Source organism: Hyperoodon ampullatus (genome assembly GCF_949752795.1).
Source record: "Hyperoodon ampullatus genome assembly, chromosome: 18".
Taxonomy (NCBI): domain Eukaryota; kingdom Metazoa; phylum Chordata; class Mammalia; order Artiodactyla; family Ziphiidae; genus Hyperoodon; species Hyperoodon ampullatus.
Window position 1 is genome coordinate 29887590 of NC_136931.1, and position 60948 is coordinate 29948537.

Sequence of the window (60948 nt, forward strand, 5' to 3'; positions counted from 1 at the left end):
TGGTTCTCTCTCTCTGTTAAGAGAACAAAGTTTTCTTGGAATGCTGCTTTAATAACAGACTATGTAAATTTCTTTGCCTTTAAGTGATTTACATTTGCTTTTAAAATCTTTTGTTACTTCGGTAAAGTAAATAAGTATTATTTCACAATGATCTATAAAGATTATGATGGCACATGTAGATAAAGTTCACTCTGCTTCTACAAAAATTAACCCCTCATTGTCAGACTTTTGCCATCCTGATGTCCTGAAAACATGACAACAGCCTACTCCTAAATCAGGGAATTAAAAATGTGTAAACAATAGCTGTCAATCAAACAGTCAGGGCTATGGAAAATCCAAGACTGCTTGGCTTTTTCTGGCTCCCTAACAAACCTCATTTTTTATTTGATGGGATAAAGCCTTCCCTGGCTGCAAGGTTAATGCCCTCACAGTGAAGAAAAAAAAATTATGTTTTACTGAATATTAAATTCTAGTTTTGTTCATTGAGACCTGTGTTTACCAAGACTCACTTCCCAGATAGTTCCTTGCTGTTATGTTATATTGCTAAAAAGTTTAATTGAATTATTAAAGGCCACTCTAAGTTTGTTTCTAAAGCTTATGTTAGTAATCTATCTTTGAATGAAGATCAGATGCCCCACGACCTACAACCAGAGGATTATACATACTGGAAAAGACATAATTTAAAGGACTATCTCCAAACTGGATGGAAGGACCCTTATCAGGTACTCTTAACTAGCTCATACACAGTAAAACTAAAGGGAATTAATTCTTGGATTAATTTCCACTCACAAAGGGCCCCTGCCCTGGACTGGCCTATAGAGAGGGCAGTTGACCTCAAAATCACCTTAAAACAATGCTCAAACAGAGGAGGAACTACACTCACACCAGGATGAGAAAAAGACAACATCAGAAGTAGACAGCTTACCCAAGATCCTGGACCTGACTCATATGCCCATTTATAATGTTCTCTTGACTCCTTGGACCTTTGCATATGAATCAAATGTTTTTCTATCATAGGCACGATCCTATGCTAGTTTTAAAAATCAATCCAGTTGTTGGGTTTGTGGCCAATTACCTATGTCTAGTACTTCTGGATTACCCGAGTGGATTTCTCCACTCCAAGGCTCTAATTGGTTGGCTCTTAAGAAATTAATCTTAAAAGGAAAATTATAGTCATTTCAGGCCACTAATGATATTACTAGATAAGATCCCCTCACCTGACCAATTAATAATACCTGCTCTGACCCTGACCATAAATATGAATTTTCCTCTATTACTCAAAGTTCAATCAGAGCAACAAGCAAAATTTCAGCCAAGGAATAAAACCTCCCATAATTATGGGATGGATTTATGTAATTAACACCAGGCTATGGTAATTTAAGGTTAAAGGCTTCTCTATGTTGGGAACAATTAAATCATACTAAGGATAATCATTCTAGTAACACTAGGAAGCTGGGCTGAGTACCTTATGGACAATGACAATATATAATTTCCCTGAAGAATAGGGATTAGTATAGAACAGACTAAGTCAAGACAATCTGGGATATACTGGGCTGCACCTAATGGAAGTTCTTGGCTTAATTCTTACTTATGACTTCATTAATACTGCCAGCTATGCTATTTGTATTTTGCCTATTTCAAAAAAATTATTGTTTCTTACGTTACCAAATGTGTGACTGAGCCTCTGATAATATGATGATATATAGTTCCATGGGAGATCAAATGATTACCATAACCTAACTCTAGATATGAGAAGAAGCAACAAGAGGGAATATCCTGGACCATAAGAGACTAGGAAGACAGGTGGTCCAGAGACTTCTGGATACGAGTAAAGGCCTAGTCCAGTAATAGCACATGGAGTGGCCTATCAGCAAAATCTTTGCTAGACCTGGGAAAGAGCATTCCTAGTACTGTGGGACAAAATGGTCATGAAATGCCCCAAACCATGGTTGAAACTATGACCATAAAGGGGTCCTGCCGACTGAAAACTGACACTTGCCATCTACTTCTACAAGGATTAAATCATGAGCTTCTGTAGCTGGTGACCTTCAACACCCTCTACAAGGAGTTCAGGGTGGAGATCTTAAATGAGGCCCTCTGTGCTCTGGGAAAAACAGACAGGACAGGCCTTCAGATAGTTAAATACTTTCAGGAGAAGATTTTATGAGCTCCAATTCTTGCATCGTCTCATACCTAGAGAAACACTGACATCATTAACAGTGACACTAAGGTGTTATTTTAGGCAAGTCCTTTTATTGCTAAGAACTTGAGTTTTCTGAGCTGTGTTAGATTTGGGATGTTACCAGCCATTCTCAAAAGAACGTCTGCTGGCAGCTGGTAACTGCAACCTTACTTCTTAAAGGTCTCCTCTGGTAACTATTACACTTTTAGATGAAAAACTTGCTTTAGATCATATGTTAACAAAAAGAGAAAACACATATGTAGTGACCAGTAGCTCCTGTTATTTATATGTTAATACCACATCAAAGGTTAAAACCTACTTTGATGAAACTAGATAACCGGCTACCTAGCAACAAGTCTCCCCAAAGTGCCAGGCCTAGACTGGGTTTCAGGCTTATTCTCCTAAAAAGAAATGAAATCTATTTTGTCTATTAAGGTTTAGGTTGTCACTCCTCCAAATACTTCTAACAGGGTCTGTTACACCTACATCAATCACACTGGGCTAACAGAAGAGGGCATAAAATTATATATATGACTACACCAAATGACTCCATTCCTTTAGACAGGGTAACCCAAATGCTGACTCTATCTAGACCAGGATCAAAATTGCTACGGAAGGTAACATGGATCGTAGTCCTGCTTGGGCCCCCCAGCTACAATAATTCTTTTACTAATCTTTGGCCTCTGTTTCTTTTTAAACTACTTGTTAAGTTCTGTCTCTTCCACATTACAATAGGTTCACATCAAGATAATGATGATGCAAAGATTCCAGCCATTTCTCAGAACAGATCCTGCCAAAACAACAACAGAAGTCACCCCCGGGCCCTTAATAAGACAGGGTGAGAGCTCCGTGACCCCAACTAGGTAGGGTCTACGAGCCCCTTGCCAGCCTAAAGAAGCTACAGAAGACATATAGTCGTCCCTTATCCTCCCAATGAAGATTTCTTGGGGTTCACACTTCTCAGGGGGGGATATAAAATAGGAGATAGATGGGCCCCTGGGCCGGATAGCTGGTGTTTGTCAAGTGGAGCAAAACTGAAGTTTTGTCCTCAGCCAGACAAGAATGACGCCTGTTTCCCTCCCTCCATTGATATGGAGGGAATGAACTAGCAGTGGGGAATTTGTTGCAGCAAAAATAGAAGTGAAGTTTTCCCTCTCCCGAGAACAAGGGAACACTGAACAGGCTAGAGAAGAAACATAACCTGGCCTGAAAGAGTTAATCACTCCCAGTTTTTTTTTTTTAACTGTTACTAATCTGTAGTTTCTGTAACTAGATTTGTACTTCACAAAGCTAACCTATTACTCTTTAACACTATGTGAATTACATCCTGCACTCCCTTGTAGTAAATCACCCCTTGTAGGATTTGCATTTCAGAAACAAGGTCGCAGGCGGATAACCCAGAGACAAACGGACCCAATTACCCGACCGCCTGACGCCAGCTGTGACTGTTTTGAAATAATGCGGGAAGAAGAAGAATGCAAGACCTTCACTACTTTGATCCTTATCATCTACCCGGGACTGCAGTCCCACATATAAAATCTTCTCCGATTCCCGAAGGAGGGTGGGGGGCACAGTCCTTGAGGCGCTAACTGCTGTGTCTTCCCTTGTGCCTGGCAGAAAAAATCAAGCCATCTCTCTGTTCCTCCAAAATCTCTGGCTCCGAATTTCTGTTCGGCATCGGGGCACAGAGAAGCCGAGATTTCGGCAACAGTTCTACTCATTAACCCAAGGCTGAAGTTTCAGGCAAAGAGGGCTGCGTTTATATTTCAAGGACATGTAAGAGTTAACCTCAAGCTTTCTCCTAGGCATATTTTTGTTCTCACAGGGTCACAATTCTGAAAAAAAGTATTTTATCAAACCAGCTTTCTCTAACTGCATATGCAAAAAGAAACAGTTTTGGAATAAAAAAACTTCATCTTGGACATTTTTCTCCAGAGTCTAAAGAACACTGTGGCCATGCAGTGTTAAAAGAAACAAACAAACAAACAAACAAAAAAAACCTTTGGGCTTCCCTGGTGGCGCAGTGGTTCAGAATCTGCCTGCTAGTGCAGGGGACACGGGTTCGAGCCCTGGTCTGGGAGGATCCCACATGCCGCGGAGCAACTAGGCCCGTGAGCCACAACTACTGAGCCTGCGCGTCTGGAGCCTGTGCTCCGCAATAGGAAAGGCCGCGATAGTGAGAGGCCCGCGCACCGCGATGAAGAGTGGCCCCCGCTTGCCACAACTAGAGAAAGCCCTCGCACAGAAACGAAGACTCAACACAGCAAAAATAAATAAATTAATTAATAAACTCCTACCCCCAACATCTTCTAAAAAAACCCAACTTCTTTCTCTTTCTAGGAGCATACTAAAAATCACCCAGTTTTGTAAAATACACCCTAGGGAACAAGTACAAGATGGAATAGAGCTCTCATTACCCATTTTCCTTTTAGACATAGGCTTATAGCTGTAAGTTGGTCATTCGGCCATAATCCTTCCCAAGGGACTTTCAGACGGAACTGAAACGGCACCTCCCATGTTTAAAAGCAGACAAACGACAAAGGAACAACAAAGGAACCAAACCCAACAAGGCCAGCTAAACAAACAGGAACCTTTCAAAACTCAAGAGAACAAAAGGGAACAACTTCCCCGGGTTCTCTGGTCCCACTCAACCGTGACCTCCATACCAGTGGTGCCACAAACACCCCGTAAAGGGCTGGAAGTTTCACAACCTTCCTTAAAAGTACGGAATCAAGGATCTCGGTGTGCACACCAGGGGACTTACCCAAATGGCCAAAGTGTCTCGACTCTTCCAAAATCTGTTTCCTTTTCCTCCAAGAAGGTTCAAGTTGCAGGAGACCACGTCCTACCTGGGGAGAGAGACCGGAGTTCCCCAGAGCTAAATGGGGATCCGGCAGCTGCTTCGACAGTCTTTCACTCTCTTCCCGGAAGGCGGCCCTCTAGCCGGCATGGGCTCCAAGTGCAACCTGGGGCGGGGGCGGGGGCGGGGGCGGGCCCTCCCCGCTCCGACAGTGTTCCATTGGACGTGGGTAGGGGATGAACACCACCCCACTGGGGAACGGAGGTGCCTCTGGCTGGCTCAGCCAATTTGTCACCGAAAATTTGGTCCCTGTCCCCGATGCCAAAAGAGAATAACGAGGGCAAGATTTTGAGGATAAAGGAAAGAAAAATTTCTTAATGTGCCAGCAAGTGAGGAGGGTAACAGACTAAGATCTTGAGAACTACCGTCCTACTCTCTGAAAGAGGGCAGGTCTATTTAAGGAGAAGTTTGAGGGTGGGGACCACAAGACTATGTGACTGAGACCTCGCTGGGCTGGAGCCGCTTCTTTTGATACTTCCGTGATTCATGGACATTGTGGTGGTCTGCTTCCGGTCAAGGCAGACCAGACTGACTGTTTTTCTGCTGACTGCTTGATCCTACACACCTGTGATTCAGGATAAAAAGAAATAGCCAAACAGGCTAGAGCCTATCAGCATAGTTAGCAGAGAGAAGCAGCATGTGTACATTATTTGAATTAATACATGAGTTAAAAGTGAAGGTCAGTTGTTAAAATTTTAACTCTATATTTGGCTACAAGCAGACATAGCTGCCTGCTCAGCCAGTTAGAGGTGCCTCTGTAAATGCCAACCCAGGTCAGTCTGTCCTCACCTGCAAGACCTGCGTCCCGAATCCCCATAACTTGAGCCCAAGGGAGTCATTGATCTCACCCCATAGGACAGAGAAGCCCTTTATCTATGGCCACTCAGACCATGGTGCTTTTCACAAGGGCCCCTGCCATTGTCAGCAGATGATGGAATTCAGGTGAGGAAGCCACGAAAGGGAGGTAATGACTAGTGTCTTCCCAATATCCTTCTCATCCTCTTCCTAAGATCCTCTTCCTGATCCTGTCCAGAGAAGCAATGTATCCAGTTACACAGTCTTTCTCCCACCCCAGACTCTCTTACAGCTAAAGTTGCCAGGTTACATGAATCTGGCCAATGAGATGTAGATGGATATCCAGGTAGGTTTCTAGGAAATCTACTCTTCTTCAGAGTCAAGAGGCACAGATTCAGCAGGCCTCTGCCCTTTGCTCTTTCTCTTTATTTCCCTTCTTCCTGTCTGAAAGGTGGGCAAGATGTCAGCAGGTGGATGAGCCATTTTTCTCCATGACTGTGAGAACCGCATGCTGTACATGGTAGAACAGGAAGCTAGAAGGAGTCCAAATCCTTGATGACTTTCTTAAGCCTCACCAGAGGCATCCTGGGCTTCTGGGCATGTCCAGGAGGAGATCCTCACTAAAGTCCTTCTCCAGAACCGGGGACACTTCTCCCTTTTCTTCCTGCTGAAGAACACTCTTCTCTCTGATTCATTGCCTATTTGTTACAAGAAAATGAGAAAAACTCATTGTTAAGAGACCATGGTTAGATTTCAGTTACATGCAGCCACTTATCATCCTAATGCATATGAGTATAATATTTTTGCTTTTTGATAGTGAGTCCAGATGGACATAAGAACCAGAAAGCATGGGATTGGGGTGTGTATGGAGAAAGCCAGCAAAGATATTTTCCTTGAGATACAGGAGAGGTCTGTTCAAGATGAAATCTTACTTTGTGATCTAGGGCAAGTCATTTGCTTCCTAGCATCATGTAGGCAAATTATATTTATATATAAATGTATATAGATTTAAGTGCATGCATATATAACATATGTATATAAAGTATGTAGGGCTTCCCTGGTAGCACAGTGGTTCAGGGTCCTCCTGCCGATGCAGCGGACGCGGGTTCGTGCCCCAGTCTGGGAGGATCCCAGATGCCGTGGAGCAGCTGGGCCCGTGAGCCATGGCCGCTGGGCCTGTGCATCTGGAGCCTGTGCTTCGCAACGGGAGAGGCCACAGCAGTGAGAGGCCCGCGTACAGCAAAAGAAAAAAATAATAATAAAGTATGTATATGTGTACAAATTACAAATGTGTATACATATAAATAAATTTATTTTAATATCTAGTACTTATTTGTAATTGAAGAGGGTGTTGGAACTAGTTGAGGACCCATGCCCCTACCAGCTGGACCATGGTATGCCTGGATGGCTGGGGACCAAGGAATATGGCACATCAGCGTGGTTAGAAGCACAGACTGCAGCCAGACTTCCTGGCTTCAAATCACAGTCCCACCAGCTAGTGAGTTGTCTCTTCTCTTTGTGTCTCCATTTTCCCCACTTACAAATGGGGATAATAATACTACCTCATCGACTCATTAAGAGGATTCAAAGAGTTGCAATTTGTAAAGCACTGGGAATAGTAACTGCGGCAGGATAAGCTAATGTGCTTGTTAATCGAACATCAGCCCAGTGCAGTGGCCTTGTCCAAGGTGCTGATGCTCCTAAGGTCTCAGTCCTCCTGGGAACCATGGCCTGTGAGACCTGGATGGCCCCATTTTCTATTTTAACAAAGCCAGCCAGGTACTGCTTGTGCCATGCTCCCTTCCAATCCCAAAACTCCAGTGGGGAACTCTATACATTTAATTGCTTACCTAAAAATTCTAGTCTTGGCCCTGACACTCCCTGATCTGATTCTGCGGCTCACTTGAAATGTCAGAGTGGCAACGTCCTTCCTTATCTGTGAAGTGAGTTTGCCTCATTTATCGGCCCTGCCCTCTCACTCCTCTCCATTGATAGGTTATTGTTACTGTCAAGTGACTGGAGATGGGAGTCAGGGGTCAATGGCAACTACCAGGGAAGTCTGGGGCGCCGTGGTGCAAGAACAGAAATGTAGCAAGAACCTGGGAATAGACTCATGGTGGGCAGTAGGCAGGTACCCTTTTGTTGGCCTGACCATGGCCTTCAAGTCTGCCCCAGGCTCACCATTGCCAGAAGCTGGGTTTTTGCTTCAGGCCTCTCCTCTTCTGACTCCACATCTTCCTGCCCTAGGCTGAGACTCTGGACTGGAGCCTGAAGCTGCAGTAGGTGGGGTGGCTGCTCCCTCTATATTCTTTGCTGTAGAAACAGTCAACCGTGGCTCAAGGGCATGTTCCGGCCATGACCCCTGCTGGGCATTCTCTGGGGACAGAGATGGTTTCCCTTGATTTCCTGCGGCCCAACCCCTTACCTTCATGCCCTGCTAGGGGCCCAGCTCAGCCCCTCCCAGGCCTGATGACAAGCCAGTAGCTAATAAGAAAGACATCAGAAACCAATCACTTGCCAGCTCTTTCAGGAGCCTCTGGTTACCACACTTCTGTCTCCAGCTCTTCTGGGTCATAGCTGAGGTCAGGGCCTCCCTGAAACATGCCCAGCTGAGGGAGCATCTCCCTTGCCAGCAGCCTAATGGGGACTGACAGCAGAGGGCTTGTGAGGCAGCCAGGTCCTGCAGGAGGTTGGCTGCTGCCTGGCAAGGCTTGTGGAGGATGGTATTTCCGAAGCTGGAACTTCCTGCCCAGTGGTCACATGCACTCAGGCCCAAGGAGACTCAGATTTGGCTACTCAGACCCCAATTCAAACCTCTGGGGCAGTTTTCTAAGGAGGGGACAAGGGAGCAGAGACATTGTTTCGGCTACATGAAAACACAGCAGTAGCTGGGTTGCCTTTGAAATGGGCAAAGATGGATGAGAAGGAGAAGAAATAGATCAGCATTATGTAACTGACATGTACTAAACATACAACAACAAGCTGTGTAAACTAGCATTATTCTGAATCCAATATTAATATTTAATCCTACCTATGATCCCACGAGCTGGTGGGGTCATTTTCATTCCCATGGATCGATGATAAACTGAGGCAAAGGGAGGTTAAGTAACTTGCCCAAGTCTTCACACAATTGAGTGATGGAACCAGGATTTGGATCCAGGCAATGTGGCCCCAGAGAGGTTGCTCTTAAGTGTTCATCATCTTTATTTGATCCTGCTGACCCTCTTGGCAGTCTTATTCCCACTCTTCAGAAGCTAGAGAGACTCAGATTTTACATAACTTGTCCAGGTCTCCTCAGGAGTAAGTAGTAGAGCTGGTATTCAAACCCAGGTCTAATCTGGCTCAAAACCTTTGTTCTTTTCACTAATCCAGGGCAAACCACAGACCTCAGGCCAAATCCAGCCCACTACCTGTCTTGTAAATAAAGCTACTTTTATGCTACAACAGGAGAGTTGAGTACTTCTGACAGAGACCTTTACAGAAAATGTTCGCTGAAACCTACACTAAAAACTTAGAATGGGTGAAAAGCAGCAACTCCCACTTCTGTCTATCAGCAGCTGCCTAGAAAGGTAGTCATTCACATTTTATTGTGAATTCAGCAATCACATCTATGGTCGCTCCCTGAGAGTATATCATAGAGTCAAAAACAGAAGGCGGGACTTCCCTGGTGGTCCAGTGGTTAAGACTCTGCCCTTCCAGTGCAGGGGGTATGGGGTTGCATCCCAAGTCAGGGAACTAAGATCCTGTATGCCACGCAGTGCGGCCAAAACGCCCCCCAAACAAACAAAAAAACAAAAAACAGAAGGGACTTTACAGAATCACCTAATCCAACCTTTTCATTTTACCGATTGGAAAACTAAGGTTTAATAACTGTTGCCAGGAAAACAGATGAGATATTGGATCTGGGGTGGATTAAAATGAAAAGTCAACATAATGCAGGGTGATGGAGATTTAGAAATGAACTCTGTTGTCATACTGATTTCATTTGGAGTGAGGACAGAGAGAGATGCCATGTACTATTGGAAGAAAGAGGCCCCCAAAGTTAATATATACCTGTGAGTCTTCAATATTTGAGAATCTGATGAGTGTATCAATTCTCTCTCCTGGAAAGGTAGACACAAACTCATGCACATAAAAATTTGCGTTTCATTTCAGAAGGTTCTTCTGATATTTCTGAAGCCTATCCATGAACACTTAGTGTTACTAACCCCTGACCCATTGCACAGATGAACAAATTGAGGCCTAGGGAGAGACTCCACATATCAGGGCCTTTTGGAAGGAGATAAAGATGAAGCTCTATCTCTCCAAACATAGGACAGGAGTGCTATTAAAATTGGGACATTTCAAAAGCCCACAAGTTTCTTAAAGTGAAGCCCACCTGTGAGGCTTCTCCAACTACATTTGTCAGCCTAGGGGTCAGAGTGGTAGCCAGCCCCCCAGAAGAGCTGCCCTTTCCCCCTCTGCTCCAGGCTCCCTCCTCCACTCCCGCAGGGCCCCTTATTAAATGTTGGCAGGCTTGAGGGGAGGGCTGGAAGCAATGTGGCTGCCTTTTGTTTGATTCATTATAATAAACCCTAACTCCAATTCTGGAGGTAAAATTTAAATGATCAGATGATAATACCCCCTCTGGGATGTCTGCCCAACTCCAATTCGACAAGCCAAACCCACCCCGACATCTTTGGCATAAATGTATTTGCCTCTCCCAATGCTGCTGTGCAAGGTTGGGTTCATGGCTATCCAAAAGAAAATTTAAAAAAATTCCATAAGCTCCAAGTGGAAGGGACCTTAGAGGTATGCAACCCCCTCTCACACCCCTACCTGACACTGAGCTCCCTCTGCAACCTCCCTAAGAGACATCACTGGGGTGCTCACTACTTCTGGCACCATCCCATTTTCTGTTTGGCCTCAATTCAGCCCTCGGGCCCACCACCCACTCCCTGATAGCCTTTACATACTTGAAGACATAGACTGAATTGTTGGTTGTCAATACCTCCCTTATATTGGTGTCACTGTCTATCTGCTTACTTGCGTTAAAATAACAATGTAAGGTCACACCTTCCCCAAACAATACAATATAGCACTAAGGCCCTAAGCGTTAGTGTATCCCTCTTCCCAGAAAAATGCACTCGTGTTAAATTGCACGTTCATTTCCATCCAACTGGAAGTTCTGATCCCCTTGAAATTCAGCCCTAGAAACGAAAAAGCGAAACTACTAACTTGGTATCCACTTTCTACTTAAATAAAAATGTGTCGGGCTTCCCTGGTGGTGCAGTGGTTGAGAGTCCGATTGCCGATGCAGGGGACACGGGTTCGTGCCCCGGTCTGGGAAGATCCCACATGCTGCGGAGCGGCTGGGCCCGTGAGCCATGGCTGCTGAGCCTGCGCATCCGGAGCCTGTGCTCTGCAACGGGAGAGGCCACAACAGTGAGAGGCCCGCATACAGCAAAAAAAAAAAAAAAAAAAAGTGTCAATCTCAGAGCTAGGATTACAGATTTAACTCCCCCCCAGTCTTCTGTTCCATAGGTTATCAAAAGAGTTGTTTGGGTGAAAGGTGGGCCACTATGACCAGAAGCTCTACTTTACTAGCTGGAGGCTGATCACAGAAGACCCATTGGACTTAATTTGTAGCATTTTACCTTCACGCCAGAAAGAATTCCACTACCAGATACATGGCACAGGAAATATCCTTTATTATTCTGTACACTTAATTTTCCATGAAGAGAACAGCTTTTAAAATAAACGCACACACCAGTTATAGAAATATGCATGACATTGGAACAGTCCATGACACAGGGCACCACTGATAGAGTCCTTATTTACATAAAAATGGAGAAACAGAGGGATGAGGGTGGGAACCCCAAAAGCTACTTCACATTCACCAGAATTTTGGTGACTTCTATGATCGCAGCTATAGCCATGCTGCACATCGCAGAGCTGTGGATTTTGGGACTCATAAGAGCATGACAACTTACCCTCAAATTCCGCAAAACAAAAGGGTTGGATTTATTTTTTTAAAATACCAAGTGTTTCTGGCATCACTTGAAGAAATATTGTCGAAAGAGGAACTACTGAATGTCCAGAAAAATCAAAGTTCTGATATGTCTCTGCTCAGCAGTAGGTTATTGGTCACTAGATCATTCTGGAAAGTCCTACAATAAACCGTGTGCTTCCTTCATTGTAAATTTACAACAATAACATTGTTACGGAGACAGGAAATTTTTTTTACTGGATGGGACCTTTGATCTCTGATCCAACCCTTGCTTTTACAGACAGAGAACTCTGAAGCCCGCAGAGGTGGAGCCCCTCTCCCCAGGTGACCCAGTAAGACAGCCGTAGACCCAGGTCTATGCAACTCTAAATGCTGTGCTGTTTCCCCCATGCCACACTCCCTCTCTGTTCTTCTCCCTTCCATGGCTTTCAAAGGAAATAAAGAAATGAAATGAGCTCAGTGGGCTTCTTACTAAGAAATGACATCTTTGGTAAGAATGTTTGGTCTCACATTAACGGGATCATTTGGCAAGAGACTGGCTCCCACCTGGGCCGGAACCTCTCTGAGAATTAAGGCAGCTTTTAGGACCTTTATTTGGCACGATATTTGGCAAGAGTTGGCAGGTCCCCTTCTCCTCTGTCTCATTCGCATCTAGAATGAAGACCGACTCACAGGTCGACACTAAATGTTATAATTAGACATTGAATAGTTGTTAACGGGATGGTATTAAACATATTTTTACACTTCATGGAAAATAATAATTCTTTAAAAAAATCTGGTAAAGTATCAAAAGTGCTCTATACAGTACACAGGAGCACCCTTATCCCGGATAACCTCTACTATCAAAAAAAGGCCTCAAATAAGAAGTCAAACATTACTTATGATAAAGCCCATGCTCCCTCTCCATCGAGTGTGGGTGAAAGGTGAACCCAGAAGGTCTGCCAGCACCTCCTCGAAAATGTCCATGGGTGTCCCGGGTCCCCCCATCTCCAGAGCCCCTCCCCAGGCTCGGGAGCCAACTTTCCCCGCAAGGCAGCACCACTGGGTTGGTTGGTGTTGGTTCAGGTAGCACCGCATCTCTGATTTGCCTTCGGACAAATGTCTGGAGGCAGAAGGGCCACGTGCAGATGGCAAAGAGCAAACGTCAGGCTCTCTCTGAAGGGTGCCCCTGATACACAGGCTTTTCTGACTCATTTCTGCCAAGTAGACTCAGCTTTTCACAACCCCCTGTTCCCTAGAGTGATTATTTTCATCAAAGAGAGCAGCTAAATCATTTCCTCTCTAGCAACCAGCTAGTGGAGAATAAATGACATCCCCCCACCCCCCTTCTTCCAACGCATTGTTCTTTTGCTAGGAAATATGCCTTGGCCACTTGACCGGATGGATTTTTGTTTATGTTTAATGACAGCCCTGGGTGGGGTGAACCATATTGTGCTGGGAATTTCAAAGTGCTCTCAGCTGAGAGTCAGGGCCTCTGACCTGAGGGTCCAACTGGATGCCTTAGTAGCTGGGGAACCTTGAGCAAGAATGACTGAAATGCTGGACCTTGGTTTTCTCACCTGGAGAATGGGGACACAGAAGCCAGCCCTGCAGTACTTGCTGGGCGGATGGGAGTAAACATGGATGAAAGTGCTTTGTTAAAAACAAACAAACAAACAAAACTGTCACACCTAGGGAGGAATTACCCTTCATGGGCGGACTCAGTCACTTGTGAGGCCAAATTCCATCAGTGACGGGTCACCTTGCTCTCATTCCCAGACCCCTACCTGTTTGTTCTACTCTGTTGGATGCTCCCAGGCCTCATCTTTTTCAGGGTCCAAGACACCTGCCACTTGGGCTGTCTCAGATTTTGAACTGAACTTTTTATATGGAAAGATCCAAAGTCTCCTGATTTTCCTACTTTTCTTTAAAGAAAAGAAATGACATAAGGACCCTGTCCCTGGGAGAAAACCACCGCCCTGCCCCCAGCCAGCCCATCTTCCACAGACTGCATGATCAATAGATTAGGCTCAGTGACACCCCACTTTCCCCAAAGCACCTTTTGGATGTGTGTCACCCTCTACTCCCAGTGGAAATGATGTGGCCTTTTTTTTTTTGCCCAAGATTCTGCAACAGGGGCTCCTACAGTCAGGACAATAATCCACAACTTTAGATTGCCAATGAGAGCGTAAGAAACTCAGACCATATGTTTAAAAAAAAAAAAAAAAAATTCCAAATGGATGCCGCCGACTTACCAAACTACAAATCGCTTCTCTGAATGAGCTGAGACTAGCCACCAGCACCACCAGAGGGCACCACTTATAAGTTTGTATAAGAAATCAACCTGAAATTCTCTACAACCGCTGCTCCCTCAATTGAGACTATTCTCCCCTCAACCTGAGTGACCGGGGTGCTATATGCTTGGTTCCATGCTGCCCTCCACGGTGCAAAGTATGGCCCATGAAGAGAGACGAAGGGAGTTTTCAGGGCCCACTCCCCATCACTTGAGACTCCTTGTCCAGGCTGGGTGGGATTCCCAGGGACAGGCTTTGCAGGTGTCTGTGAACAATACAGAAACAGACAGCCTGTCGGGCTGCCCTTGGACACCCACCTGGCCCCGTGAGGACAGCAGAGGATCCCGTAGCGGAGACACGCAGCTGGCCTTGCTGGGTTCCTGTCCTGAGTCCCCCAGGAAGGTCTCAGGAGCCACAGGTAGGTTCCTGAGCTCCGTGCATCTGACAGAGCGAGACCCGCATGTGGTCTCTACAGACTTGTCTGCTTCTTCTGCAGAAGCAACTCACCGTGACACCCATAGCTCTGGACCCTCTGAGCGCCAGAAACCAGAAGAATATTCCAGAACACACACAAATTAAACCCAGGTCAACCAGAGTGAAAACTAACTATGAAGATTTCTGCTCACGATCCCCCAGAGCTTCTATCCACGGACTTCATAACAGCGACAAATATCCCCAAGCTCCCCAGCCAAGGTCCAAACAACAGAGCACTGACCGGGGCAGACGAGAGAGGCAAGATCTCTGTACCTCCCAAACTCAGCTGGGCTTTTTATTTGTGTTTTGGTTTTACAGTGTCTGACCAAAAAGCAACATCCTCTGTCTGATTTGGTGGACTGAGGATTTCTTCTGCAGCCCAAAGTACCAGCAAACGAGGTGGGGAGTCCTGCCCGAGCCCGTGGACGTCAGCTCGGGCCGGATCCCACACTGGGTGAGACTTCCTCAGAACTAAAGAGGTTCGACAGAAGTCATTTTTCCTGTTCCCTCCTCTCCTCCTCTCCCACAAGGCTTACCAATCCAAGCTCACAGCCCTCAGGCCAGGTGAACAGAAAGTGAACGAAAACCAGGTCACTAAATCAGTTGTAACTTGGAAAAGAGGAAGAGGGGGGTCAGAGAGGAATCCCCAGACAGTGTCTGGGGTGGTAGGAAACCTTTGACCTGAACGTTGGTGCAGCAGGGTTCCTCCTCGGGGTCAGATTCAGATGGCCAGCCAGTGTTCCAACTGCAGAGGAAGACGGCAAGGCTGTTAGGCCAGGGCCAGGGCGGGCAGGGACTGAGGGACAAGGGCCAGCTGAGAAGGGCAGTAAGACACATGCAGGGGCAGAAAACACAGCTGTTTCCTTCAAAGACCCGCAGAACACGCAGGCCAATCCCCTAATTGTCACTGGCACCCAGAAAGGGCGAAGGAGGCTTCACCAAGTCACACAGTAAGTCTGAAGCAGGGGGGCTCACCGGGACCCTCCTGGCTCCCCCACCCCCATATTTTACAGGGGAAAAGGGTAGGACTCAGGTCAACATGTTACTGATGTACCTACGGCGCTTCCTTCAAGATAAGAAATCCTCAGCCTAATCTGGGGATACTCCGTGGTCACAACTCAAAGAGGGAGAACCGAGTTGAGGAAAGTCTGGGCATTTGGTGTCTCAGGACCAAGGAGTGGAGGGGCAGGCGAAAGCCGGTAGAGGCAGAAGACAGGCCCCCCTCCTCCGCTGTAACCTCACGCCCCCAGGGGCTATAGCCCACAGCTGCTCTGGGTTTTCTGGAGTGTGGTGTGTGGTCTTGCCTCCGATAGCACAGCAGGGAGCAGTAGGCCCCCCGCCCCGTGGCCCCCATCAAAATGGTCCAAGCTGCACCTACTTGGAACTGCCTGACGTCCCTCTGGGCCACCAGGTGATGCTCGTTCTCTGGGGTGATGCCATAGGCCAGTCTCTGTGAAAGGATGGAGAAGGGGAGGAGGCCTCAGCTTGGCCCAGGGACACCCTTCCAGCTGCCCAGAGGACACCACACATCAGGGCCACCTGCTAGTTGGCCCTGAAGTCTCACATGGACAGCAGGAGAGGTTCGTACAAGACACTCCCCACCCTGGTTTGTGGAGCTGGTTGGTTCACTTTGAGACATTCATCCAGTGAATGTTTATTGAGTCAATGACTGTAGTCACACACTGGCCTAGGCCCTGGGGATCCAGAGTTGAAGGTCACCCACACATTCTGCTTTGGGAGAGCTTACAGCTCATGGAAGGGGCTGACACTGAACAGAAACACACAGAGGCAATTTTACAACCACGATTGGAGTCAGTGCTGCAGAGGACAAGTTCAGAGCACAATGAGAACTCAGTGATGGGACCTCAGTCCTGCCTGGGGATTGGGGCCGCCTCCTTGGGCTGTAGACACAGGGTGGACTCAGGGAATGCGTCTGGAATCAATGTCTGATCACTAGAGGGGGATCCCAAAGTGCGGAGAATAAAAAGCTCAAAGCAGGTCCTGGTTCCACGTCTGGGATGAGCTCACAGAACACGGATCCTCCCAGTGACCTAGAGGTTCCTGGACTTTGGGATTTCATGGACAGGAAACATGTCACAAGGGGGAGGGGGTCCCAGCCCTGCCTAGGACCCTCAGCCCTAAGTTCCTGTACAGCTCACTCCTTTACGTCCTCCTGTGTCTTTCTGTCCCCTCATGAGAACATGAGCTCCGGGGAGTGTGTCTAGTGCTGAGGATACTGCCTGCCCCCTACAGATTCTCAGTAAATATCTGTGAAGGGAGTGGATAAAGGAATGAAGGGGTGAGATCTTTATAAATAAGGACATGAGGAAAAGACTATCACCCTTATTTATAAAAGAAAGGGCATTTAACAACCAAACTATAGGAAAGACATAATTTTAGTTAAAAGGCAGATCATGAGTATATGTATCTGCAATGTAGGTCAAAGAAGAAAATGTATTTTGGAAATCTCTGGTTTAGGCTGATCAGGTATCAGGTTCACAATAGAAGCAGGTGAAAGCCAAGATACAAGGTCACGGTGAGTTTGGATGGGGAGAGTGGGGGACATCTGGGGACATGACAAACCTTAGGAGGTGGGACACAGGAGTGGGCACAGTTAATGCAGATTAACTGCTCCTTAGGGGACTGGAGGGCTGAGCATCTCACATAAACAACGGTAGGAACAGAGTGGGAGCACACAGTGCATATGACGTTCAACACGGTAGCAGGTGCCACGTGGTGACCATCTACCGTGTGCCAGGCACTGTTCTAAGCACTTCCTTTCACCTTTCAAGGTCTGGATGATTACCCCAGGTTACAAATGTAGAACCTGAGGCTTGGGGGTAAATAACGTGGCCAATGTGGCAGGTCCGTCTGACTCTAGATTCCGTGTCCTTCTGTCTCCCTCTCTCACCCCAACGGGAATGACTCGGGATGCCCCCTCCCGTGCTGTCCCCCACCCTCCCCCAGGCTCGGCCCAGAGCTCACCTCGCGAAGGGAGCCCCGCGTGCTGAGGAACTTGTAGACGACGTAGGCGGGCACCAGGACCATGGAGGAGCCCGCGATGCCCCACCCGACCCAGTTGGCCCAGAGTGGGAAGATGTAGTCATCGTAGGTGAGCGGCTTGAAATTGATGATGCTCACGACCACCACAAACTGGGGGGGAAGGGACAGAAGGAAGAGGGAGAGGGGAGAGAGAGGGAAGGAGGTGGGAGAGGGGAGAGAGAGGGAAGGAGGTGGGAGAGGGGAGAGAGAGGGAAGGAGGTGGGAGAGAGGAGAGAGAGGGAAGGAGGTGGGAGAGGGGAGAGAGAGGGAAGGAGGTGGGAGAGGGGAGAGAGAGGGAAGGAGGTGGGAGAGAGGGAGAGATGCAGAGAGGGACCAGAGGGAAGTGAGGACCAGCGGGTGAGATGGATGCAGGAACAGAGAAGATAAGGAAGGAGGGAGATCGAGAGAGAAAGGAGGAAGAATCCAAGTAAGGAAGGATAACAAAAAGGAGACAAAGAAACAGGAGCAATACAAAGAGAAGAAGACTAGAAAGGTGACCTTGGAACTGAGTGGTGGCACAGACAGCCCCCGGCCCAGACCTGGCCCCAGGCTGGCGACCCCTCTCATGTGCAGCCTCCTGGGAATCAACAGGGCGGAGCATCCTGAGCATCTGTCTGCGTGACCAGGGCCCTGCATCCCAACCTCCTCCCCTTAGAAGCAAAGATCCCTGCCCCCACCCTCACCCCAGACACACAGCAGCCCTCACCCGAGGATGCCCAGCCCCACACTACACACCAGGAGGAACGCAGGGCTGACAAACTTCCAGCAGAGTCTCCAGTACAGGCCTGGCTTGAATCCCATCATCTGCTGGATGTCGTTGCTGAACCTGTCCACACCTGTGCACACACAGGGCAGGCCCATCACAGCGGCCCCTGCAGAGCCTGGGGCCACCCCTGCTGCCTTCCCAAGAGGGTCTGTCCCCAGGTGGAGAGCAGAACAGTATGTCCTAAGACAGGGATACCCTGGCACTTAGGAGACCTGGGGACAGGCACTTGGCTGGTTCAGAACAGGGGAGAGAACACACTCAGGGGTAGCATCCCCTCGTAGGTGCCGCCCCAATTCCTTTTTCAGAGGGAAAACCAGGGCTCGGAGAAGGGAGGGGACTTGGCCCTGGTTACACAGCCAGAGTGGCCTGACTCCAAAGCCCAGCTCTTCCCGCCCGCTCCCTCTCTCTTAAAACAATGATGGCTGTGTATATAGAGCTTTCCCCGACTTTAATCTGGTAGAAGAGACCAGACTCTTTCCAATGAGTAGAAAAGAGTGAGTGACACATGGGGAAAAAATGAACAATGACAACACATTTCACTTTCTACCATGTTCTCCCCATTCAGCTCTGGAATAAGGTTGCCAGAGAAGATAGAGGACACTCAGTTACATTTGAATTTCGGAGAGACAACAAAAGTCATTTTAGTTTAAGTAATTTCATGCAATATTTGGGACATATACTAAAAAAAAATGATTCATTATCTGAAATTCAAGTTTAACTGGATGTGTTGTAGCCCAGATTTGCTAAACCTGGCAACCCTACTCTAGAATGAATTACAGGGCTTGAGGAGCAGCAGCTTCCTCTGAGTTCCTCTCTAACAGCTGACACTGATGCCTTTGGGGCCTTTGCCTCCTCCTTTTAAAGGGAGCTCATGCAAAGATGAGCTGAGGGCTGGAAGAGCTGTGTCCAATAAGCAACTTGCTCAACTCTGGGATCAGCCAGTGACTGCCCTGGAAATGCAAAGCCCCTATGCACCTCCAGGTGAAAAGGCTCCAGAAGCACACAGGGCCCGAGGCTTTTCCACACGCTCAGGACCCAGCACGTACCATAAAACCAGGAGACGCCTATGGCCTCCATGAGCACAGCAAACAGAATGGAGGTCCCCGCCGCAAACGTGTCCAGCAGGGTCAGCACGTATATTCCACCCTGGAGCATGGACAGAGAAAGCCTGAGGCCATGATGGATAGAAATGGCTATCAACTGTTACATCCATCAAAATTTAGCTGTCCCCTGTCCCACTCAACTCAGAACTCACACCCACCCCTAACACAGGTAATGGGCTTTCTGGTGCTACTGTGTTGCTGCTATGTATTCTATGTATTCACTGGGTCTGAGGGTGGGGACTTCAGCCAGTAAAAAGCAAGATGGATTTTATCAGTGAAAAAAAAATGTTGCCTGCCATATCAGTAAACAAAAGATGTTGCAGCCATCACATTATAGCCGCCGCTCTGAAGGTGAGCTCTGAGGGAATTCAGGATAGAAACAGGATGCCCGCCATCTAGCAGTCAGCAAAAAGCTCAGATACTGGCCCTACAGAGCTGAGGTCCATATCAAAGGAATGACTTCAGTGAGCCCAACCTCTTGCATCTTCCCATACACGGAAAAGCACGAAATTCCTTAACTTGAGATGTCTGGTTTTCTTTAGTCAACAGAAATCTTTTGATGTAACAACTACCTGGTCTTTGTCGCAAAAACCCATGTATCCTGGATCCTCCCTTACCTCTCTGGAGCAGTCCCTCAGAGCTATCTGAGATGCTGTGTCCCAGGCTTAAGTCCTCAGTTTTGTCCACCGAATAAAACATAATTCTCAGCTTTCAGGTTGTGCACTTTTTCAGTTGGCAGTTTAAAATGGACTTTTGCTGTCCCCCCAAACCAACAAGCAGTTGAAAGATTTGTCTGGATATCCTCAGGCTCAGAAGGGACAGATAACAACGGGATGTAACCCTAGGGGACTGGGCCACGGAGTTCAGGATACCAGGCACTGCCATGGCTCCCCTGAGCTCACCCTAGCCCTACCCCCCAGCTTCAAGTCTGGGAATATCTGGCTGGATTGAAATGCAGCCTCAGAAGCCCCAGGTGACCCAGAGCCCAGCCCCCCTCACCTTGGTTATGCAAAACAGGGCCAGAAGGAAGGTTCCAAAGGAGACACCAAATGTGAAGAGTTTCCGGTGTCGTTTCAGGACCTGGAAGTCGTCGGCCAGGCCCGTGATGACCGCCTCCATGCCTCCCATCTGAAGGGAACCAGGCAGGTGGGATACAGGGGTGAATGAAAAATGTTGTCCAACATATCAGCAAACAAAGGATGCTGCAGCCATCAAACAATCAGCCACTACTGCTGCCCCTGCAAAGGTGCACCTGAGGGGGACTCAGGATGGGAAGGAAAGGATACTGGCCCTAGATAGCTCAGGTGCATATCAAAGGAATGATTTCAATGAGCCCAGACTCTTGCATCTTCCCATATAGAGAAAAGCGCTAAATTCATTAACTTGAGATGTCTGGTTTTGTTTAATTAACAGTAATCTTTTGCTGCTCTGACCACCTGGTCTTTGGTGCAAAAACTCCTACATATCCTGGCTCCTCCCTGACCTCTTTAGAGCAGTCCCTCAGAGCGGTCTGAGAGGCTGCCTCCCAGGCTTGAAGTCCCCAGAAAGTCTGCCAACTGAAACATAATTCTCAACTTTTAGGTTGTGCTTTTTTTTTTTTTTTTTCCGCACCACGCGCATGAGGGATTGTTGGCTCCCCAACCAGGGAGTGAACCCGTGCCCCCTGCAGTGGAAGCTTGGAGTCTTAACCACTGGACCACCAGGGAAGTCCCAGGTTGTGCTTTTTTTTTTTCAGTCAACACAGGAGTGAGGGACTCTCCGAACCCCAGTCTCAGGCCTCCCGGCTCCCTTGGACCTCCCGCAGCCCTGGACTCATGAACCCTGGAGGCTGCCTTGCTTCTCTAGAGAAATCAGCAGGTCCTCCCTTCTCCCCATCCTCTCACTCCACTTCTGCCCTGTTCTCAACCAACCTCAGAACTCAGAAACCATGTGGGAGAGGGTGAAGAGTTAACTCCTGTCTCCCCCTTATCAACAGGGACCTGACTCCTGTTCACTCCCTCAGCCTGAGTGGATGCTGATGAAATACCGTGGGAAGAGTGATTGGTTAGAGAACAAGAGTTCTAACCACGCCCTCTCTGAATTCAGTTTCCCATCTGTAAAAGACGAGTATTGGGCTGGCTTATCTGAGGTCCCTTCTAATGTAGAGTTCCATGATGCCAAGTAGGTTTCTCTTGGTTCTTGGCTTTGGCCTAAATCTTGCCTTTCTGAGTGAGTACTGATTTCCTTGTTTGCATTTAAATAAGGTCTTCTGCAAACAACTACTGATTAGGGGCTTGAATGGGGGGGGAACTTTAGACTGAGTAGTGTGAGTGTATTTAGGGGAGGGAGGGTCAGGTTTAGTGGTGTCTGTGGGGGGATGGTATCCCCAGCAAGGTCACTCACTGAGCTGTCAATTCCCAGAGCCAGGAGCATGACGAAGAACACAACAGCCCAGAACGTGGATCCTGATAGGGTGGAAATGGCTTCTGGGTACAGGATGAAGACCAGGCCAGCTCCTGTAAGAAACATCAAGGACCTCATTAATAGCTGGGACTGTTGGTCTGAGCTGCAGATGATAGGAGAGCATTTTGAGGCCCAACAAGCCCCAGCCCAGCCCCATGATATTTGGGCAGTCATGTGTGGATGGAGCAAACCAAGGTCTAAAAATGACTGATGAAGCCAGCTTCAGCCTGAGTTCACCTATGCACCAAGGAGGTTGACCTCAAACAGCCAAGCCAGAGGGCAGTGCCTCTCCTGGACAGCTACAGGCAATGGGCCTCAAACCCCACCTCCTGCACCCCATGAGGGATCCTCTTACTCTCAAAACTTTGTGATTTTCAGAGTCCATCAGAGGCAGCCCCTCCCCAAGTCTTGGCCCGTTTGTGGCCATAAGAATATGAGAAGCAGTGGGGAAGGACACGAGCTGCTTGAACAACTTCAATCGCCTGAGTCTCAGCTTTCTGATCTTTAAAGTGGGTCTATTAACACTTGCCTAGTAACACTGCAAGAACTAACCAAGATACGTCAAGTACTTAGCACAGGGGCTGGTACAGAGTCAGTGCTCCAAAATCTATCTGGTCTGGCCTGACTCAGAAGATGATTCTTCCTGGACTTCCTACTGATGGCCTCAAAGAAAGTGGGCAGCTGGGAAAGCTCCGTGTCCAGTCCTCTCAGTCCCACAGCCACAGGAGAACTGCTAAGAAAGAGGTGAGTTTTACAGCCCCCTTCTCCTCAGTGGGCGAGCCTGCCCACCCACCTTCAGTGGCAACATCCTCAATGTTGACCTTGTGTTCATGGGCCATGTAACCCAGGATGGAGAAGATGGCGAACCCAGAGATGAAGCTGGTGACACAGTTGATGGTGCTGGTGAGCAGGGCGTCCCTGAGGGAAAAGAAAGCACTGTTAGTTCAAGTGGTCTGACTCTCCCCAACCCGCTTATGGACTGCTGGACCATCTATGGAATCCACGGCTTCAAATGCCAGCCCCCTCTTCAGCATCCCTGCTGCCACATGGACCCCCAGTACCCCACCATCACAGGGTCAGAACCTGTAGGTGCAGGAAATAGGTCAGCAGCTTCTGGATGAAGCACTTTGATACCAGAGCCTGACATCAAACTCTTGCTAGGAAATCGAGTCACCAGCCTCCTTCCTCAACAAACTGTCTGTGGCTCCCCAGTGCCTCTCAACTTTTCAACCAGGCATTCAAGAGCTTTGCTGAGATGACCCAACCTTCTTTCCAGGCTTATTTCCCATGACTCCCCAACATGTACTCTCTGAGCAAACCAGTCAACTTGCTGGTTCACAAACACACCACCCCCCCTGGCTTTGCTCATGCTATAAGCTGTCCACTCACTCCGTGTCTGCCTATCCCAACCCTAACTATCTTCCAAGGCTCACCTCAAATGCACCTCTATGCTCTTGCTGATCCCCCATCAGATGGCTGATCACCCCATTTCCTTAGCCTCCCTAAAGCCTGTCCCACTGGTATGCATTCATCCTACTCTGTCTTGTACCAGGGAGGTTATGATTCTGTCTTAAGCCTTTGATGGAGAGGGATGGAAGCAGCCCCATCTGTGCCCATGTCTGAAGCCCTCACAGCACTGGAGGAAGCATTAAATGCTTACAGGACCAGATGATCTAGAGCATGGTCTTCTGACTCTATGGCACTGAGCAAACTTCTCATTCTGCTGTGTGGTCTTAAGCTCTGACCCTGCTAGGCCCTCACCCCTCAAGCAACCAGCCTGGATATTCCAACCTTGTCTGCCTGGGCATAAGATGGATAGACAGGCAGTGCTGGCTGCTCTGAAAGCCACACAGTGCCCCTCTGTCCCAGCTACCCACCCTCATGATATCCCAGTGTTAGTGGCCTCAACTGCCCCAGCTCTTCACCCTGCATCTATCTGGGAGGTGTCCTGAACTGACATATGTTCATCGGGACCCCCATAGGCCATGTCGGAGTTCACAGAACATCCAGGATGGTCTACTCTGCTTCATTTCACAGGGAAAGAAACCCAAGAAGAAAATTTGACTTGTCCCAGACCGGAGCCCTCTCTCCCATCCCTGCAAGGGTTGATTCCCAGGATTTAGAGCTTTCCAGAGCCCCAGGAAGGATCTTACCTATAGCAGTTGTTGTCAAATTTGTTGTAACTAGCAAATGCAATCAAGACACCAAATCCAGCGCCCAAGGAAAAAAATATCTGAGTTGCAGCATCAATCCATACCTGAAATGGGCAGATAAAGGCCATCACCCTCTGTTTCCACAGAATGGGACTACCTCAATGCTCCAGAAGGGCTGGGAAGTCCCAGGGATGCCCTAAGACCTGAGGAAATGAGGTCTGAACTAGAGATGGGCAGCCATGCAACTCCTGCTCTCCAGCAGCCTGTACAGAATCACTGTGGAGAGAGGCTGGGGTCTCTCTAGCATCTCCCAGCCTTGGGTGGTCATGAGTGAGCTCACCCCGGAGGAACTCACTGGCTCAATTTGACATCCTGATTTTCAAAGAAAGTTAATAAACAAAATGTTCTAGGCTAGAATGTGGATAGGGCAAGGGCAAAGGGTTATGACTATCTCAGGGGTTATGGAGACATCTTCAGAAAGGGGTGATGATTCCTAGTAGCTTCTACCAACCCATAGACAGTGGTGACTCCTTGGTGGCCAGTGGGGTCTACTTCCTTCATCTTTTGGATGATGAAACTGCATGGCTGGCAGCCCGGAGATCTGAACTCCTCTCCAACCTTTCAGCCTCATGGTCTTGCCCTGGTCAATTTCACTGTCTATATCTCAGTTTCCTCATCTGTACAGTGGGGATAATTTTACTTAGCTCACCAGGACTAAGCCACAATTCGGATTTGTGAGACTTCTGTCATCTCCCCACTCATGCTATTCTAGACTTCCCCTGCTTTGTAAGCAAAGGGTGTAATGAGAGAAGCAATCTGACGGAGGAAGATAGATCTGCTCCCTGAGACGGCACTCAGGCTGAGCTTCTACTGTCCAGAAAGACTTAGGATATTTAAACAATGCAGAACAGATAGAACTCTGACTTGCTTCACAATTTACAAGGCTGTTTCATGTCTTAATGCTCTGTTGTTTTTCTGACAGTTACTAAGGAAGTAGGGTTTTCTCTTGGTTACTGGGCTGTAACACTGAGTTGTGCTGGGACAATGGGAGGTGTGTACTGGGAGGCGTCTGTCCTAATCCTGTGTTGATGTTGCCTGCCAGGATTATTATGGGTTCAAGTAGAGTGTGGGGAAGTCTTTGGGGATTATGAGGGGAAATACTGAGGTGTGGTCACTGAGGCAGAGGCGAGGGAGGAGGTTGGAAATAATCTCAGCTGTGATTTGAAGATGCTCAAGGCACTAGGAACCTCTAAGATTGTCCCTGCTCCCAGCCTCACTGCGCTACTTTGGACTCCACTCCAAATTCACCCCACCTTCATTGTAATCTCTGCCTCTGGGCAGGACAGTGAGCTGGAGGGGCTGCGAGGGGAGAGTCAGCAGGGTCTGGGTCTCCCTGTGGCTGATGCTGCTCCTCATGCCAACAGCACAGATGGTATCAGAGGCCAGGGTTGGAGACCAGAGTAGAAATAGGGCTAGGGTGGCTGGGGTGAGGCTGGGGCCACGGCACAGGGCAGAGGTAAGAACCCAGGACAGGGTATTGCTTTCTTTGAAAGGAGGGGTCTGCAAAGGCCACTCAACAGAACCACAGATCCCAAGCCATCCGAGCTGGACAGGCTCACGGAGACTCTCAGGTGCAAATCAAATTGGCCTTGGTCAGGTAGAGAAGCTGCAGCCCAGAGTGGGAAGGATCCATCCCAGGCTACGCAGAGTTGGGACCAGATTTGCTTTCACTGCCTGCACCGAGAACCCTCCCCAACCCTGGCCCAAGGGTGGGTGGTCACTGGGCACTGACCGTGGCCTCTTTCAGACGGTAGAAGTCGATGTGCAGGTAGGCGTTGATGCCATTGGAAGCGCCGGGCAGCGTGATGCCGTGGACCAGGAGCACAAACAGCACGAGGTAAGGCAGCGTGGCCGTGATCCACACCACCTGGCGGTGGACAAGCTCGCAGTGAGAGCCTGACTCTGCTGCCAGCGGGGGGCGAGCCAGTCACACCCTCCCTACACCTTCCTTCACACAGTGCTCACGCTAAATCTTCCACCTCTAGGCCAGGCCTGGGGCACTCCAGGACAGAGTGGACAGACCAAGGCTGCACCCAATGAGAAAGTCAGCACCCTGGGGGCACCACTGCCAAGGAAGCCAAGGGCAGTGAGGACGCAGACTCTCTTGGTGCCCAGCGCCTCCTGCTCTACAAGCTTCCTGCGCTGACTCGCCCCCGGTAAGAACTAGCACCCTCACCTTTACGCCGTCCTTCCTCCCTTCTCTCCCCCTCTCGTTTACCTTCATTCAAGTGTATCCTCCTAAGCTCACCACCCAGGGAGGGATGTGGCTGGGCAGAAAGCAGAATCCCTGGCTGCTCTTTATTTGGGGACGGATTTAGGGCAAAGACAAACTGCCTCGTCCAGAAACCCATAAGGGAAGAAACTGTCCCCAGACTGAAAAGAGACACCAGCCCACCCTGCCCACGATGAAGAAACAGAGAAGAGACGCGGGGAGAGGAGAAGGATGCGTAGGCTTCCTCGCTGTCCCTTCTCACCCCTGGCTATACATTAGACTACTCTGGGGGAAGTTATAGACAAAAATGTCCAAGTTCAGACTCCATTTTTGGAGTTTCTGATTTAATTGGTCTGGGATGGGGCTTGCACTCCATGCTTTAAAAGCTCCCTCAGGTGGATGCAGGGGACAAAGACAGATGAGGATCATTTATTGAGCAATTTCCATCTGCTAGCCCAGCAGTGAGGACCTCTCACCCCATCCCAACTGCCCTGGAGGCGGGCAGGATCATGAACTGCCCTCATTTTGCGGGTGAGGACACTGAAGCTTAGGGAGCATCATTCATCCCGAGGTCACCCATTAGGGAATGACGGTGCCAGGACTCCAACCCAGGTGGTCTGACCACAAAGCCGTGTTCTTAATCACTCACGCTACTGCATATTTGAGACCCAGGTTCAAGTCCTGGCTCTGCCAAGATGGCTGTGAAACCCTGTCCCTCTCTTGGCCTCAGCTTCCCCATCTGTACAAGCAGGCTGGAGTAGATGGCTTTGGAGAACCTTCCAGTTCAACATTTAGGCATTCGGTACAGGCTTGTAGTTGCTAAGTGCTGGTTCAGCCAATGCCTATGAGCGGGGGGTGGGCAGACAGGACTCCAGGGCAGCAAGCAGCACTGTGTGCATACTTGCCCGATGCCCTGGGGGCTGACTGGCCTCCGCCCTCTACCCCGCGGTGGTCGGTGGGCCAGGGTCACAGAGTGTGTGGTCTGCAGTAACCCCTTTCCCTGATTCAGACTGTACCTCGACCCCCAATATCCCAGCTGCCGGCTGTGGAGCCATCTTCCCAAGAACAGAGCCTTCACCGGCCAAGACAGGAAGTTTGAACACTTGCAATTCATTTCAGGCTGGCTCTGTGGCTTTGGCAGCCTGCTAAGAAAAGATCTGTGTCCTGTTCCAGACGTAGTCTGGGAAGAAATAAGCAATGCTCTTGGTTTGCTCATGAGCCAGAGTATAAAAACAATTAAAGACAGGACACAGCAATGTCCTGCATGAAGTTCCTTATTCTAGAAAGCCCCTCCCTATGGACTGCAGGGGTCCTCGCCTGCTCTGGAGGCAAAATGTGGGCAGGGACTTCAGGCGACAAGTTTCCATCTGCGGGGGGCTTCCTAGGGCAACACTTCTGCCCCACTCGTCATTACACTCCTCAGGGGAGGGCGTGAGTCCTCCTCCTCCAAAGGTGACTTTGCACAAAGAAACGGAGCATGCAAGGCTCCACTCCTTTTCTCTGTAGCATCAGTCTCCCCATAGACAACTCTGGCCTGCTCCAGCCAAGTGCTAAACAAGGTGGGGCAGGCTGTACCCCTTTGGTGATGGCTACAGGAAACGTAATCTTGGGGTGTAATATTAGAAGCCCGTGGTGGCCGCTCACCCAGGCCGGCAGCAGTAGTAAAGCTCATACACCTTCTGCAGCTCTGCTGCCTGCAGAGGCCAGGAAAGCCCTGCTCCTGATACCCAGGAGAGGCGCGGAGAGGCTGGACAAGGCTGGCCTGGGGCTTCTGTAGTGCCCAATGCCACCTTCTCCATGGTCTTTGCAGACCTTCTCAGTCTGAAGAGCTTCCTTCTTCCACTAATGTAACATCTTATGCTTTTTGGACCATGGGAACTCATGGTAAGAAAAACCTTAATTATCGAGACGTATGGGTTGCTATAACTGAAACACAAAAATTCCACAAGACAGCTCTAACTTTAGTATGTGCAATGCACGCTGTTATTATCCAGACGATTTCATTTTGAAAAATTGTGGTGACCCACTAAATTGATTTAATGACAGTTGAAAAACCCACAGTTTGTGTCTCAATTAAAGTGCAACCTACCTGATGTAAAATTGTCTTCAAGGTAAAGTTAAGTTTTTAAAAAGCAAGATCTATAATAGTGCGTATAGTTTGTGACCATTAGTGTTTATTGAAAGGGGGACACACATATGTCTTTGAACGGAGATGCAAGAAAATAATAACATTGACCTACACCTACCTGGCTATAACACACATAATACTACAATCAGTTGAATCTGTCTTATTTCTTCTTGCATCACTAGTACTAGCATCAAGCCTGGCACATGGTAGGTATCCATAAATGTTTACCGAGTTGAATTCAAAAGAACACTTAATGAAGTTCCCCAAACTTATTTACCCACCTACCCTTCTTCCTACCTTCCCTTCTTTCCTCACTAGTCCGTCAATAAATATTTACTGAAGACCTACTATGTGTCAGGTGTTGGGATGGTTGTGGTCCTAGCCTGGTTTTGCCCTATCTTAGAATTCCTCCAAGCCCTGGTCTGCATTTCATTTGGGTTCTTCCTTGGGGCAGATACCATGTCTCCAATACGCTGATAGGAAGTTCCACTTCAGGCTCTTGTCAAATTTCATTCCCGTTGGCTGCTGGTCCCCTGTCACTATCTTTGCTATCTATGGCATAACCAAGACTTTAGGAGAACCAGAGAGAACCCTGATGCACCCCACTTTTCAAAATCAGTTGCCTAGGTGGGGCTTCCCTGGTGGCGCCATGGTTAAGAATCTGCCTGCCAATGCAGGGGACACAGGTTCGATCCCTGGTCAAGGAAGATCCCACATGCCGCCGAGCAACTAAGCCCGTGAGCCACAACTACTGAGCCTGCGCTCTAGAGCCCGTGAGCCACAACTACTGAGCCCGTGTACCACAACTACTGAAGCCTGTGCGCCTAGAGCCCGTGCTCCACAACAAGAGAAGCCACTGCAATGAGAAGCCCGTGCACCACAAGGAAGAGTAGCCCCCGCTTGCCACAACTAGAGAAAGTCCACGCACAGCAATGAAGACACAATGCAGACAAAAATAAATTAATTAATTAAATTAAAAAAAATTCAAAATCAGTTACCTAATGAAGCTTCTCATAAATTCATGCCTACCTGATTATTGTTGCCTTGTAACCCCCAATGAACATACACACTGTGTGTTCCACACTGACTCTGGGCTTTACCGCAAGACTTATCTTGTTCATTGGGACGATAGCAAGCATGATGAAAACAGAGACTGGAAGAGCTACTTGTATATTGGGGCTTGTCTGCTTGAAACATGCTCTTGGAACTCAACCATCATGCTGTGAGATACCCAAGCTACAGGGCGAGGCTATATGGAAACCACCCAAGTTGCTCTGGTTGACAGCTCCAGTTAAGCTCCCAGCCAGTACCAACTGCCATCCATGAGTGTTAGCCATCTTGGAGGTTCCAGCCCAGTCAAGCACCCAGACATGTAGCTCAGGCAGTATCACATGGAGCAGAAGAACCACCTTACTGAGTCCAGTCAACCCACAGGATCATGAGAGGTAATAAAATGGCTGTTATTTTACATCTCTACATCTTGAGGTATTTTGTTACACAGCGATAGCTAACCAAAACACTGGACAGAATATTTCCCAGCCACAGCCTCTTTAATACAGCCAAGCTCCACATGGACCCATAGGGTCCAAATGGAGCTGTTGTTCTCATGATATTCCTCAGGCTCAGAATCACTGTGGGCCATGACCTGAGTATACTCCACCCTGGGGTGCTGACTATGGGGAGCAGTGTCACCTAAGTCAGAATGCCAACTCTGGCAGGCTCTCCTAGGTCATCGAACCCTGTGCTCCTCTCTCCAGGAAACGTAGACCCTTGCGAGCACTCTGCACTGTGTCAGAAGATGCCCCAGGATTCATCTAGATATCTTCTGGAGCGTTCTCATTTACTCAAAAATTCAGAGGTGGGAACAATCAATTTTATAGTGAAGGAAATGGTTATATGCTAGAGAAGGCTGTAATATTTGCATACAGTTTTAGTCCAGAATTTAAGATTTATCAAACACATGTCAACAGGTTGCTTTGGACTTTTTCCAGAGACCCTTGGGGTGTCCCGTTCCCTGGTCTCTGCCATTAGGGAGGCTTTGGTGGGAAAGTGTGAAGAACTCTGATCCACTTGCACTCCCTCATCCTACTGCTGGGGAGTCCTGGGCTTAGGGAAGGGAGGGGATTCATCTAAAGTCTCCAGCAAGCCAGTGGCAGAGCTGGGGTGCAAACCCAGGTTTTGTACTTCTAGCACCACCTTTTCTTTTCACCAACTACCTGTTTATAGGTAGAAAAAAACATCTTTTTTGAGGCCAACCTCCCAACTGAAAGAGAAACAAAGATATTACCTTTCCTGATGTCTTCACTCCTTTCCAGAGGCTAAAAAACAGGACGATGACGACGACGATCAGACAGAGCAAGAGCTGCCACTGGGGCAGGCCGATGTCATGGATCCCACTGCTCTCGTGAAGGTGCAGGACACCACGTCTGCGGGGAGGAGAGGGGAGCAGACCAGGGAAGATGGTGTCGTCAGGGAGGATGACCAAGGCCTCGACAACAGGCCAGTCCTCGAAAGTGCACATTGATAGAGACAGGCCCTCGGCTGCCCCGGCTACAGCCCTGCATCACTTGGACCTGCCTTGCACAGTCATGGCCTGTGCCCAGCATCTCCCTGCCCTGGGCCAGCAACTCATCTGGGGAGACGTCCCCACCCAAGGCTGCTTTTTAAACGGTAACAGAAGCTTTCAACATAACAAATATCTCTTGAGTGCCACCTGCAAGCCAGGTCCTGGGGAGATGGTGGTAAATAAACAGAGGAAAGGTCTCTGCCCTCATAGCACTCATGGTCTAAAGCAGTGGACACTGGAACATTTGGCAGTGTCTGGAGATGTCTTTGATTGTCACGACTTGGGTAGGAGACATCTAGAAGATAGAGAAGTGGGACATCCTATGATGCACAGGACAACCTAAACATCCTATAAGGCACAGGACAGCCTCCAAAATTCTCATGTTGCTGAGGTTTAGAATCCCTAGTCTAGAGACTGAGATAAGAGTAAACTTTTCTCCTATTTGGGAATACCCAACTAAAGGTATGTGTATCCTCTGCCTTAGCAATTCCACTCCTGGGTGTTTGCCCAGTAGAAACATGTATGTATGTTCACCAAAAGACATGGTCTAGAATGTTCATAGCAGCATTATTCATAACAATCCCAAATTGCAAAATAAATATCTATAAACAGTAGACTACAGGGACTTCCCTGGTGGTCCAGTGGTTAAGAATCCACCTTGCAATGCAGGGGATGCATGGCAGGTTCGATCTCTGGTTGGGGAACTGAGATCCCACATGCCTTGGGGCAACTAAGCCTGTGCACCTCAACTAGAGAGAAGACTGCACACTGCAACAAAAGATCCCACGTGCTGCAACTAAGACCCAATGCAGCCAATAAATAAATAAATATTAAACAAAACAAAACAAAAACAGTAGACTACATAAATTATGATATATTCATAAATTGGAATATTATATAGCAACTAGTTCTGTATGGATGAATCTCACACACCTAATTTCGTGAGAAAGAAGTCAAAACCAAAAGAGGACTGCTGGGTGCAGGTGACAAGGCTGTGGGCAAGTAGGTGATGGCTCCAGCCACATGGAGCTCCTGGGTGACAATAGCTGGTGTAAACATTCCCCATCTTGAGCCATTTTCCTCTTCAGTAAAATGGCTCTCACAAGGCTTACGTTGCAGAATGTGAGACAGTGCCTAGAACCCAGGAAATGCTCAGGGCTAATGGGCATTGTAACTATCATTCTGATTGAGTCCCAGCCTTCAAGGAGCAGCAGGCATTGGCAAAGAAGCTAAGGAGTGCCCAGAAAACTCAGCCAAGGGAGTCAGTGTGGCGGGCTCCACTGAGGGGGTGGCTGGTGCCTTCTCTGTGGGCCTGTGGGAGAGCCGGTGAGTTGAGAAGGGGTGCCCAGGTGTGGTAGGGGTGAGATGGGGAGAGGGAGGTGGGTGGTGACAGGCAAACAGAGGAGTCTGCAGTGAGCACTCAGGAATGAATGAGCAGAGCTGTGTGGCTGATCAAGGCCTACAAAGACCCGTGTCCCCATCTCCAGAACGGCCTTCATCCCCACTGCCTCCAGGCAGGATGCTGTGGCTTTAAACTACTCACCCTGCATCAACTTCCCTGAGCAATCTGTGTCTGGCCCCTCCTAGTCCTATCTCTTGGAAATCAGCTCAACCAACACCCCTGTCCTCATGGCCCTATGCCAGGCCAGACCCATATTCTGTTCCTCCAGGACTACTGTAAAAACCTCCCCATCCTCCCACCATCCCAGTCTCTCTACCTCCAGTCAGCCTCCTTAAATCCACAGTCTGTGCTGCCATAGAACCATCCAATTCATCTGAAGTTGTGTTCTAACTTTGTCACTCCTCTGCCCCCAAATCCTCAGAGGCTCCTTATCACCTAAAACAGTGGTTCTCACTGGGGGCAATTTTGCCCCTGCCTTCCCTGGACACTTGGCAACAGCTGGAGACAGTTTTGGTTGTCACAGCTGGAGGGCAGAGGGGTGTTACTGGTTTCTAGTGGGCAGAAGCCCGGGATGGGGCTAAATGTCCAAAATGCACAGGACAGCCTTCCCACCGCAATTATCCAGCCCCAAATGTCAAAAGCATCAGCGTTGTGGAATCCTGGTAGAGAGGATAAAAACATAAGTCTTTCAGAATCGGAGGCCTTTCTCAATCGTCCTGTACCAAGTGCACCACATGCCTTGCCACACCATGACTTTGGCTCCTGGTGACCACCAGCCACGTGTCATTCCCGAATTATATGAAGCTCTCCGTCACTCTGGGCCTTGGAACCGTCTGTTCCTTTATGCCTAGAACACACTTCCTGGCTCAATGTGAACTTCTGGTGAACTTCTATCCCTGCTAGTCTCAGCTCAAAAATGAGGCCCTGGCTGAGGTCCCTCTCCTATGCTGAGAAGGAGGGAGAGAGTGGGAGAGGGAGGGAGAGAGAGAGGAAGAAGAAGGAGAAGGAGGGGAAGGAGGAGGAGGGGGAAGAGTAGGGGGAGAGAGAGGAAAAGGGAGGGGAGGAGGGGGAGGGGGAAGAGTAGGGGAGAGAGAGGAAAAGGGAGGGGAGGAGGGGGAGGGGGAAGAGGAGGGGGAGAGAGAGGAAAAGGGAGGGGAGGAGGGGGAGGGTACGAGGGGGAGGGGGAAGAGTAGGGGGAGAGAGGAAAAGGGAGGGGAGGAGGGGGAGGGGAGGAGGGGGAGGGGGAAGAGGAGGAGAAGCATGGGGTTGGGGAGGGGAGAGGGGAGGGAGGGAAATGAAGGTAAGGGAGGAGATTGGAAGAGAAGAGAGGCCGGGCATATCTAAAAAGAACCACAATCAGGTACTGAGCCCATCTGACTCTTAATCCTGCTTCTTCCCATTTCTTTCCATACGGGCCAAGTATTGAATGGTATCAATCACCATTTGGCCAATTTGACTGTTAAAATCGTGAAAAAAAAGAGGCACTGAACCAACTGTGCTTGCCCTCAAACGTGCTAAAATGACTCTAGAATACAATCAGATGGCCGAAACGCCTCCTAACCGGCCCAGGTGACCCACATGTGTGTGAGGTCCACTTTCAGCCTTGCAGTGGTTGTCTAGATATTTCATCAGTGAAAAAGCCAGACTCCAGAGCTGATTTCCAAGAAAAGTGAATCCAGCCTCTTCCCCCATAACAGGCCCAAGCCTTGGGGATTAGTACAAGTAACTTTATTGTTTGTTGTAGTTTTCCAGCAGTTTAATGAAAATGAATCATCGTGGAGTACACGGTCCAGACTTTCTGAAGTCTACAGGCCAAAAGGGCTCAGATCTCACTTGACATTTAAGTGCAAAGGGTTAGTGCTGGGGTGGAGGGAGAGTTCTCTTCCGCACCAGGAACACGCAGTGGGTAGAAGTTTTCTGTTCCCTGAGCGTGTTCACCAAGGGTGCCCTTTACAGATTAAGTTACAGAGCCTCGGGGTTTCCTTCAGCCTTGGGCTATTTGGCTTCAGGCCTAGAGCCTGGGGAGTATCCAAGTTTTGTTCTCTTGAATGATATGTTCAATCTATCAGCTTAAATAAGTACAAGATGGCAAGAGAATCGGCCAGCAGGCTCTGAGGAAAGCAAAAAAACCAACTAATCTCTTCAGGGCTGGCCCTGGGAGTCCTACCTGCTGGGTCCCCAGACTGAGAGGGGGTAACTTTTAAAGCAGAAGCATTTAGATAAAAGGGCCATTAATAACAAATCCAGAGGCAGCTCATGACTTAGATACTGAGAAGCACACAAAAGCAGCTTCAAGGTGAGAAAGAGATGCATGAGAAGGGCTCCGATCTACCCACAGACACTCCTGCACTCCTGTCCCGAATACACCCCACTGGAGACTCTGATGGGATGGAAGAGAAGACAGGGGAGAGGCCTGTGGATGGGGTGAGGGCCTTAACTCAGATGGCCCGGGTTCGGATCCCAGCTCTGCCACTTCCCTAAAACCTGTACCACTACATTCTTATCTGTAAAATAGGAGTAATTCCCACCTCCATGAACTCCGAGGACTAAATGGGACTTGGATCTGAGAAGATGCTTGGTGCCTGGCTCACGGCAGCTGTGAAGCTTGGGGTGGGGATGTACTTAAAAGGGTGGAGGAGGGGAAGGAAGGGGGAGGCGGGGAGGGGATAGGAGCTCTGTGGAGCAGAAAGCTGTAGAAGTAAGTCCTGGATTCTGCTCCCCACGACATCCCCCAAGCCCCTTCGGCCCCACGCAAGAGAATGTCCTCTTCTTCCACCTTATTCTGCTCACAGCCAAGCCGGGAGGAAGTTTAAGGCTGTAATTAAAGCAACCTGGGTTTCAAAACCCAACTCACTTCTCCCTCCAGCTGGGGCAGATCTGCTGGCTATGAAGACGTCAGAGAAGGAATCAAATAATAACTAGACTAGAGACAAGGCCATCATTTCTCATTTTAATTTATAAGGACGAGGGTTGCCAAGAGCAAAAAGAAAGATCATGTTTCCTTCCTTTATCATGAGATGATAAAGGAGAAAGCACGGAACCAATTACATGTATCAGTAGCACCCTCAGCTCCACTATCCTTTACCATCTCCCAGTCCAAACCACACTTATAAACTAGGAAGGCCTAAAACCTCCGCCTGCAAGGTCCCTAACGGTTCTGGGATTGTCCGAGGCCACACCCCTAAGGAGAAGAATAAAGGAGGCCCTAGATTTTCCATGACATGGTACTGTAGGCATGTTAGCCTGAGCCCACTAAGAATCTTATTTTGTTTGAGATGGGAGAGTGCAGTGCCTAAGACAGGGGCTTTCAACCTTGGCTGGATATTAGAATCACTGGAGGAGCTGTTAATACAAATCTCCACGCCCCACCGGCTGCACCCAGACCAATGAAATGAATCTCCGGGTGTGGGATCCAGGCATCAGTGTGTTTTAAAGCTCTCCAAGTGGTTCCAATGAGCAGCCAGTGTTTAGAATTGCTGGGCTAAGAGCCTGGACTTTGGAGCCAGACTTTCTGGATTCAAACCCACTTCAAATGTCACTTCCAAATGCATGGCTGGGATATAATCTAAGCTGGATAAAGTTAGTTGTGACTATGACAGTATTTTGGAATAATAATAGCCATTTATAATGGCTAGAATCCAATATAACACAGAAGTTAAGCCTGCAGGCTCTGGAGTTTCACTGCCTGGCAAGGGAGGGGCCAGGGTGAGGAGAGTGAGGCTCCTGGGGGCAAAGTGTAAGGGGGCTCTCACTCTTGGAGTCCCATAGCTGCAAACCATCTGGGTCCAAATCTTGGCTCTGCACGGGACTAGCCATGTGGCCATGGGCCAGTGATTTATTTATCTGCGAAATGAGGCCGCATCATGTATGAAATGAAGGTAAGAGTTACAGAAACCTCATCAGGTTGGTGTGAGGCTTACAATGAAATAACACATACAGAGAAGTTAGCAGAAAGCTTGAGGCACACGGTAAGTGATTAGCTGTTGATGTGATGAGGAGGAAGACAGGGATGATGGTGTTACTTAGATGCTTACTTTAAGTAACAGCAGTCCTTCAGATCCGTCTGGGGCTGCAGAAGGATTTCAAATTCCATGACAACTGTGGACCCTCTCCCCACAAAATTCCCAAATCTACATAATTGTGCACATGCCTGCTGGAAGTCTGCAGAAAACACAGATGGGGGCAGGTGGACACACAGGTCCAGGACCCTTAGCAAATTCTCCGCCATGGCTCATTGAGGGTAGTTCCTGGGTCCTGAGAACCCTGACTCCTCTGAGCCCCAGGAGGCAGCAGACTTTCCAGAGGCCACCTTTAACCACACCAGGACTCCTTGGTCATGCTGCACCGAGATGGCAGGAGTGGAAGTGGTCCTCAGGAACCCCACTCTCTGGATAATCAGGACTCGTTCCAAGGTCCTTGGCTTAGGGAATACATAGGACCAAAGAAGAGTAGCCCTAAGGTTTTGGTGTTGGTGAATTTGTTGTTTTCCATCCTCTAGACCTGTACTGCCCAATATGGTAACCACGAGCTATTTACACATAAATGAATGAAAATTAATGAAGTTAAAAATTCAACTTAGTCATGCTAGCCACATTTCAACTGCTCACTAACCACGTGTGGCATGTAGCTACTGCACTGGGCTGTGCAGACGTAGGACATTTCTATCATGGGGAGTTCTCCTGAGCAGCACTGCTCCAGACCAGCAGTCAGCAAGCCATGCCCCACACCCCTGCCCCCAAATCCAGCTGTGGCCCATTGAGTTATGGCCTGTGAGGTAAGGATGGTTTCTATCTTTTTAAAGGGTAAAATCAAATAAAGAACATGCAAGAGACCTACGTGGCCCACAAGGCCCAAAATATTTCCTATCTAATTTTTTACTGGAAAGTTTTCCAACCACTACTCTAGACCATGTGTACCTTGAGAGTGAGGTTTGAGTGGGATTTACTTGTCCTGCCCCACAGTTTGTACCAGGGACTTTCTGCTTAGCTGCTAACACTTGTGTAGGGGTTGCTAAAATGGGACTCACCCCCACCTGAAGCATAAAGACAATAGATGCTACATTCTGAAGAGACCACCATGCAAACATTTGAAATTAGGTGATTGAAAGCAAGTTGACTATTACCAACCTCAAGGACTTAAAAGGATGGAGCAGAGGTTGAGAGGATTCTAGGGAGCAACAAAATAAATAATGATGGCTATGGGTTAAAACCACAGAATAAAATAAATACCAATGAGCCCATACTGATAGAAATGAATAAATGAGTAAACAAATGAATGAATAAATAGGGGAAAAGGGACTTTTCAATTAATCTAGAGGGGATGATGGGACTAGAAATCACTTTAGACCAACACTATAAATAATAATCCTTGTTTGCAAGACTCATTGAAGGACGGTAAGAACTGTGGGCAAAAGTTTGATGACAAATGAGATATTGGCATAACCTCAAAGTAACTCCCCAGAAGACACTTACTAATTACAGAGAATAATGTTACCTCTGCACAGGAGGAAGCAGGTAGATAGCACTTTAGCTGAGTGATCAAGGTCAACATGCCTAGTAATAAGAGACTGGCATCCTGTACCCCCTGATATGATGCACCCAGAAGGACACAATGTCATTTCCAAGTTATTCTTGCCAAAAATGTCAAACTCATTCTAATCAGGAGAAAACAATGACCAACCCACACTGAGGGCTATTTTATAGAAAAACTGATCAGTGCTCTTCAAAAGCATCAAGGGCATGACACTCAAGGAAAGACTAAAGAACTCTCACAGATTGGAGGAGACTAAGGAGATGTGACAATTAAATGCCACATGGGACTCTAGGTTGGATCCTGGACGAGGATATGACATTAGTGGGAAAACTAACAAATTTAAAAATAGTCTTTAGCAGGTTAGTTAATCCATGTTAATTTTCTGATTTCAGTCTTTGCACTATGGTTGTATAAGGTGTCAACATTAGGGGAAACTGGGTGAAGGGTCTACAGGGGCTCTGTGTACTACATTTGCAACTTTTTTCTACCTCTAAAATGATTTCAACATAAAATGTTTCTTTTTTTAAAAGATGTTCTGTCTTCTACCACCAGTCAGTGCCTCTCATACACACAATCCAAATAATTTCTCTGAGCTATACACAGCTGGCCTGCCTCCTGCTTCCTAAATCTCACTCACAAACTCTGGCTACTTTCACCCATGGAAGCTCCAGAGAGACAGCAGCACAGGGTGGACCAGGTGACAGCTTCAGGATCAGATTGACTTGGGTTCAAGCTGCAGCTCCATCACCTACCAGCTGAGCCCTTAGGTGTTCCTCTGGCTGACTTCATCAGTTCTTATGACACCTCCTCCTAGAAGCCCTCCCTGACCACCTGCACTAAAGTTCCTTTTCCCTACACGATCACTGTGTAGCACTGGTTTTAGTTCCTTAAGAGCACTTATACTCCCTAAAATGTGTTTGCTTTCCTGAAGGGTATGTTCACGCTGTACAGCATTCTTGCTTCCTTACCTTTTTGCTAGTGTGTTGTCTCCCCACCCCCATTCTGCGTCAGAACACAAGCTCCTCAAGCTTTGTCCACGGCTGTAGCCTTGGCTTCTAGCCAGGATCAGGCCTGTGGTGGCTGCTGAGTACACATTACGGTGACTGGCGTGGCCCCCTCCCCTCCTGTGGTTTTCCTTAGTGTTTGGCTCAGGTCCTGCCCAGCACAGGTCTCGACGTGCCCGTGTGAACAGGACAAGGGGTTGATGACTTACTCATAAAACTCTGCTGCCGGCGTGAACTTGTACTTGGAGTACGTGGTATGGTTGCCCAGCACGGAGCTGTTGAGGAGCTTGGGGTCGGTGCAGTTGGGGCTGTTCCAGGCATGGCCGCAGTCAGTCCAGGGCAGGTTAAGGGTGAAGGAGGAGAAGAGGTAGTAGAGTGACCAGGCAATGATGACATTGTAGTAGAAGCCAACGTAGAGTGCAATGAGGATCACAGCATAGCCAACTCCTGGGTGGGGGGCAGAGGGGGTCAGGCAGGGGCTTCCCCAGAACCACCTCTCCTGGGGAGTTGGCTCCAACCATTGCTCTACCCGACCTCCCACACCTCTCTTTTTTTCTGCAGCAGATTGTTGGAGCCCTAAATCCCCTAGGGCCCCACTCCCCATTCCTTTGCCTGAGGGCTCTCTCTTGCCCCTGGAGCCCCTTCTGTTCACTCATCAGGCAAGGTAAAATTGCCAGGACCTTTAATGCCCCAAGGAGCAGCCGGGTCAGGTGTTGGAGTATAAGTATCCCAGCTCCTCCCACCCCTTGGGCAGGATAACACTGAGGCATGATAACATTCTCTCCCAGCGGAATGAAGCCAGTTGCCCACGGTGGAAAGGCACGTGATCCATTTATCACGTCTGCCATGGGAGCAAGAGGGGAGAGTAGTGGTATGTGTTCTGGGTACTTCTGACACTTCTATGAGTTTTTCCCATTCAGGAAAACAGACTCCCTCTGGTTACTCAGCTGTACAGCCTGGACTGGAACCCAGATTTCCAGACTTTCTAGGCTAAAGCTGTTCCTGACACCCCCAATGCATTCCATGTAACTTTGAATGGTGGACGTGCTTGACCTTGCCAATAACTGTAAATCTCGAGAGAGTTGGTCTACCACAGATCCCACCTCTGGAGCAGATTCTCCAGGGGCACACAGAAGTCTTTTAGAACAACTTTTGACTCCCCCAGATTCCTTCTTTACCTTTGAAAAATGGGCAGATCTTCCACACGGTGGCTGCCCCTTCCCGGTTGTACTGGCCCAGAGCCAGCTCCATGTAGAACAGGGGCATGCCAGCGATGATGAGGAACAGGGTGTACGGGATCAGAAAGGCACCTGGAAGACACAGAAGCAGAGTGTGAGCCCCTAGATCCCTGCCCAGCCTTGGGCCTGCCCCTCAGAGTGTGTGGACCCATGTCAGCCAGAGCTGTGAGGGTCCTCATTCCTGTCACCCGGCCACTTCTCAAGGGATGTCTTGTGGTAGGTAAATCAGAGCAATTAATACAAATAGCCATAACATAATAATAGTTATAGCAGTAGTCATAATCATAATCATAATAATGAGGGTCTGTGCTCAAATTAGTAAAATCTGTGTTCATCAAAGCTAAATAGGCTTGGGCTTCCCTGGTGGCGCAGTGGTTAAGAATCTGCCTGCCAATGCAGGGGACATGGGTTCGAGCCCTGGTCTGGGAAGATCCCACATGCCACGGAGCAACGAAGCCCGTGAGCCACAGCTACTGAGCCTGTGCTCTAGAGCCTGCAAGCCACAACTACTGAAGCCCGTGCACCTGGAGCCCGTGCTCCCCAAGAGAAGCCACCGCAATGAGAAGCCCACGCACCGCAACGAAGAGTAGCCCCCGCTTGCCGCAACTAGAGAAAGCCATGCACAGCAACAAAGGAACCAAAGCAGCCAAAAGTAAATTAAAGAAATAAAAATTTAAAAAAAGCCAAATAGGCTTGTTTCTTGCAGGATTCTCCTAGCCTTTGATACACAAGCACAAGCTGTGACGGGCTATGGGGAAGATCAGGTGCAGTCTTTACCAAATTAATTTCAACATAGAACCCTTTCTTTCATGAATCACAACTCTGGGGAATGCCAATCACCCCAAACCCTTCCTTTTATAGGTAAGGCAATTGAGGTCAGAGAGGGAGAGACAGCGCCCAAAGTTACATATGACTGAGTTTTCATTTTGCTCATGTCTGTATCAGTTTAAGGTCACCTCGGGTTTTCCCAAACATGACCTCACTGGATTGTCCTTAGTCTCACATCAGCTCACAGAAATAATCAGAGAGGGTCATTATTTCCTCCCAGGGGAAACTGAAGGCAGAGAAGGGAGTCGAATTGGTTTTGTTTGCACTGTTGCTAAGTGACAGAAGCAGGATTCGCATTCATGTCTTCCAACCATCAAGCTCACTCTGTCACTGCTGGCTGAAGGTAAACAAACACTGGAGCAAAGAGGCCAGAGGGTTAAGTCTCTGACCAGGGAAGATGCCCACCCAGAACACTGCCGAAGCTACAGGGAGCCCTTGGCAATGGGCAGCAGCAAATCCCTGGGAAAATTCCTGGTAGAATTAGACACGTCTGAGTTCCAGAGACAGTTCTCGGTATGCCTGGTAGCCTGGGGTGAGCTTAACGGGCTCTGACGCCGTGAGGTGACTCACGGGGTACTTGCCACGTCAGCCTAGGCTGCTCCTTGGCCTGGTGCAACCGGAGGTGGCCAGGCCAGATCCACACTCCTCCCGCCATTGGCCTTTGGCTGAGATGTCGTAACCTTGGAAACCAAACACTCTCTGACCCGCCCATGCTAGGAAAGCGCAGAAACCGGGAAATGCGTAACGATGATAATGTTAGGAATATAATATTCCCTACTGTGTTCCAGGCACTGTGTTCCATGCAATATCTCATTCCATCTTCACAACAACCCTAAAAGTATTACTACCGCCATTTTACAGATGTGGAAACCGGGGCACCAGGTTTCAACAGAGAATTGTAGCAAAGTCGCATGCACCCAGGGTCAAACTCCCCCAGCTACTCAGATTGTCAGTCTCCACTTTCCTCCCAGGGCTTCTCCTCAGGAAGCCCAGGGCTCTTAGGGACAAAGCATGAAGTTTTGGCCGCAGTGTTCTGAGACCCAGTCCTTCTGAAGCAGGAGATGGACCAGCAGAGTGGGCAGTAGGGAAGAAACCACTGGAACATGAGTACCTCCTATGTATCAGGCAGGGCACTGGGCACAGGACATCTGTGATCCCGTTTACCCTACCCAGAAACCATCTCAGGTGGCAACTGCTATACCCATTTTTCAGAGGAGGAAACTGAGGCTTAGAGAAATTAAGTGACTTGTCTAAGTTCAGCCAACTGGTCAGTGATAGATCTGGGATTTGGGCCCAGGTCTGCCTGACTCCAGAGCTCCAGAGCCATTCCCCAAATATTCTGCTGATTCCAGAATATCCAAGCCTCGATGGAGGACATGAGTCTGCATAGAGGCTTGGTGGAGGGTGATCTGAAACTGGGACTGTGGGGCCAGCTGAGCCAGCTGGTCTGCTGGTCATGGGCTGGTCCAAGCCTCCAGCCCCTGCTCCAGGCTGGACTTTGAAACGGCCACATGCCAACCTCTCTCTTCCCCTCCTCATTTCTACTCTCAATCTCCACCCTTCTCTTTCCCCACACAGAGAGGGCTAGTCTGGCACTGGAACCCACATCCGTTCACGCTGCTGATAGCAATGCTGGTGATGCTGATGGAGGTCAGGGTGGTGGTGGTGACGGTGGAGCTGGTGAAAGTAACAAGTACCATTTATTGAGCTCCGTTATATGCCAAGCCACACACTAAGTTTTTGCATAATTATTCCTTTAAAACCATCCCTGAGAATTACCACCAATCCCACGTAAAAGATGAGGAAACTGAGGCTTAGAAAGGTCAAGATGCTTGTCCAAACTAGTAAGTATGCTTGCTTGGCTCCACAGCTGGATCTGTTGGAGCGCCACTCTGCCTTGTGGCCACCTGCCACTGCCCTTGGGGGCCTGGAGCCAGAAAGTAAGGGAAATAGATGTATTAGAGTATTTAACAGGCCTGAAGACTGAAGTCAGTGGCCCAAGGGACAACAGGGAAGGAAAAAGCCAGGAGTCACGGCTCAGATCTTGGCACCATGGTTTGCCGCTGTCAACTAGATATTCTTTTCTACAACCAGAGGAAAGAGCAACGTCAGCCAATTCACCAGGGATCTCACATTGGCCAGTTTTCTCAACTCTAACCCTCTGGGTGGCACTGCCAACAGGTAGGTAAATTGCCCAGTTTGAGATTCATCTCCTCTTGTGCTGGCTGGGAGTTCCAGTGGAAGGAGAGGAGGAAAGATTATGGGTCTGCACAAGCCCAAGACTCTTCCAAGTGCGTTTGATGTGGACCAGCCAAAGCTTCAGGTGGTAACAGATGGGGAACGTTTAAGAATGTTGGAATGGCTGAGTATGAATGAAAACCAGAAAGCTGCCCAGTGGCCAGTGTCTTATTCTAAAAGAGGACATCGACCAGGGAGATGGTCTAAGCCCCCTTGCAGAAAGATCTGGAGGAAGCCAGGACAGAGCTGAAGTGTCAGAAAGAGGTTTCAGGGGTGCCTGAGGTCAGCTAAGGATGCTTCTCTTAGAAACAGCCCTGCAGCAGCTCCTGGGACACCAAGGCTGGTTGCAAACTTCCTAGAAGGTACTGCTCTGCAAGGCCCATGACTGCCACATTCCCACGGCCCTGCCTCATCTCCACGCATGGCAGTGTCAGCTTCATCAAGCCTCATGCAGGGCCAGAGAGCTGAGAACCTGAGGAGCTACAGGCACAGAATCCTGGCTCTGGAATGCTCTGGCTGGGCTGACAGGGCCAGACCTCCTGAGGGTCTCAGCTCCTAGGGGTCTCCAACATCCACACACGTACACAGATGCACACCAGTACATCTTCATGCAAAGGTACACACGGATTCTGCACATCGACACACTCACGAACACAGGAAGAAAAGACTGTCAACTGCGAAAGGGACTCCAACCCATGGCCTTTGGATGAATTCAGTAAGAAAAGCATCTGTCTGGCACACACTGCCTGACGCCCCACCATTAGAGAGGAACCCTAGTGGTCAGAGAGGGGTTCTGGACTCCTCTGTGCAAATGTCAAGTCCTCAGAAAAGGGAAGCCAGTGGTCACTCTGTTCAGAGTGGGAAGTGCTGGAGCAGAACCCTGGTGGGTGAGGAGGACCCCAGGGGAGGGGACGGGATGCCTGTGGGAGGTGGCTCAGCAAGAGGAGGTGCGGGCCAGGCCTGGTGTGGAGGTGGAGAGACTGTGATCAAGGAGGGGCTGCAGGAGGGACAGGAGGGTCCCTTGAGACCTCACTGGACCAGCTTCCCAGTTGGTGGAGGGTAGGATTCCTCAAACTGGCCACATCCTGATATATTAAGAAGTGAAAACCCACAGAACTGTTCGCCTGGTGCCTGTAGCTCAGCTATGGGTTGTCACTGCCCGTGGCTTTCACCAGAATTCCAAGAAAAACTTGGTCAATGCCTACGGTAGCCAGATTTGTCCCCGCTTCCCAGGTACCCCAAGGGTATAGACATCAGGGTGCAAGAGAAGGTGAGATTTCAGTAGAGACAGGGCTGCATGCAGCAGGCCCACCCAACTTGCAGAAACGGGGACAAGAGCACCCGTGGAGACTTACCCTGCGATATCTACATATTTAAAGGTGACAACTCAGGCCACAGCTGTTAAACCAAACCTGCTCTATCATCCTACCTTGACAACTCAGCATGGTTCTATTATAAAGTTCAAATCTGGAATCTCCAGTTCTTGGAGCTTTGCGCTGGAGTGTGGAGGCCTGGGGGGAGCCCGCACCCTGCTTCATCCCCACCTCAGCTCCAACCAGCAGTGTGTGAGGCCTTTTGCACGTACGTGTGGACTCTTGTGCCCACATGTCTAAGCTCTGTCCACAGCCTCTGCAGACGGGGGCCTCTGGCTTCCCCTTGGGCCTGGGGCTGTGCAGGCCTGTAACACAGTCCAGGCTGGGGAAGCAGGGTCCAGGTAAGAGGACCTTGTAGACTGGGTTGGAGTGTTTGGGCAGGGAATTCCGGAGTCCAGGTACCTGGAGTTTGATGGGGGTTAGAATCAGTGCTCTGGGTGGGCAGGCCCTCTCAGTCCTGGCCTGGGTGAGGCAGAGAGGAGGGCAGAGCAGGGCCCAGGGCCCAGGGCAGACCCCCTGTCTCTGCTCTGGACTCCTGACACAGAACTCCTAAAACCCTTGTAACTTCCCGAGTGATGGGGGTGACAGGAGCATCTTACACAGAGCTCCTAAATCCCTGGGAATTTTCTGGGTGATAGGAGTGTCTTTTGTTCTAATGAAGCCACTCTTGGTGGGCTTCTAGATGGGGGCTGGTCCCCAGAAAGATCAAGCCGTGATTAGAGGCTTAGGACTTTCAGCCCCACGCCCACCCTCCAGGGAAGGAAGAGGGGCTAGAGATTGAGTTAATATCGATCATGCCTTTGTGAGGAGCCTTCATAAATATCCCGAACGTAGGGGGTTTGGAAAGCTTCCGGACTGATGCACTAGTGAGCACATGCACATACTGGGAGGGTGGCGCATCCCATCTCCACAGGCTCAGATGCTCCTGCACTCAGGACCCTTCCATACCTCACCCTCTGTGTACTTCTTCACCTGGCTGTTTACCTGTACTCTTCATAATATCCTTTATAACAAACTGGCAAATGTTTCTCTGAGTTCTGTGAGCTGTTATAGCAAATTATCAAACCTGCAGAGGGGGTCATGGGAACCCCTGATTATAGCCGGTTGGTCAGAAGCACAGGTGACATCTTGACCCTTGTGACTGGCATGTGAAGTGAGAGGTTTCTTGTGAGACTGAGCTCTAACCTGTGGGGTCTGCACTAACTCCAGGTGGTGTCAGAACTGAACGGTAGGACACCCACCCCAAAGTTGGAGGATGGGTTGGTGTTAGGAAAACCCCCACATATTTGGTGTCAAAAGACTGTAGAATGTGTACAAAAACGGAGTTTTCCTCTTACACCCTTGCCTCGATCTGAGGCAATCCTGGCCCCCAACCATGCTATTTATGGCTTTGTGACCTTGAGCCAACGTGACTTCTCTGAGCTTTGGTTTCCCCTTTGTAAGGGGGGATAATACCTGCATCACTGGTTTGCTGTGATCATTAGAGATAACGGAGGTGACGTCCCTGGCACTGAGGTGCTCTGTACATGGGAAGCACGTCCTGCCATCACACGTAAGAGCAGCTGGGATGCGCCTTTGCAGACTGGAAATCACAAGCTAGGGATCGCCCGTGAGGTTGACGGTGGCCGGGTCCTCTGCAGAGCACAGCACGGAGGCTCCCAGCACAGAAGGATTTTGAGGCAAGTTGCTTGGGCAACTCATGTCCCCATCCCAAGCGAGGCTGGCTACTCCTCCTTGTGTCCAAACAAGATTGCTGACCATGAGGGGTAGATCCAAGGATTCCCCGAGGCCACAGCCAGCGCCATGAGCAAAAAGGGCTCCGGCGCTACTGCCCAGATTCTCCTTCAAGAATGAAGGACCTGTTCCCCCGCAGCTGGGAGTGCTCAGCCCTCGGCAGCAGCCCTTTGGGAATTGCCTCGGCTGAAGCCAGCTGCCTCACCCAAGGCCACATTCCCTTCCCAGGGCAGCTGGCATCCGATGACGGACGGACCCTGGGGCATACAGTCCTGGTCCCCTCACCCCAACTCAGGACCAGTCTGAAGGGCCATCCCAGCTTCAGAGGACACCATGGTCAGCTGAGGCTTTGCTGACCCTGGCAGCCCAACCTCTCCGTCTGGCCAGCTCTGCTTCCTCCCTTCTCCTCAATCCCTCTCCCTGCAGCCTCCACCTACTGCCTCCATTCTGTCCTCCAGAACAAAACAAATCAGACTTTTCCAAAGCAATCCTTTGTGCCCTTTGGGTGCCAGGCATAGGGTCCCCCTCTGAGTCTTTGCCAGTGGCCATTTCTGTAAGAAACCATGCCTGTTCCGATAACAAATCACGCCCAGGTCATTCAAGTTTGTCAACACAGATTCTCTGCCGTGAGTAGGGTAGCTGAGCCATGTGGTGTCAACTTGTGTCTTCTCTACCCCAAGACCGACCTTCTCCTTAGGACACTCAGCGACCACTGTGGGGCTCTGCCCACTGGCCTCAGAGTTCCTGGGACCTCAGCCCAAGTGGAGTCTTGCACCTCTTCACTCCATCCCCTGCACTCTACTGAGACTAGCCAGCAGCATCTATACACGCTTCTACATAAGTCCCTGCTATTCCAAGAGGGGATTCTACAGAATGATCTACCAAGTGATGAGGACCGGCTTTTCTGGTCCCACAAGGGGTTGCTCCCTCATCTTCACTTTGGGTTCTTCCAGCTGATCTCTGGACCCTAGCTCTTAGAGAAGGACAGTTCCAATGAGGAAACATGCTTGCTCCTCTGGTAGATTAAACCCCGCTCCTCTAAGGAGGTCAGTGGGGGTGAAATTCAGGGGAATTGGAGTTGAGGCTACCCCTCCTGCTGTGACAATTCTCCCTCCGTGTCAACTTTGCAGGATCTGACTTGATTCTTACTAATGAAGCTCCTCGAAGATTCTGGTTTCCCATCTCTTCCATCCTGGTCTCTTTAAGAGGAACAAATTACAGGGTGTTTGGAATGGTCAGAACTATATTAGAGAAGGAAATATAACTCACAAAGAACAGAGTGGAACCTCAACTCCCTGATTTGGGATATAGTACCTCCAATAACACAATTGAAAATGACATTAACTTGTAGAATATCTGTAATAGACTATGAGCTCCCTAAAGGCAGGGATTGCCTTTTGCTCATCTCTATATTCCTGGCATATGATGGGCAGTTAGTAAGTGGGTTTTTTTGTTAAATAAATGGATCCCGGCAGTGACTCACACAGAGGATGCAGCTAATGAAAGCCCTGGGGCCTTTCTCCGCTTGTGCTGTGGCCTAATCCTTACTTAGGCAGTTGGGTTTGGGACCACAGGGCAGGATGTAACATTTATCCCTATGAAATCCCACCTTGTTGAAAACAGTCCCTCTAAATCTTTTTGGCCAGCTCAGAGCAATGGGCCAAGTCATGCTAGTAATGCCAGATCACGGTCTCAGCTCCAGCCCCTGATGAACGCCTCATTCCTGCAAACTTGTTAGCCGAAGGGCCATACCAGCTGGCTGGCTCATGTACATCTGAGCTGAACAATCAGCATCAGGCTTGGCAAGCTCAGGGTGTCGATGGCTCCCTGCAGCCAGGCCCAACGTGAGGGCGATGAGTTTGCAAACTCCTGCCTTTTGTACACGTCACCACCTCTTGCTTGACCTCAAGAACCCCAGATATTTTGGCCAAGAGGATTCCCAAAGGTCTGTGGGTACCTGAGACCCTGAGCTCACTTGAGGAAGGAAGGGAACCCCATTTGGGACCCAGAACTACATACCTCATGGGACCCCATATAGGAATGTTAATCCCCATTTTCCAGGTAGGGAAGAAACACTGGGATAAGGTTAGGCTGTTAGAAATCCCAGGCCCAAGTGTGACCACTTTCCAGCCTTATATCCCTTCTAACTTCCTCTTAGAAGCAAATCTGCTCCAAAATCAGGACCCTGCCCTACTCCTGTATCTAGCCTGGGTCTAGCAGTTAAAAATCATTGAACAATAAAAATAACAGCAACCACTTCATTTACTGAGCCCCTACTATGTGTCAGACACTGTTGTACGTACTTTGCTTATATTATATCTAATGTCATATCACCCTGTGGGAAGAGGCAGTCACCTTCCTTTTCTGCACAAGGAAACTGAGGTCCAAACAGGACGAGTGCCTTGTCCGAGGCCACACTTCTGGGAAATGTCAGGCTCAGATTCAAACTCAGGTCTGTCTGAACCTAAAGGACATCTCTCTGACAGCTCAGAGCTGTCAGCCGGACACATCTCAGAAGCGTTCATTTACAAAGGCTAATTCAGAGTGGCCTCTTCCATGGCAAGGAGACAGACACGGGCACACGACGGATCTGTCCATTCCTCCCTGGGGACCAACACAGGCCCGGCCCAAGACCACAGGAGCGGAGGACCTTGGAAAGAGCACCACGAGCACCACCTCCCTGTTTGAGAAGGTTCTGAACAAAGCCTTGGAATTTCCAAGAGTGGCTTTCCCAGCTGGAAGGAAGCCATTTGCCCCCCTGCATCCCAGCAGCTAGCTTATGGGAGGATGTTCGGACAGGCTGATCTTTCTCAGTAATTCATTCAAAAAATATTAGCCAAAAAAAAAAATATATTAGCCAAAGGCCTAAACTACTGGCACCTTTATCATTTCAAAACATCCTCCAGTCTGGGCCAGCATGAACAGCTGGACTTGGAGGTTACCGTGTTAATACTGGCACCAGAAGAGAACACAGCCTGTTAAATAACAGGGTGCGTGAGTCCTGGCTTGGGTACAGTGCTGAGCCAGGCATTGGAGAGGGACGGATCTTGGGGGTCATCCAAGCTCACCTCCAGCTGTAGCGGGGAACTTGAGCTCAGAGAGAGTGACAGAGATGGGATTTGAACTTGGGTCTTTTGGCTGCTTCTAGAATTACAGGATATCCACCTGCCAACCTGCTTGCCCATCTCTAGGGCTGACTTTATAATTGCTGGATGAGAATTGATCCACATGGAGCAGCCAGGAGGTCTCAGCAGAGACAAAGCCCAGGAGGAGCCAGCCAAGCATCCCCTGGAGGGGTGCGGAGTAAGAACAGGAGCTGCCTCAGACTCTGAGATGGGGGGCTGCACTGCTCCATTGTGCCAGCTGTAGACATCCTAGCCAGAAATGGAAATTCACTCATATAACTTCCCCACCCCGTAGCCTGCCAGCCAAGGTCTCCATAGCCTGGCCCCAACTTGCCTCTCCACCCTTATCTCTCCCGGCTTGCCCTTCAGCCAGTGTGCACTCCTAATCTCAGAGACGATCCCTCCTGCATTCTTGCACAACTAGTAGACCTGCTCCCTTCCCCAGGCTTGTCCGTGCTCCATCCGTCCCAAGGAGCTGAGTTCCAACCACACAGCTCACTTCCTCCGAGTCTTTCCTAAGCAGCCTCTCCTCAGGCCTTTAGAGCACATGACACCTCTCCCATCCATCTCACGCATCATCGCAAGGATGTGAATAAGAGGTGGCAGCTATCTTTACTAAGGCCGTACTTGATGCCAGGCCCTCCACAGCATTATCACATTGAGTCCTCACAACAACCCTCTGAGGTGAACACCATTGTTTCCATTTGACAGATGAGGAAACAGAGGCTTGGAGAGGTGCCCAATGTCACACAGCTAGAAGCTGGAACCCAGGACTCCACAGCCAGGGCTTCTGATCTCTAGGTGCCAACCCTGCCTCCCACCAGCACAGGCTGCCTCACTTTATTAGTTCCTGCCGGTGGAGTCGGGGGTTCTGCTGTTCCTGGGTAGGCATTAGGTCTCTGAGGGCTTGAACCATTTCATTCATTTTCTTCATTCAACAGAAGTTTGTTGGGCACCTTCTACCTCATTGCTGGGATCTAGCCCTTATCTTGGGTGTTAGAAATACAGGCATGAAAAAGCCACAGTCTCTGCTCTCAATGTGCCCCAGTCTGTTTGGAAGACAGACCCACAAAGAGATAAATGACTCAACAACTCAGGATGGGTGATGTGCAGGGCTAGCAAGCCTAGGAGAGGGAGCTTCTGGCCAACTTCACCTAAAAATTGGAATGTGTGACAAATGTGCTGTGTTTGGTGCCCTGGGCGCCTGGTACAGACTACCTTGCATACAGCAGGCACTCTCAGTTGGTGGCGGTGGCCAAGTGAGCGGACACTGTCAGTGAAAACCCCAGAATATCCATCTAGCTGATGTGTTCAATTGGCCATCTGGGGTGCTTTTAGTTTCAACAGATACTTACAACAATGGAAATGATGTGTAGCGCATGACAATGAAGCCCTTAGATGACTAGAGCTCCTGGCAGGCAGAAGTGGTTGTTAATACATCTAGGTGACCCCTGCAGAGCCTAGCACTGTACCTCATGCCAAGAGGAACCCAATAAGCATTGCTGATTAATGATAGAACCTTCTGCTGTCTAGGGACACGCAGCCTCGGACAGTCATGGAGGACATGCTAGACAGAGTGTCCTAGGTTCTCTTAGTCTGTCTTTCATTCCTCATCTCCCTGTCTGCTAAAAATACAGAGAATCTGCATTTCCTCCCTCCTTGAGTCCAAAGGGCCAGAATGCTTAAACCTGACCAGAAACTCTTGAGAAGCTGCAGCAGTCAAATGAGGAGAAGTTTCACCTCTGGATCATCTGTTTTCCATTCCTCACCCAAAGCAAGTGTCCAGAGTACACACTGAAGCAATCAGCAGGGTCCCAGACCCTATGGAACAAGGTCATGAGCTTTCCCTCTAGCTCCAAACCCTCACCCTACCTCCCTCTGACCCCCTGGAGTCCTGAGCCAGAGCCCCTGCCAGGCAGATGGCCCAGTGGATAGAAAAGTGTTTCGGTTGCTGGTGGCCCCCCCTTTGCCGACTTCTTCCTCTGGGTCATTTTCCCAGGCTCTCTACAGGGTACTCCTGAGCTCATCCCAGCAAAGGGGGCAGGTCTGGGGTGGTTTGGGCAAAAGCTCTCAGGAAGGAGTTAGGGCTTTAGGCCCCAGTATCCTGCCCCCTGGGCTGCTTCCCCCAGGACTCTGCCCCCTGAGTAGTCTATAGTTGATTTCTAGGCTCTCATCCCAGGGCAGACAGTAATCGGTCACCCAGCAGGAGGAGGGGGAGAGAGCCTGGTTGCTGGACTGGGGTCTCCTCCAGGCCTTCCTCCCACTCCACCCTGCAACGTGGCCAAGACCCCAGGAGGTAGAGGCTTCATCCCAATCACCCAGGCCTCCTGTCTCAAGGACCAGGCCAGTTCTTGGTACCCACTGATGCAATCCCGCCTAGGCTGTGTGCTCTGGTCGCTCCAGCCAAAGGACCACCAACCTGAGAGTGGAGTTCTCTCTGCCACTAGCTTCTCTTTATGCGTCTCTGTTCCAGGGTTTCTGTCCCCAAGGGAGCAGGGCCTCCCAAGTGCCTTCAGGGTACCCAAGTCCTTTATCAAGCCTGAAGCGCTGGAGTTGGGGTCACCGTGGGCACTTTTGGCGCCCAGTCAAGAGCTCTCCAGATCTCCACCTCCCTTCCTGTGGACCACCAAAAGGTCAGAATTCCTCACCCAACCTGGTCCTTCCACGCATGCGCCGAACACCGTCCAAAGTCATGCCTCGATTTCCCTGTTCCACAGGGGACTCCTTTTTCCGTGAGCCCCATCCAGTCCCTTCCTGCGTCCCAGACTTGCCCTTCTGCCTCCTCTTCTCCTCCCGCGTGTATCCCAGCTCCTCTCCCGGCCACCGCTGTGGACTTCAAGTAGCCTCCCAAGTACAAACCCCCAGCCCGTCAGGGGGCTCACCTCCGCCGTTCTTGTAGCAGAGATAGGGGAAGCGCCACACGTTGGCCAGGTCTACGGCGAAGCCGACCACCGACAGCAGGAAGTCGATTTTCTTGCCCCAGGTCTCCCGGGGCTGCTCATCGCCGTCGCGGGGTGCCAGGAGGCACTGGACGCCGTTGCGCTCTTTCACCACCAAGAGTTCTGCAGCTTTGCGCTTCCGCTGGGGCTGCTCCGACCCCGGGCCCGCCCCGCTGTTCTCAGGTTGCACCTGCGGGTTCATCCGCGCCAGAAGCATGGGTGCGGCTGGCGAGAGGGGAGTCGATGATACTGGGAGCACGCCGAGGCTCTGCTGGAATCAAAGGAAAAGATGCGGTCGCTGGGCCCTTCCACCCTGCCCGCGCCTCCCGAGGCCTCCCGGGAGCGCCGGGATACTGTGGTCGGCGCGCGCTGAGCGGACGCAAGGTTCCTAGAAAAGGGCGCGCGTCTGTTGGAAAAATTTGGAAGCAGAGGTAGTGGGGCGCCCGACTGGGACGGCACTTCGAGGTGGAGACCACCCCTGCCGCTCTAGGGATCCTGCTAGGCACCCCGCAGCTCTTCCCTCATTCACCTGCTCTCTCTTGTCCCCAAACGGCGGAGTTTGGACACATCCAGGCAGAGGTTTCCCAGGGCGGTGACCCGGCCGGGTGCAGCTTGCTGCCCCCTACCCTCGGCTCGGGTCTGAGCCACGTCCGAGAGCCCCAGGAGTCTCCCCGGACACTTATTACCTCTGCACTTCAAACTCGCTGGCACCCTAGCTCTGCGCATCCCAACCTGGGCCTCCCCGGCACACCTAGCTCGGTTCCGCGCGCAGGGCGCACTCACGTGTTCGGCGGCGACGGGATCCCGGCTGCCGTGCGCCCTGCCTTGCCTGCTCCGGACCCGCCTCGCCGCGCCTCGTCTCGCCTCGCCTCCCCAGGCTGTGGGGCGCGGGCTGGGGCTGGGCTCCGCCGCGTGGCGCTCGGGCGCGGCCCGAGGAGCGCTGAAAGCGCGGGGCGGCCGGCGGGGCGCAGGCTGGTTGGTTCTGACCGCGCCGGGCGGGGGCCGGGCTGGTAATGTAGCCTGCGCCCCAGGTAACGCGCCGATTGCATTAACCCAGCGCCGGGCCCGCTCTGTCTGGAGCCTGTTAGCGCTAATGGAGACTGACAGCGCGGCCGGGGATGGGCAGGGGCGGGAGCGCGGCGCGGGCTCGGGGGACGGCGGGAGTCCCACTCCCAGCGACTCACGGGACCCGGGCGCCCATTCCCGTTGCAGCACGCAGTGGGACACCAGACTCAGCTCCTGGGGGCACCAGGCTCTGACCTCTGACCTCGGGAAGAGAGCGAGACTCTCAGAACTAGGATCTGAGTCGCGTTTGAGAGGGGACGGGGAAAGGACTGGGGAGATCAACGACGGTTCAGTACCAGCTCTGTCATCCGCCGCAGGCCACTTAAACTACCTGGCCAGAGTTTCTCCACCAACAAAATGGGAATGTTCTGTTCAGTGCCTAGGAAGGCACACTGAGGGCCTGCAGGCCATTGGGTGGGTTTTGTTTAGCTGGCTCGAATTGAAAGGTCACCACTGGGCACTTACTCCTTCGTCTGTTTGTTATGGGCAGGCTAGCAAGGGATTTGAGGTTGTGACCCCTGTTGTATGAGGCTTAGAGTCGCTATTCATTCATTTATTCACCCATTCATGCACCCCTTTGCTCACGTGTTCCTACATATGCCATTTATGTGCCAGGCACTGTTCTAGGCTCTTGAGATACATTAGTGGACAACTCAGTCAAAAATCCCTTTAAAAAAAAAATCCCTGACATGATGGTGTTTACAATCTGTCAGGGGGAGTCAGGGGAAAACAAGAAACATAACAAGTAAACACATTATTATATAGTATATAAGAAGGTGATCTGTACTATGAGAGGATAGGGAGTGCTGTGTGGGGTGAGGGTGCAGTTGCAGTGTGACCAGGGAATTTGAGAAGGCGACGTTTAAACAAGTAAAGGAGTGAGCCATTTGGACCTGATATTCATTCATTTGTTTACCTATTGGTTAATTTATTCATTCATCAGTAGATGCTGATCACCTGCTATATGCCTGAAGCGTGCTGGCTGGTGGAGCTATGGAGATAGTCCTTAGCTTCAAGGAGCTCTCAGTCCAGTGTGTAAAGAGTTGATCACAAATCAGCATGGTCAGAATTAGTTGTGACCACAAGGGTGTGGAAATTGGGTGCAGCTGAATTAGCGAGTAAGGGGTGGGGTGGTGATCCAAGAAGGCCTCACAGAGGTGACAACTCTTAAGCAGGATAGGTAGGAGTTTGAATAAGCCCAGGCACACCGACCTTTCTTTTGTTTAAACATTCTAAGCTCAAACCTACCTCAGGACCTTTACACTTGCTGTTTCCTCTGCCTGAGTTGTTCAGGTCTCAGTTCAGTGGTCCCTTCCTGACCACTCAAATTGAAAGTGTATGCCCACTCTCTATCACATCACCCTATCATCCTGTTTTATTCCTTTCATTACATCACTATCCAAATTTTAAAATTTGTTTATCTATTATATGTCTCCTCTTGGTGGCTTATGAGCTCCATGAGGACAGGGGCCTTGGCTGTCCTATACACTACCATATTCCTAATATCTGGAACATACTAGGGCATCAGTTATATAAGGTGAATGAACTAATGGTGGTGCATGAGGGTGTTTAGAGCATTTTCATCAGGGCGACCAGCATGACAGATGTCCTCTGTGAAGGATGCAGAGAGAAGAGAAAGGGAAAATAGTGGGGTGGTGGGTCAGCCTTGGCCTTCTGGAGGCTGATGGTCAGAGAAAGGAGGAGGTTTCAGGAGGAAAGCCTGGAACCACACCCATCAAGGACGTTCATCTCCTCTGACCCGTGGAACATTTTGATAAACCTGTGAGGAAAGCAGGAATGGAATCATCTTTCCATTCTGGGGGTCAGGAAACTGTGGCTGTGAAGTCTCACAGGTTGGAAGTGACAGAGTTGAAATGAGAACCCAGGTCTCCTGGCTCCCAGCCTGTGTCTCCTCCACCAGCTTATGGATGGAGACACTCAGAATCTCTCTGGGAGTCATGTTCCCCTCCTCTCTTCTACCCCATGTCCCATCCAACTGGTCCTGAGAGTCCCACCTTTAAATTTGCTACGAAGCCCCATTCCCACTGCTGCAGCATCCCCACAGAGGGTCCCCACCCATCGCCTTCCACTGCAGCAGCCTCCTCGCTGGTTACCCCGTGTCCAGTATCTTTCCAGCCACATGATATTCACCAGCTGCCAGAGCCTTTTCTAAAACTCATCTGATCACCTCACTCTTCTGCATAAAACTCCTCTGAGAGACAACAACACATCAATGTGATTTAATTAACCCTGGATTTGAGGTAATTTTATTTTCTTCTTTATACTTCTCTTTATCTGACAACTTTTCTACAATGAGCATTTGATACTTATGCAATCAGAAAAAAGATAATTTCTTAAAATCTTCCAACCTTTCCAAGATAATATCAAAACACCTTCAGCTGTACAGGCAAGATTCTGCCTGCCTATTTAACCACATCTCTTGCTATTCCAATTCTCTCCTCATTCTTCTTAAAATTCCTTTACCATCTCCAAAATGTGCTTTATTCTCCAGCAACATGAGAGATACTCAACTATTAATGGTTCCTTGGACACCTTGTGCCTTTTTACACTTCTGGATTTTTAAGTAGGCTGTCCATCTTCCTCTTGTCTACCTGGAGAACTACTATTCATCCTTTAAAACCTCAGATGTCACCTCCACTGTAAAGCCTTCCCTGATAACCACCTCCCACAAGAGAGTAAACTCCTCCTTTATAGTGCTTTGTATTTTTGCCTAGTACTTTATCTGTGTGACCTCCCTACTAGGGAAAAGGACAGTACCTGATATATCCTGTTACATAGCTTGCACTCCAGAAATGTGTACACAACAGAACTAGGAGAGATCTCAATTGTTGGTTGGGTTTGGTGTCTTTGGCTGGGTTTTTTTTCTGTTGGATTCTTCCAGAAACAGAACCTGAAACAAAGAATTGAATTCAAGAAGTTTACTTAGGAGGGGATACTGGAAGCACTGACAGAGGAGGGGGGAGGTAAGAAAGGGAAGGAACCCAACAGAGGGGACATTAAAAAGCAGTTACTACCAAATGTAAAATCGATAGCTAGTGGGAAGCAGCCACATACCACAGGGAGATCAGCTCGGTGCTTTGTGACCATCTAGAGGGGTGGGATAGGGAGGGTGGCAGGGAGACGCAAGAGGGAGGAGATATGGGGATATACGTATATGTATGGCTGATTCACCTTGTTATAAAGCAGAAACTAACACACCATTGTAGAGCAATTATACTCCAATAAAGATGTTAAAAAAAAAAAAAAAAGCAGTTACGGCTGTGGGCAGCTGTTGGTCAGTCCTGCTGGGAACTTCTGGGAGACAGCATTGACTGTGCCTCGGAGTTGTCCCATCCCCGGGCAAGGAAGCTGGAGTATTTATCCATGAAGGCTGCTCCCTTCAGCCTTCCCTGGAAGGGTGCTAACTTCCCAGCATTCCCAGCCTGTCTGGTGTGTGGGCTGAGCGAGCTCCTGTTGCCAGAAAAAGGCTCCCATCAGAGTCCCAGGTAAGGGCAGTAGGAAGCTGGTGGGTCAGGTCTGCGTTGGCAGGAATAGTAGATGACGAGTGGTGTTGGTGAGGCAGTGGAAGTGTTCGCTACAGAGATGGAGGGAGACACACCCCCATACATGCACATCACTGGAGGGGCGGCCAGCAAGTCCTGAGGGTTCCACTTTGTGGTTTCAGAGACTTCTGGAGGACAGCAGTGAGGATACCAGCCCGCGGCTGTGCTGAAGGGGAAGGCATCTCTCTCCATCTCTGGCCCAGACTCCCTGCCCTCAGTTCCAAGAGCCATGGGGCCATGTGGCTTCTCTCTGTGCCCTGCCTCCTGCCCCTCCAGGTGGCCTGAGGGCAAGTGGGTGGCCAGGCGGCTGGAGCATTATCAGAGCTAACGGGATCCCTGGGGAGGCGTCACTTCTACTTACCACGGCACTTGGTGACACAGGCCATGGGCACAAGGTGATGGCTGGTGCTGTCAGCCCAGCTCTGGCCATCTCCCTGCAGACACCAAGACCCTGACACACAAAGGCTGGTCTGGAGGTTATTTGGAATCCAAGTGGCTTGGTCCTGGAAGTGTCCTGAGGATACTATCAGAACCTGCACCTCTCTTGCACTGATGAGGAAAATAAGGCCAGAGAGGAGGAGAGGTTCGCCTGTACATTTCCTCCCTTCCTTCTTTCCTCCTTCGCTCCTTCCTTCCCACCTTCCTTCTCTCTCTCTCTCTCTCTCTCTCTCTCTCTCTCTCTCTCTCTCTCTTTCTTTCTGATTCTTTTTTTCTTTTTTTTTTCATCTTTTGATCAGGGGCATTAGACTGATGTCTTTGCCACTGACCTGCCCTGGGTCATTGGTCATTGGTATAGGTTAAACTGCATTTACAAATAGCAAAAAAGTGTCCTCAGTAAAAGACCCCTAGGAGCTGAAATCAGTCTCCTTCAGGACACCTCCCACTAAAGTCCCCCAGGTGTCCTTGAGGCTTCCAACCTACCCAGATGGGACTCAGTCCTTAGACTCTTCTCTACGGAGCTCCTACCCGACCTGGGACCACATCTGGGCACAGGCATTAAAGAGCGTCTACCCATCATTGATGATGGATACAACCATTTACATCCCCTGCCTGGATCTAAATACAGACCGACATCTCCACATGGGTAATAAACGGCACCTGGAACTCCCATGTCCAGGATAGAATCCTTGATGCCCCCTTGCTGACCTGCATGCAGATCCCACCTCCACACCTCCAAGGTCACCACCCTGTTCCAGGCTATGTCATCCCTCACCTGGATTACTGTGGCAGCCTCTGAATGGCCTCCCTCACTTCTCCCTTTGCCCCCTGAAGTTTAAGCTCTACACAGCCACCAGGAAGACCTTTTGGAAGCGAGTTCAGATCCTATTCCTCCCTCTCTCCAATGGCTCCCATCTCATTCAGAATAGAATCTGAAGCCCTTCCACGGGTGAGATGGATGATTGAGTAAACCATCCTTTTGTGGATTTGCCAACACAAGCCCGGCCAAGCCTCGTGACCCTCTATGGGATGGACAGAGGCACTGGCAGGTGGGGTGGCAGAAAAAGCACAGGGCTGGGAGCCAGCACCCTGGGTTCTGACTCCTGCTCTGCTGCTTTCGGGCTTTTTGGTGAGGGCCAAGTCCATCAGCAAGATGGGGAGGGACATAGGAAGAAGAAAGACAGACAGAAGTTATGTCAGGACTGGAACTGCAGAAGGAGAAAGGAAAGGAGATGTTCGAGGCAAAGGAACTCAGTCTCCTGGGAGGAGAGGAGGACCTCCCTCTTCTGCATGAGCCACCACATACATCCTTTGGCCTGAGGTGGTCACGTGAGTTATGGGGACAGAGGACTCACACCTGATTCATGTCCTGCTCCAAGGCAGAGGGGGGTTGAGGTCAGCTGACCAGGATGAGCCATAATCAGGCTGACACAAGGCCTCTGTCCATCATGGGAATGAATATCAGAGCAGGATGGGACCACAGAAACCTTCATGCCCAGGTGTACTCTGTTAGAAGACCAGACACTCCTTAGATCCTCCGATGAATGTGGACTCTCCCAGAAATATGCACGCACACACAGCATTTTAAAATTTAGTGTGAAATTTCTCATACATAAGAAAAAGTGTATAAAAAATATATGAACAATTTATAGTTTAAGTATCAATACTATGAACATACAAGAACCCACCCTCTTGGATTAAGAAATAGACCATTTCCAATAACCTATGAGCCCCTGTGTGCCCCTCGTCTTACTACTCGTCCCCACTCCAAGGTAACCACTTTCCTGTATTTAGCAACTCATCAATTTCTTTGTTTTTCTTCACAGTACTGTCACCTATGAATCTATTCCTAACAATATATTGTTTAGTTTTGTCCTTCTTTGAACTTTATATAAAAGGGATCATACTACAGATACTGTTCTGTGACTTCTTTGGCTCGAATACAATATTTTTGAAATTCATCCATGATGATGGAGTTAGCTGTAGTTCACTCATTTTCCCTGTTGTATATATTCATTCTATTGTCTGAATTATAACAATTTGTTTATTCATTCAGCTATTGAAGGACATTTGGATTGTTTCTAGTTTTTTAAATATTTTGAACAATGCTGCCTAGAAACTTTTGTACAGACAGCTCCTATGCCCATGTGCAAGTTTCTCTAGGCTCTATACTTAGTGAAGTGCTGGTGTGCAGAGTACGTGTTTGTTCAGCTTTATCAAATAATGTCAAACTATTTTCTAAAGTGGTACCAGCTGAAACTCTAACACTGTTATTTCTTCACTTCCAATTTCTTTACATCCTTGCCAACCCTTGGCATTATCTGGCTTTTATTTTTTACCAATCTTTAAGATGTGCTTTTGAGAATTCCCTGGTGGACCAGTGGTTAAGACTTGGCAATTTCACTGCAGTGGCCCAGGTTCAATCCCTGGTTGGGGAACAAAGATCCTGCAAGCCGCACGGCGCAGCCAAAAAACAAAAAAAAAGATGTGATTTTAACATGCATTGCTCTGACTTCCAATGGCCTGGACCATCTTTTCACATACGTGTGGGTCATTTGTGTTTCTTTTTTTCTGTGACATGATAACATGTTGTCTGTGCCATTTTGTGTTGGCTTGTTTTTTTTTTAAATTGATTCACAGTAGTTCTTAATATACTGGGCCCGAATCTTTGTCACTTACGTTGCAAACATCTTGTCTTGGTTGTGTAAGTCTTTTTTCTCTATATGGTGATTTTGATAGAGGTTATTCATTTTAATGTATTTTAATGCAGCAATGCATTAAAATACATTATGTATTTATTTCAGAAACCTTCCCTACCTGATATTTTCCTAAACTATAAATTTTGATAGTTTTCCCCTTCATATTTATATTGTTAATCCACATGGAGTTGATTTTGTGTAGGGTGTGAGGTAGGGATTCCACTTCACTATTTTTCATATGAATCACTGATAAACTGTTGTGGCCCATTCATTAAGTACTTCTATCTTTTCTGCTCTGATTGGCAGAGAATGCTCACTCACCAACCACGTCTCCTTGTACAGTTGCGTTTGTTTCTGGGCTCTTCATTCTGCCCCATTGGTCGGTTTTCTGTGTCCAAGCAATACCACATTGTCTTAATTAACATTGTTTTTCAGGTACAAACTTTCAGTCATAAGGTGACTAAGTTCTAGGGCTCTAAAGTACGGCATGGTGACTATAGCTAACAACACTCTATTGTATATTTGAAATTTGCAGAGTAGATCTTACATATTTCATCACACACACACAAAAGGTAACTATGTGAGGTGATGGATGTGTTAATTAACTTAATTATGGTAACCATATCATGATGTATATGTATATCAAATCATCACGTTGCACACTTTAAGTATATAAAACTTTTTGTGAATTATACCCCAATAAAGCTGGGAAAACAAACAAACAA

General features: G+C 49.2%; 1 protein-coding gene across 1 annotated transcript; it reads right to left on the reverse strand.

Moving 5' to 3' along the window:
• Positions 1-14894: 14894 nt before the first annotated feature.
• On the reverse strand, positions 14895-52690 carry SLC6A2 (solute carrier family 6 member 2). Its single transcript, XM_079722907.1, has 14 exons — positions 52402-52690; positions 40162-40293; positions 39193-39430; positions 30767-30905; positions 25872-26006; positions 24080-24183; positions 22720-22844; positions 21867-21979; positions 20484-20612; positions 19428-19527; positions 18351-18451; positions 17559-17726; positions 15952-16023; positions 14895-15318 (listed from the first exon to the last, which is right to left on the reverse strand). The coding sequence occupies exons 1-14, from the start codon at positions 52673-52675 to the stop codon at positions 15295-15297; spliced, it is 1854 nt and encodes a 617-aa protein (XP_079579033.1). The 5' UTR covers positions 52676-52690; the 3' UTR covers positions 14895-15294.
• Between the last annotated feature and the right edge of the window lie 8258 nt (positions 52691-60948).

Bases quoted from the DNA above. Each gene is read 5' to 3' on its own strand.
- SLC6A2 (XM_079722907.1), bottom strand. From the start codon at position 52,675: ATGCTTCTGGCGCGGATGAACCCGCAGGTGCAACCTGAGAACAGCGGG. The intron at 40,294-52,401 runs GTGAGCCCCCTG...TGTGTCTTCCAG, and splicing joins CTGCTACAAGAACGGCGGAG to GTGCCTTTCTGATCCCGTAC. The intron at 16,024-17,558 runs GTGAGCTCTGGG...ATCCTTTCACAG, and splicing joins CGCGGGGCTCCCTTCGCGAG to AGACTGGCCTATGGCATCAC.